The following is a 70,418-nucleotide window of genomic DNA, read 5'->3' as shown; positions in this document are numbered from 1 at the left end:
CTCATCTGCCAATGAAACACAAGGTACAAAAATTCCATGAACAGAGTGGCCCTTGTGTACTTTCCTTAATTCACACATAAGAACATTTACGAAAACGATAAAGAACCATGCTACACTGCCAAACACCATGTTTTTTTGGAAAATCATCAAATCGTTTTCCGTTGTAAAAATAAAAAGCCTAGCTGTCGATTAGCTATGGAAAGTGGGTTCAAAGATTTGCCATGGCAAAAAGGGCTCATAAATTGACAATACATCCTCAAAGCCATGCGAACGAAAGGAGCAAACACTTGCGATTCTCTTTCGTGGGAGAAACTAGCACATTCTAAAACTGTGAATACAGATATTATTGCTCCATGTTCTTTTCTGAAAACAATTTGTAATACATCGGGGAAGAATTGGTGGTTACTGAGTGTGTGTGTTTGTATTCTACTTAAAATGATTCTCTCTGAGAGTTTAGATATTCACGATGTAAGACTTATGCTCCTGTAATTACAGGATCATGTTTGTCGATGTTGCCTTTTTAAGCAGCCATTAGCATTCCTCTTTATGTTTACAGCGCGGGTGACAGAAGGTAAACATCCTATCAGGTGAAATCAGTGGTGTATATGGAAGGGGTATGTAATAGCCTTGATCACGGTTGATTGATGATTGGAGTGATACTATGACCCAGCTAACGGAGTCAGAATCATTCAATGGTCTGTGCTTTTAGCAGATATTTCAACAACAAGTGAGTGAGTATGGTTTTACGCCACTTTTAGCAATATTCCAGCAATATCACAGCGGGGGACACCAGAAATGGGCTTCACACATTGTACCCATGTCGGGAATCGAACCCGGGTCTTCGGCGTGACGAGCGAACGCTTTAACCATTAGGCTACCCGACCGCCCATCAACAACAACATTGATATATAACTATATTACTGCCTTTCGACCCTTGGTTTTGCATACATGTTTCCTGCGTTGAAGTCTTTAGACACCATTGGATCATCTTGTTTCCTTTTGTCGGGTTTCTGTACTTCAGCGTATATGTCTGAAACTGACGTGGATATTTAACGTGTATCATAAATGTTTGTTTGTTGTTGCACGCCGCACTCAGCAATATTCCAGCTATATGACGGTGGTCTGCAAATAGTGAAGTCTGGACCAGACAATCATGTGATCGGCCTCATGAGCACCGATTCATGTAATTGGGATCGTATTATGACATCCATCAATCAACCAAATCAGCGAACTAGATCAGACGATCACGCATTCGCCTCTTACGACAAGCATGGGGTGATGAAATCCCAACTCTAAGACGGATCTTCCTACATGCGCCTCATTTCTGACTACATTACACTTAAAGACAGAACAAAATAGAGTAAAATTGATAAATACGAGAATCGGATCTATATAAAATCAGCTACAAGAATATGCATTACAGATTTACCTTACCATGTTGAACATTTGAAGGTTTAGCGTACAGGTTCTCTGGGTTGACGTCACCAGACGCAACCTGCTCCCGCGGTGGTCGTCGGTGACATGTCCACACTCACGTATGCATCGGGTGAAAGTTTATGATGTTTAAATGAATTTCTATAGCAAATATCATTACTCAAGAAACATATCCATTCATGTACGTGAAATAATTAAGCAGATATATGTCAGAGCGAACATTGTAGAATGAGTTTAAATAGCAGTTTCATTTGATTCTGTAACATTTAGAGACACATGGTAACATTCACCTGACCTATAATAGTCATCCTCCGTGGTCTAGTGGTAGAGCGTCCGCCCGGAGAGCGGAAGGTCCGGAGTTCGATCCCCGACCGCATCTTACAAAAAGACATTAAAAGATGGTTCTTGTTGTTACCCTGTCTGGCGCACGGCATTAAGGGGCTAAATACAACTGCAGACTGAAAAAAGAATAATCCAGTTGACTTTCATGTCCTTCTGAATTATGCATTTCCAGGATATACCCGGCCGCGTCATACCAAAAGACGTTAAAAGATGGTACTTGTTGTTACCCTGTCTGGCGCTCGGCATTAAGGGGCCAAAACAAGGACTGGTCGGCTCGGAGTCAGTATACTGTGTCTGAGTGGGGTATTCATGTTAAACTGCGGCATGGTATATCAGTGAGCTAGCACTTTAAATCGGCATGAGTCCGGACTAGTACAAGCAGCCACACACGTGCAATAATCTCTGACGCGACGTTAAACCCAATTTCACCTCACCTCAGCTGCGTTGATTGGTGAGACATCGCGTGACCCTTCATACAAGGACACTTACATACGCCACATAAACAGGCTGTGACAAGGTAACTATGACACAGGTTGATTGTCGAGACGCCATAGGGCTTTATACACATCAGTATCCGCCTGTATAAGCATCATGTGTGTTTGTCTGTATGGCACAAGTTAATTAATAGCATATGAACCATGGATGAAATTGGGGTCCTGGGTGCCGTTGTACAAAGCGATCGCAGCGCTAAGGTGATCGTAACTCCCATACTTTAACATAGACTTACGACAGTCGTAGCGCTAAGGTTGTTTAGTACATCGGCATCCTGTTCTACAGTTACTACATTAAGGTGGGTAAAATCAGTTATCGTGGTATCACCGCGTTAAACGGATGTCAATTAAATAATTGAAATACATACTTGTGTCGCAGCTTGTCGTGATCTGATGAAATGGTGGGCTGGAAGAAAAGAAAAAATATGTTACATGGACGCCGAAGCTGAAATGATCTTTAACAAAGAACCTCCAATAGCACAAAGTTTGTGAGTGTGTGTGTGCATGTTTGACAATGTTTGTTGTGTACGTCAGTGCGTACGAGCGTGCGCTTGTGTTGGTATGCATCATGTGAGTGTGTGCTTGTATGGATTGTGTGCGTCCGTGCTTACCAGCGTGTTTGTGTGCACGTGTACGTGCGTGAGTGCGTGGCCGATGTGTGTTCAGCCAAAGAACGAGTGTGTTGGTTTGTGTGGTTGTGCTTTTTTTGTGCGCGCTTCTTTATGTGCAGGGGCGGTCGGGTAGCCTAGTGGTTAAAGCGTTCGCTCGTCACGACGAAGATCCGGGTTCGATTCCCGACATGGGTACAATGTGTGAAGCTCATTTCTGGTGTCCCCGCCGTGATGTTGCTGGAATATTGCTAAAAGCAGCGTAAAACTATACTCACTCACTCTTTATGTGCACGCGTGAGTGTATGTGTGCGTCTGTGTTTTAGCTGAAATACGAGGTACACTAGTGCTGTGACATTTCTTTCTCCTTTTATATCATTTAATTGATTAGAAACAGTAACCTTTCCGAGTTACATTTTCAGGTTCAAAGGAAATGGAGTATCGCTCTTTACACTTTAAAATACACGTTGCCGAAATTAGAAATACCTGATTAAAAAGTTGAATATACTTTAGATTCATGCCGATGGTCCAACTGCCTATATACGTATTTACAACTGTTCTTGTTATTCCATAAACTTAAATTCAAAGTTTCATCTGGTACGTTCTTAAATCTCACCACATATACACACAGGCCGCTTTTCTTCTCCGTCTGATACACACGACGCCCACGACAACAACGGTGAGCAGAACAGCTCCACCTACTGCCCCAACCACGATGTAGAGAGGATCTGAATAACTGTCATCTGTAGATGCTGAAAGATAATATCATGGTTGTCCAGGACATGTACAGAACAGCCTGTCAAGGGTGAGAGGTGACATGTGTGCAATGTGTGGGAAATTCACGTGCACTTTGCATACGGTGATACAAAACCACTAATACCGATTACCTAACCGTTGATATTTCCAAATTTATATAAATCAAATTTACAACAATATATAGCTACTACATTAATTGTAGGGGCGTCATGAACATTATGTGGATACGACAGATCTTCAAAATAAATATTCTGCCCAACCGCCCTCAGTACAAATTTTCTAGAAATGCTATGTCTTTTTATTACTGATAACAATATTATATCTGCGAACCAGGTATTCCTTGGCATGGAAGTGCCGGCTACTAGCATTTTTCCATATTTTGTCAAACACACTCTTCTTGTAAACAATAAGCTCCTTTTTATTCCATATGATACCATTATTGAGGTCATGTACTTTTAACTCTGGCAAGCGCCATGGTATCTGTTATCATTAACGTTGCGCCTACCTGTCACAATCGAGATGTACACATTAATTAAGATAAAGATATTTGTTGTTTTCTCTTTTCTTTGGTGATCTACGTTTTTCCTTGACGCATGACGTATGCTCCCGACAATGTATTTGTAACAGTATCTGCAACACTCGGTGTACTTAAGTTGTATCATATTTGCTTCGTGAAGGTAGATCATTGCGCAGATCGAACACGTCTTCAACTTTGGTGAAACTCACAAACACGGGCATGGTGCAAGATCAACCGCCATGCATAGGATTGGGTAGATGCTTGTATTCGAACCTCCTAATCACTGATTCTGGCATCGCGAAGGGAAATAGATGGTAGAATGAGGTACCTTAGACCACTGGGCCACGAATGTCAACCTTAAGTGTTCTGGATACAAGTGTATCGTGTGACTGAATAGGTTCGTGTATTAGAACACTTGACGAATGTGTACGCATGAACTGAAGCATGTATGAACGCCCAGCCCTCCGTCTGTGAAGGTTTATATCCTAGAAACACTCAGTGCCTTAGGTGTTTTATATCGTTTAACTGGAAAGCTATTAATGGGGGGCCTTTTTTTGAACAATCTATTTAGGGAACGGTTTATATATATATATATATATATATATATATATATATATATATATATATATATATATATATATATATATATATACACATATGGGCGGATAAAGCTTTTTTAAAAGGGGGGGGGGGGGTGTGTGCACAATTAAGATTAAGCACCCCGTCACCCCCCTTTTTATTTCGAAAAAAAAATGTATTTCTGTATAAATTACCACCAAAGACAATAACTAGATCTTATTTTTTAGAAAAAAAGATGTATCCGCCCATGATATATATATAAACTATGACAATAAAAATGCAGGTTTTGATCAGGGAGAAACAAGTTAAACTAGTACTTCAAAAGCTGAACCTGATATAGACTTTGATTGCTCCGTGAAGGAGCAACCAGCGACGGTTGAACTGTATGTTGTATGTCTACAGTATCTCTCAAACCACACGGATCTACTTACTGTAACATAGACATGTCCAAATGAAAACACGGAAATGTCAGGTGCACAAATAGGAAATTCCTGAATGACGCCTCGCGAGTGTTAATGGTTATTCTACCATGGATTTGGAAATTACTCGATTTTGATTTGTCAATCGGAGGCTATCAAATCACAATAACCCCCCTCTGATTGAAACAGCTGGTTTGACGGCCGCATCACCGCGGAAGCTAATATTCATAGAATAGTACTTTTTTCAGTTATTGTCGTTAGGCGTATTCAAGCAATTAGATCTACAATTACAGGTTACAAAATGCACAGCTGCGGTTACTACAATATTCAAAGGATGTGTGGCAATACATTTCGTGCAGTAAACACGACGGATATCTACAAAGAGAATCTACAAGGGGGGGGGGGGGGGGGGGGTCGGGTTGCCTTGAGGTTAAAGCGCTCGCTCGTCACGCCGCAGACCGAGTTCGATTCCCGACATGGGTACAATATGTGAAGCCCATTTCTGGTGTCCCCCGCCGTGATATTGCTGGAATATTGCTAAAAGCGACGTAAAACCATAACCATCCACTCACTCATGTTAGCGTACCAAGTTGCCGTGCTGAAATGCGTCCAATGCCTGTCATGTCGAGTGAAATATAACGGTGTAAACAAACTGCTTTAGTATGTACAGCGCCATATTTTGTTTACAGGCTGTTGTCGGTGATTCCGTAATTCAGTCACGGTAGAATGGAGATTAACATACTGCACGTTTGGTTCCAAATTCAATTTAGAGAGGTTAAATCTACAGGTTACCTAGCTCTACATTGAATTATGGTTGTTGGCTTTCGGAATTTTTATATATAGCATTGCTGTGTTTCATGCCAGATATTTGTTCATAAATATAATTATAGCCAACCAATCCCGTAGCGGTAGCGATAACCGATGGTGACTATAACTGGGTGACAATTTTAACAATATTTTGGAGACGAAGTGTTTTTCTTTTGGTATGTACGTGTGTTTTAGAGCATGTGGTGCTGAGGAATGATTTATTCTAATGATTCATCTGAACACAGCAGAAAAGCACGTGTTCAACAAATAGTTCCGTAGACGTGCACGAATTCTATGATCATATGGTCGAATACCTGCCCAGAAGGAATTCCGTGATATGGTTTATCCCTCTCAACACATTTTTGAAGTAGGTTTTGACTAAAACAGACCGGGTAGTCTGGTTGTGACTTGACTGACTACAGGAGGTCGTACCACGACTACTTGAGATGATGCTCATAATATCAACCACTGGATTATAGACGTCTTAGATGTTGTGTCACTTCGGGTTTTAGCTCCCACATTTGGCTGACACGCTGTGATATAAACGGTCATATTGTGTTGAAAGTTGTGTTCAGGCCTATCCGAACTCACCAGTAGTCGATTATTGATAATGTCAATTTGCCCTCGAGCTGTTTGTGTTGCTATTGAAACAGAAGCGAATTGAAGCGACAAATGCACGAACCTGACTCACAAAGGATAGTGTTCTAAATGTGACATCGGTGAGAGAAACAATGACAGGACATGCACAAACAACATCTCAGTCAGGTAAAAGGGAAATTATGTTCTCTAAAATATTATTGATTTACTGTTTGGGTCATCTTAGCGTTGATGCACCTGAACTGTTGATGACGTGTTCCAAACTCCGCCGCTTGCTAAAATATCTAAAATATGTAATGGTTAATTTCACATCATACTATCGTGTAGAAATATGCTTGTGGAAAGATGTGACCAACGGGATCGGGTGGTCAGGCTCGTTTACTTGGTTGAAGCATGTCTTCGTGTCCCAATCATGTTGATCGATGCTCATGATGTCAATCACTTGGTTGTCTAGTCCAGACTCGATCATTTACAGAGCGCCGTCAAACAGTTGAATATTGCTGAATTCGGCGTTAAACAACACACAAACAAATATTTCTCTATCATGTGTCACCGTACCCGAGGTTGACCATTACACGTCCGCAAATCATACAATGTAGGTTCGAGTCCCGCTGGCGACGCTTGATTTCTGACAACTTTTCCAATCATGTATATGAGTGTAATGGATCGTTGAAATCTTAAAGTGACATCACATGTGTGATTCCTGTTAATAGTGAGGATCATTCAGTTACCCTTCCCGTGCCCGTGCCAGCGATCGGGTGGAAATGCAGATGCAGCAACGTGCATTGTTGATTTTGTACAGAAATGACCTATAGTATTATAATCACGTGTAAATTGGTGGGAGTATGTTCCTGTTGTGTTATAGATTACTATCACATGAATTTATTATCATAGAAATCAAGGTGAATTCAGCTTGCAGACTGCATTGCTCGTTAAATGATGTCTTAACTAGATTCAACATTTTATCCTGCCTGGGACGTATCGTTGAGGAATATAAAAAAAAATAATTCAACGTTGGGCCAACATTGGCTATTAACGTTCGGCCAGGAATAGTTTTACCGGCGGAACAACGTTGGCCCAACGTTGGCCAAATATCGTTGGGTCAGCTTTGCCCCAACGTTGTTAAAACGTTGGCAAATAAACGTTGGTCAACGGTTACAACCTGGACCTAACGATATTTTGCCAAGGTTGGCCCAAAGTCTGACTGCTATCTGGGGAGGCCACATTACCTGCCGTGTCATCTCCCCTCTTGCACAGCCGTAAATATGAAAGAGATAAGCTGGTATAAAAAAAACAAGAAACAAAAGCAAAACAAGTTAGACCGGTTATTAAGTTTAGTAACCTAACAGGCCGGTCGGGTATGTTGACACAAGGGTGGTCTGTTGAAACTTGAGAGAGCACATGTTACATTGCTGAGAGCATTTACCAACTCACGACGCAGGAATCCATGCCATATATAGCTTCCCCAACTTGTCAGCTGCAAATCGCGTAAGAAGGAAAGAGTATTGATTATAAACTGTAACGGGTTTTATGGAAATAACGTTTCATATCCTGGTCATATTGGTTATATTGTTAAGTTTTGCTGTACGATACTAGTGATGGTATAAATGTCGACATTGAAGCAACACACGTGCCAGTTTTTGATGAAACTTGTGAGAACACGTGTAGAAGAGGGTTATATGTGCTGCTGACGACCTTCTGTTTTGTTCTAAGTGTGAGAAGTGGATTTTCCATTCAATCTGATACATCACAAGTTGTTTTTGAAGGATATAAAGTGGGCAGTGTGGCGCTACCATGAAGACCTGGTGGAATATACTGATATGGATGTGGATAGGGGTTATCCACAGAGCGGAGCATGTCAATGGCAAGTATAAATGTGTATATTAGTGAGAGCACTGACTTCCCACAAAATATAGACGGGTTCCACAACCAGGATTCTCATATTGTAAGACGTATTAGCATACGACACTATATTTCTGTATTATCGGAAATGTCTCGAACGCCTAATCTTTCCCCGAGTCATTGACACAGCACCATAACAGGCTTATCATTTGTCACATTGATTTAATTCGATATTTTGATATGATGATAAATAAATGGGTATGTCGCATTGTTAGACTTTGGAATGGTAGGATACCAGGAAAGTCTATGTTGATATACTATAGATAGTTTTATTGATGTGGTAAACCAATCCGTACACTTTTATACAGATAGTATGAAAATGCGATCACTTCACATAATTGTATTACGCTTACTAATTTTTTTTCTTAAAAATAATATTTACGATATGGAAATAATATAATAATGGGTAATAATCTCTGTTTCACATCCTAGATATGCAGTCATGCAGTTGTCTTACTCTGATTGTATCATGCAAAGATGACAACTGTAACTGAAATTGAACATCTTTTTTAAACACAAAGGAAAAATCGCCCCAGTATTTCAGTTGCATGAAGAGATTCATCCCCTGTGTCAATAGAATGAGTGATACCTATCAAAATGCGCTAACACTTGGCTGCATTTATGTGTTGTACTTTTGTCAACCAGTTCCTGAACACATTGAAGTCATACAATAATGTAGGATGGGAGGCTTTAAATCGTTACAAAAGAATTGCCTTATTAACTACATTAAAATGATTTGTACAATGTTTGTGCATACACAGTTCATACAACGTGTGACGCATACATAAACTATATACTCTTCAAAAAAAGAAATTTGACATAGATGTAAAACCACTTTTTGCCAAATATCTAAAATAATTACATTAAATGAGAACCAAATAAGTCAAACAGAAAGATGATGTGTCTATAATTCGCGAAAACACATGCAAAGCACATAAACGTAGCGTTTGGGGATCAATTTTACAGCTTCATCCAAACGCAACCGCCTGTAAAAAACATGCAGCGCAGGATCCTGCATTAAGGCATGCAGGCCCCCCTGCTGATTGGGTATAAAAATCCACATCAACGGCTGTTCATACAGTCCTTATAACGGCAGTAGAGGCGGTGACAGAATAACAAGACTGAATGCAGCTCAACGGAACAACGCCATTGGGAGATTACAAGCTGTAGCAACTCAGCAAGAAGTGGCCAGGCACTTTGGCGTATCCAGAAAGACAAGCTCCGCACTGTGGACCCGATACAACAACACCAACAGAGTTGACGACAGACCAGGGTCAGGAAGACCAAGGGTGACAACCCCAGCACAAGATCGATACATCCGGCTGCGACACCTCCGAGACCTCACTACCACAGCCACGTCTACAACCACACAAATCCCTGGGGTACGCAGAATATCAGATCAAACGGTACGCAACAGATTGAGGGAGGCTGGACTTTTTGCACGAAGACCTGTTCGACATCATGTATTGACCCCACGTCATCTGGCGGACCGTCTGCTTTGGTGCCAACAGAGGGCTAGATGGGCAGGTGCAAGGTGGAGAAATGTACTGTTTACTGACGAGTCCCGTTTCGTACTCACACGTGCTGATGGGCGCGCACGTGTCTACAGACGTCGGGGTGAACGTTACGCCCCCAACTGTGTGCAGCAGGTTGTCCCATTTGGAGGCGGGAGTGTCATGGGATGGGCCGGAATTCATCACGGTGGTAGGACGCCTCTCGTGCATATGGCAGGTGCATTGACAGGTGTCCGTTACAGAGACTTGATCCTACAGCCTTACATTCTTTCTCACGTCAACGTTCGTCGCGTACAGTTACAGCAGGACAACGCTCGACCGCATATTGGACGTGTTTGTCAGGACTTCTTACAGCACCACAACATCCAGAAATTAGCTTGGCCAGCCCGGTCACCAGATTTGTCCCCGATTGAGCATATGTGGGAAGAGTTGGATCGACGCGTTCGCAGAAGGAATCCACCGCCCCAAACACTTCCGGCGCTTCTTGATGCACTTCAGCATGAATGGCAGCACATCCAACAGCGTGTTATTGACAACTTGATTGCATCTATGGGTCGTCGGTGTCAAGTGGTGATTGATGCACGTGGTAGGCACAACCGATACTGACATTTTCTGTACCCCTGTGACATTAACTGTACCGTGTACGTGTGTCTGTTTAGGTGACAGGATTAATGTTTTGAGCATTGTGTACTTTGATCTTCAAACAGTGTTTCAATTATGGTTTCTGTGTCCTATTTTGAAACAATCGCATTATATTACATTTTGAAAGTCAGTGTCAAGTTTCTTTTTTGAAGAGTATATTTCACATAGTTACAAGGTGATTTCAAAATATTGAATAGCAGAGGTTAACCCAGAAATCGGTTCGCATAGAACCTAACTGTTAAAAGCGTGACTGACGAAACTGAATATGTTGAGGGTTCTGTACTGCTTGACGATACAGAAATGAGAGTCAATCAGGCGAAGTGCAAAATCAAATCGGCACAGGCTCAGTTTTTCAAAACATACCTATCTGAGCGACCACCGCATCGAGTTTATGTGCAATGTGTTGAGAACGTCAGCAACCCTGCAGAGTCCTTCGTTTGGATGAGGTCGGCTGGCCTGATAAGTGAAACAGAAGGCTTTCTGTTTGCTGCTCAGGACCAGTCACGCCCCACCCGGAACCGTCAATGTGTGATTTTGCATCAAAATGAAAATATGAAATGTAGATTATGCAATGAATTTAATGATACTGCCCAACACATTGTCAGTGTTTGCCCAGCTTTGGCACAGACACAGTATCTTAAACGACATGATGGTGTAGCTCGATCATTTTATTACCGTCTTCGCCATGCTTGCGGTTTTGACACAGAGGTCCATCCATGGTACGACCTGGAATATGTAGAGGGCGTCATGGAAAATGATAATGAGGAAAAACATGGCAAATATGCGGACCTCGCATTCGAAATGTCACGCTTGCATCCCAAGTACCAAGTTGTCCGACTCCCCATTGTTCTCGGTGCCTTAGGTTTGGTACCTCCCAATCTGTTGTCGACTGACATTGGGAGAGTACCCGGGTTTGTTACCAGGAATACAGCCTTTCCGACAATCTGGGTAATGCAAACAGCTGAAGCGGGGAGTCTTCACGTTCTCCGAAAAGTTCTGGGTGGGTTTGACTAGGCAGCGCTTCCTGATCCCATTCGCTGTCTGGGCTGTGTGTAGAGGGCGCAAGGGCCTTGAGCTGATGATGAGCCTAACCAGCCTGACTGTGCCAGGATCACCCAAACCCTCTTTGCTGCATTTTTTATTTTAATCTGTAGATAATAATAATAATGATAACAATAATAATAATAATAATAATAATAATAATAATAATAATGATAATGCAGGGGGTGTTCCGCCTTGGTTCTGCAAAGGGCGAACAATACTTCTCCCAAAGAAGGCGATCTGACTAACCCTAAAAACTTCCGCCCAATTCCATGTTTGAACACACAGTACAAACTGTTTACAAACAAATAATAATAATAATAATAATAATAATAATAATAATAACAATGCAGGGGGTGTTCCGCCTTGGTTCTGCAAAGGGCGAACAATACTTCTCCCAAAGAAGGCGATCTGACTAACCCTAAACACTTGCGCCCAATTCCTTGTTTGAACACACAGTACAAACTGTTTACAAACAAATACTACTACTACTACTACTACTACTACTACTACTACTACTAATAATAATAGTCAAGTAATGTTTATAATCAATTGATGTACATACACACGAAGAACATTTGATGAACATCGAATCAAGAGTTTACAACGGTTGATACAGATTGAATTATACCTAGCAGGACAATTATTTGACAGCATTCAAGAATTTACATATTATTGGCTATTAACTGTACAATACACCAAACACTAATTACATCACCCTAACCTAAAACATATTCCAACGTAAAACAGAAAATGACATTAAGCAAGATTCACAACAGTATTACGAAGTGAATATCTAAAATGTACACACTTTATAATAAATACTGATCGTTAGAGTGAAGATGAATAGATGACAAGTTACTTGTCAGAAGTTGTTTGATCAAGGTTACAACAGTATAGGGCCTTACTATAGCTTTCAAAAAGTTTTGTCGTTGACATGTGGGCGACATTTCCAAATTTGACACATCAGTGACAAAATTCATGTCCGATGCAATTCCCTATTTTGACTTGTACCATATGTCTCGCGTGTTTTTTCAAGTGAACAATTGACTTGCCTTTGCATGTGTTTGTGTCGGGTGCCACCTGCGTGGCAGTATACGCCCACCTGGTATCATCACTATTTGAGAGTGAGTCATACACAATGCTAATGATACAGTCGGAATCATTCAAATCGATTTCTATTCAATATGGAAAGGGTTTTGTCGCTTTTTTTGTATCACACGAATTTGTACCTGGTACGTGGGGTTTCTTCAGTACTGATGATGCAGCTACCGATAAAGGTTTTCATGTTTTGAAATATATTGCATAATCAATCTAATCAGCGATACTGGCCCTGAACCCTGTCCGAGCGTTATCAATCTTACCCTTAGCATTTTAAGATATTGAAACGTGGTCCGTCAGTTTGTTATATTCCCTTATCATTTTTCTCTACACACATTCACTAACATATCGCATGTTTCCTTATAAAATATTTGTAAAATGGCGTCAAATTTCCCCATCTTATCAACATGTTAATGTAACTAATGTTCAAATGACTTGTCGTTGTACAATCTGTATTTGTATGGTTGATGTGCATTCCTTAATAAACATGTACACTATATTGACAATACGCTGCATATTGTAATACTAAAGAGAATGAATGGAAATATCTGCGATTCTGCTGTTGTGAAGAACACAAACATATTCCACTAATAAATACAAAACGCCAAGGTCAGAATGAGAGTTAATAACCACACTTAAGTGAAATTACAACAATATCGCAACTGTATAAGGTGAAAAGTAATAATGACAAAAACCCCGTTATCATTAAATGTGATTAGTTCGTCATCACCCTGTCCAGTAATCAGACGAGGAAGCATGACTCATGTTGAACGATATACGAATGAATAAGTTGAGCTAAAGTTGCACTAGTGTTGTAGATGCATGTAAGATGAGAACTATCTTGGACTCCACTTGGTAACCATGAGGAGAATTTATACAGAAATTGCTGCGTAACAACCAAAACAGCTTTATGGATAACATTTTCTGAAACTTCACTAAAGTTTGTTTTGCCTCTGTAGGTGATATTTTACTGACGAGCTCACCATTAATACCAACCGATGGAGACCTCTTCACCTTGATCTGTAGCATCCGTAATGAATCTTCAGTAAACATTGGGTGGTGGCAGAACAACAAACCTGAGGTCGTTACTCAAAAGACTGATATTTGTGTTAAGCACGCTCTCGCCTATGGGCAGGACATCATCAACCGTATCAATGTGAGTTGCAGTAGCACGGCCCATAATATGACGTTTAGATTTAGCTCCACCACAGACCAAGGAGCAATGTGGCAGTGCGGGGAACAGGTTTCCGACAACGATATACAGCCGAGAAGCAACAATTATACACTAGGTGGGTATGACATAATCACTGTGTTTTACCTGATACCTTTAGCAATAAAGTAATTGTCACAAATGTAATCATCGATGGCATTATAGTATCTAAAAAACGAAATTATACAATAAGACTCATTTCAGTGACAGGCACATGGCATAGGAATGTAAATAACAATCTTTCAGGATTAACATTTTATCTAAATATATTTCATGTTTTTGGAACCTGGGCCTATTTCAGCGTCACTGTTTATTCAAGAACATTTTTATATATGGTCTACTGTTTTCCAAGGGGTATGCTCATCATATGCACAGAGATAAACACTAGTCCTACCTGTTAGGAGGAACATGCACAATCTTCAAGGCAATGACAAATCTACTTTCAGACGTTGCAGGTATTGTCATGTCAACACAGTCTTTACCAACAACGACCCGACATATTGATACTACATCTTATCCTGAGACAGTGACCGCAAAGAAAGGTAGCTATCTTTCAAATGTGCATGTCGTATTGAGGGTGTGTAGAAAGTATTCAAACATTCTTCATCAGGATTACCACTGTATCCAACAATTCGTTATCTCAATATATTGATTTATTTGGACTCAAGGTCAATTTTAGCTTCACTTTTTATTCAAGAAAATACTTATATAAGATCTACTGAAATGAATGGCTATCTTCTTCAAGTCTGTCTTCCAAGAAGTAGACTTATCATATAAACTCAACAACAAAAGTTCTTGTGACACCAATATGCTAGTGTATTTTTCAAACAAGTAGAGTTTGGTTTTCAATATTGTAGTACATGTATGGTATCAAGTCACAAAAAACGCAACTGCTACAGAAAAGCATGCATTCCATGCCAAAGTTGACTTTTATACAAGTCCCATGCATTTCACTACCCAAGAATGGGTAAAAACATGTGCGCTAACCGGATTCCATATGCATTGTTTAACATCATGCTGACAACAACCACTCAGAAAAACAACAATATTACGCAATTATTCAACATTACGAAATGCCACGCCTGTCCGAAAAATGAGCGTCTGCGAGCCATTGGTATGCTTGAAGCAGGATCGAGTCAACGTGATGTTGCAAGACAATTTAACGTCCACAGAAACACCATTTGGTGCTTATGGCAACGTTGGCAACAGACGAATGCAGTCAGAAACCATCCTCGGAGTGGCAGGCCACGCGTAATAATCGACAAGACAACTGGATTCGAACAACACTCCTACGAAATCGATTCCAGCCAGCAACAGTGACTGCAAGAAGCATCCCTGGCCTTCGACGAATATCTTCACAAACCGTACGTCGTCGCCTCAGATGTGCAGGGATTGTCACCAGAAGACCCACCAGACGTCCCATTTTGACAGGAAACCACCGTCAAGCACGTCTACAGTGGTGCAGACAGCGTCTACGCTGGACGGCCATGCGGTGGGGACAAGTTCTATTCACTGACGAGTCTCGTTTTCACCTCAGCCACAGCGATGGACGGATTCGAGTGTACCGACGTTGAGGTGAACGTTACGTCAATCATTGTGTCATGGAAGAAGATCGGTTCGGGGGCGGCAGTGTTATGGTATTGGGTGGGATTACAGCAAGACAGAGGACCCGTTTGATAGTGGTAGAGGGAAATCTCAATGAACAGCGCTACCGAAACGAGATCATCTGCCCTGTTGTTCTACCGTTTTTGCGTCATCATGGCCCAGGCATTACCTTTCAACATGACAACGCCCGGCCTCATATTGCTCGACTTGTTGAACGTGAATGTCACCTGGCCGGTTCGCTCCCCTGATCTCTCACCAATCTAGCACACATGGGATGAGATGGATCGGCGTCTTCGACGTCAACCACGTGTTCCACAGACACTCCAGGGACTTTGAAACATGCTCCAGCAGATATGTACAGATATCCCACAGGACTTTGTGCGACGCCTGGTCCATTCCATGAGACGAAGATGTGTTGCTTGCATCGCAGCCAGAGGTGGACACACACGCTATTGATTTGTAAATTGACATTTTGGCATGTTCATTTTTTTATTGAAATCATGCATTTTCTGAAGTCAGTATGGCAAATTAAACCATTTGAACACTTACATGAGTCTTTTATCTGTTGCAAACCGAAATTGTTTCAAATTTGGTAAAAAACATAACTTTGCGTTAAATCTTATTCAATGTCACTGGAACTTTTGTTGTTCAGTATACATAGGCACTAGTCCTTCCAGTGAGGATGAACATGCTGAAACTTCAAGTCAGTGACAAATCTGCTTTCAGATGTTGCAAGTTCTGTTTTGTCAACACAGTCATTATCAACAACGACCCGATCTGTGGATGTAACATCTTATCCCGAGACAGTGACGCCAAAGAAAGGTAGCTCTCTTTCACGTGTGCATGCCGTACTGAAGGTATGTAGAAGGTATTCCAATAAAGACCACTGTAACTTTAACAGTTCCGGACCTAATTGATGACTCTACTTTATCATAAACACCACGAGTATGCAACGATAATTATACGATATCCAAGTTAACAAATCAATATTAGAAGTTTAAATACCACAAAGCTATCGTTCATGTGGTTGAAGGCTTAACCCCCTGGATGCCACAGGGACATATATGTGCATGTCGTGCTGATAATATGTAGCAGGCATTACAACATCCTGCATCAAGATAAACATAATATCCAACAAATTGTTGTCTGAATATATTTAATGTATTTGGACGCTGAATCTATTTCAGCTTCAATGTTTTTTTCAGAAAAATAATTATATATAAATGGAATGAATAGCTTTCTTTTCCAAATCTGTTTTCCAAGACGTTTTCCAAACATACAGATGAGCACTTGTCCCACCAGAAGGGAGGAACATGCTAAAACTTCAAGTCAATGGCAAATCTTCTTTCAGGCGTTGCAAGTTCTGTTATGACAACACAGTCATTATCAACAACGACCCCATCAATGGATAGAACATCTCCTCCCGAGACAGTGACGCCAAAGAAAGGTAGCTCTCTTTCAAACAGGCGCGCCGTACGGAGGATATGTTGAATGTATTTAAACATTCTTCATCAGGATTAACATAATATCCAACAATTCGTTATCTCAGTATATTTGATTTATTTGGATGCTGGCTCTATGTCAGCTTCAATGTTTATTACTGATATATAATACATTGGAATGAATAGATTAATATTAAGTCTGTGTTCCAAGAAGTGTAATCAATATACATAGATAAAAACACTTGTCCCTCCAGTAGGGAGGAACATGCTAAAACTTCAAGTCAATGGCAAATCTTCTTTCAGACGTTGCAAGTTCTGTTATGTCAACACGGTCCTTATCAACAACGACCCGATCTATGGACAAATCATCTTATATCGAGACAGTGACGGCAGGTAGCTCTCTTTTCAATATGCATGCCGTACTTAGGATATGTTGAATGCCTTCAAACATTGTGTATCAGCATTGACATATCATCCGATCAATTAGACCACCTCTGTGTCTCATTTGTCTAACACTATAAACTAGGCATCAGTCCGGACTAGTACAAGCACCCTTACACACACGTGCATGCACGTCGCTATATAGGTGCAGTACTCTTGAATGCAACTTTAAACTCAATTTAACCTCACTCATCTCCAAATAATTCCTTGCCTAACATATTAGATTTATTTGGGAACTGGGTCTATTTCACCTTAACTGTTTACTCAAGACTTATATATGGTCTTCTGAAATAAATGGCCTTCCTTTCCAAGTCTGTTTTCCAAGAAGTAGACTCATCATATACATACATATAAACACCTGCCCTACCAGTAAGGAGGAATATGCCCAAACTTCAAGTCAATGACAAATCTATTTCCAGACGTTGCAAGTTCTGCCATGTCAACAAAGTCATTATCAACAGCAACCCAATCTCTGGCAACTACATCGAATCCCGAGTCAGTGACGCCAAAAAAAGGTAGCTCTCTTTCCAATAGGCATGCCGTACTGAGGATATGTTGAATGTATTCAAACATTGTGTATCAGCGTTTACATATCAACCAAACAATAAGACCACCTCTATGTCTCATTTGTCTAGCACTATTAACTCGGCATCGGTCCGGACTAGTACAAGCACCTACACAAACGTGCATGCACGTCGCTAATTGTAGCAATACTCTTGAACGCAACGTTAAACCCCATTTCACCTTACTCTCCTCCAAACAATTCCCTGTCTAAATGTATTAGATGTTTTTTGAGACCTGGGTCTTTTTCGGCTTCACTGTTTATTCAGGAAAAGTCTTATATATGGTCTACTGACGTGAATAGCTATCTTTTTTAAGTCTGTTTTACATGAAGTAGACTCATCATATACATACATATAAACACCAATATACATAGAGATAAACACCAGTCCCACCTGCAGCGAGCAACATGCCCAAACTTCAAGTCAGTGATAAATCTACTTTCAGACGTTTCAAGTTCTGCCATGTCAACACAGTCACCACCAACAGCGACCCAATCTTTGGCGACTACATCCAATCCCGAGACAGTGACGCCAGCAAAAGGTAGTTCTTTTTCAAATGTGCATTTCGCAAACATTCTTCATCAGGGTTAAAATATTTTCCATCAATTCGTTAATATAAGATATTTGGTTTATTTGGAACCTGGGTCTATTTCATATTTAATTTATATTAACAATAAATACTTACATATGACTTACTGAAATGAATAGCTTTTTTTGCCAAATCTGTTTTCGAAGAAGTATACTTTCATATACATAGAGATAAATACTTCGTCTACCAGTAAGGAGGAACACGCTCAAACTTTATGTCAATGACAAATCTACGTTCATCAGCTGCAAGTACTGTCATGACACAATGCTCGAATTAGAGTATACCCATTTGATCATGTGATAAGTAGTATAATACGTGTCGTCAGCTATGTATCATACACACTCAAGAACAAATACTGGAGTCTCTTTTCTGTATGCTTTTCGGGTGCGATATGTTCCAAGAAGTCATTAGAACGAAACGGTGTTTAATTGGCTCTTATTTAACGACGTGCATCGACATTGTGACCAACGATCCACGCCGTCAGCATACAAGGACACTATCAAGCAAGTCACGGAGCCTGACCATCCGGTCCATGTGTCGACTCGTACAACCTGCATATGTTGCTAGGGATATTTTCTAAAGAGGAATCCCCATAGGGCAAATACACCAGTGTGTATTAGAGCAACGTCTAACAAACCAGATTCTGAATTTTTCCGATTGTAGTTGAAAAAGCTAGGACATTCGCTGAGTTCCTGGGAATCTAAGACTCGCCTGGATCTGTATTCGTGGTTTTGTATCACCGTATGCGCCGTGCACGTGGACTGTTACCGACACGTATACAACCTGCGACTTCTATCAGCATTACACTTTATAGACAAAGTATTCACTCAGTTCTCCACACATTGCACACATAAAATCTCTCACCCTTGACAAGCTGGTCTATGTATGTCCTGGGCCAACTATTTTCAGTGAGTCTTTTACGTCACAGTCGCACACTCCTCAAAACATTGCACACAAGTAATACTCACACTTAACAAGCAGTTCTATACACAGTCTTGATCAATCATGTTGTTATCTTTCTCCGTCTACAGATGACAGTAATTCAGACACTCTCTACATCGTGGTTGGGGTAGTAGCCGGGGTTGTTCTGCTTATCATCGTTGTCGTGGTCATCGGGTGTATCCTATGGAGAAGAAAAGCGGCCCGTGTGTATTTGTATTGAGATTTAAGATAATTCAAGATGAAACGTTAACGTTGAATATGTACATTAACTTAAAAAATGACTATCTAATCTTATTGGCATTTGGACAACTGGCAATAATTTTCAATTTTAGTATTTATATATTTCCAATGATCATCAAAGTTAATTCTGGTTAGGATGAAACGCTTATATTGACATTTCCTACAATTATGAAACTCATGAAATAATGTCTTCTTCCAGATCAACATTATGATTTGAAAGAAGGAATAAATGTCAAAAGGTAAGTGTAACTCGTACTCTAGATTAAACACACAGTTCGCATGCACGCACACAAAACACGCACGTAAACATATTAAACACGCAAGTACACACATTTAACACACACAAACACACACACGCACAACACATACACACACACATACCAAGGTTTTACATCTTTACGTTGTTTTTGGAAGATCATTACAGTTTGTGTGTTTGTTTTCCAGCACGCCATTTTCTCAAAACACAAGCTCCAACACAGGTAGGGTTTTCAATTATTAAATTATCATTCGAATAAGCGCGGTATGAAAATGATAACTGATTCTAGAAGCATGCATACAAGAATGCATGACAAGATGGATGACTTCAGCTTTTCAGTAGTCAACTTTCCAACTTTGAATATTGAAAGGGTTTTGTCCCTTTTATGTAGGTGGTAACTGTAGAACAGGGCCTCATTAAAATCCATGGTTCATATGTTGCAGCCACATTTGTTTCACGGAAACAACAGTAAAACATATAGCGAAATTTTCGAAGTTTGTATAAGTATTAATAATAGCATTTAGTTATTAGTACTGGTATTGGTATTAGCAGTTTAGTACATAGTGTTGTAAGTATTACTATTAGCATTTAGTTAGTACATTGTGTACATAGCGCAGTTAATATTAGTGTTATTGTTAGCAGTTAGTTATAAGTATTACTATTAGCAATTTGTTTTAAGTATTAGCTTGGAGTATCGGTTTTCAAAATTTTAATGAAGAGGTGATGCTACACCTTTAAAATTATAAGCAAGTTATGCTTGGGTCAATCACTATCCTGCCAGACCCATGGTTTCAGCCAGGACAAATGCTCTGTTTTGGGGCCGACCCCTTGCTTTTTCTCAAGGATAGCTTTGCATGCTGTTTAACCTTCACTTGCACCTCAGTCACTACACTAACAAGTCATGGACAGATATCAGCAAGGTGACGCATCGTGAGACTTTTTTCATATACACTCGTATATTTATAATATATCCCTTTCGCAAATAAGAATTTATTAATTGGAGCAGGGTAAATCAGATATATTCTGTGATGTGTGAAGTTCTGTGAATGAATATTTTTTATGACGCTATTATCATGTATATGGTAAAGAAATTCCAAATGTGTGGACATTTATGATCGTGCTGAGATGCTTGGTATTTTGTTGTTTTATAATAGTTCTATGTTCAGAAATGTAAAATATGTATTTAAAGTAGCACTAATGTGATAATATAGTCAACATGTGTAAGAACATTGTGTGGGGAAGTCAGCATATTTCAATGTTTGTATGTATTTTGATGTGACTGATTAGCCCTGGTCATGTAGTCTTTGGGGTTTCTTCATTGATGCTTAGTTCTCCATCAGGCAAAACATCTGCTGAAAAGCAAACACTTTCCAACAGTTTTGTAGGTAAAACTTTGCCACAAATAGTATGTACGGTGTCTTGCGAAATCACATCTATTTGTTCGTTTGCTCAACTGGACTGAAACCTCAGCATTGATATTCGTTTTTCCTGCTCTCTACTTAATGTTAAAGTTGTACGATACAAAGGCTAGCTAAACCATCTGTGTCGTGTTGTTTCCAGCTTGGCACGCGTGAGGATGTAAGTGAGTGAGTGAGTGAGTGAGTGAGTGAGTGAGTGAGTATGGTTTTACGCCGCTTTTAGCAATATTCCAGCAATATCACGGCGGGGGACACAAGAAATGGGCTTCACACATTGTACCCATGTCGGGAATCGAACCCGGGTCTTCGGCGTGACGAGCGAACGCTTTAACCACTAGGCTACCCGATCGCCCCTGAGGATGTAAGTAGTGCATTGTTATCCATCAGCTCAGGAAAGTTCTGTCCATAAAGGTCATCTGAATTAGACCATTTCAAGCACAACCACTCAAGGTTGTAGGCAGAGTAGTGGCGCTCCGTCTCTGCTAGGTCCCCTGCTGGCATAATCAATCACTCCGGGTTGTAAACCTATTGCTGGCATATTATTGTCTAAGGCCATTGCCACCGGCATCTGTGTGCACTCCAAATGTTGGGGAGTAATCCACATAACTAATAACCGGATTCGTTGATAGACACTTCTTGAGTCTTAAAAGGCACTCTCTTGTGCTGAACCCCACTGCCACTGATCTTGCTTTTCTTAGGACTGTGGAGTTTGTGGATGAATCCAGAGGTGATGCGTTGTATATTGAATGCAATGACGGTGAAACATTACCTTACGCTGTTAAGGTCAACCGGTTCGGGTACTAGTGAGCCTGTTCCTTGTGCGTTACTAGTGGTGCCAGATCCACAGTGCAACCGGGAAGTGCCTGTGATTTATGGAACAAATGTGATTACCAACTTCTTGTAGGTTTGCAGGATAAGCCATGGTGCCAGATACTTCATCGTGGCAACTTAACCACGCCTTTGAGATCATTACCTTATGTGAGAAGATTGACTGGAGACCCTTGAACTGTATACAACGCTGGAAGTTCCAGAGTCACCACTGCAGCCAACAGTCGCGCTGTACTTACAGGCCAGACTACTAAAGGAGTAAGATGTGCAAGAGTTTGTGCTTTTTTACAGCCAATAGGAAGTCCATCAATCTATGCAGATATTGATATAACTCCCACAGTAAATGAATATGACAAAAGTTCTGGATTCATACAACTACAAGTTTTTAATGTTACCACACGTATTTTTACAAACAACCGAACTCAAGCCAGTTACATCGTCCACCTATTGGCAAGCCATTTGTAGAAATTTCAATTACGGAGCAAGTGGAGATTTAACAGAGTACCCTAACACCAGGAGAGTTTAAGAGAGGAAAATGAGTAATAAATAAGTTCCGGGACATTTTTTCTCAAAGGGCGAAGGTGACATAGGTATTTCAAATGCAGCTCAACATAGGATAGATCTGGTTGATGATGTCCCCTTCAGACAGCGACGCCGACGCATACCCGCCATGTACGTTGAAGCCATACACATTCAACAACGTGTAATGTTGTATTGGCACGAAAGAGGTCGAGTTGAGGATGTGTGTTGACTTCAGACAGCTGAATCGCAAGACCATCAAGTAAACCTACGCTCTTCACGAGATTGAAGAATACCGTGATTGTCTAATATCCTGTACATGGACAGTTGTGCACCGGGTTGAGCTAGCACATCATTCACAGTTGAGCCTCTTGGCTTCATTTTGTTTGTTCGATTCAACAGCCACTTAACAACGCCTAACTGAAGAGTGACTCGTTGGATGACATCTAGATATATTTCGAATCTGGCTTGATAATTATATATATTTATGGGGCTTACATACAGGGATCACTCCCTAGGACGAAGGAACTCTGCACTGTTAGGCGGACTACATAGAGGGATCACTCCCCAGGACTAATGAACTCTGCATTGATAGGCGGACTACAGACAGGGATCACTTCCCAGGACTAAGGAACTCCGCACTGTTAGAGGGCCTACATACAGGGATCACTCCCCCGGACTAACGAACTCAGTACAATAAGGCGGACTACATACAGCGATCACTCCCCAGGACTAACGAACTCAGTACAATTAGGGGGACTACATACAGCGATCACTCCCAAGGACTAACGAACTCAGTACAATAAGGCGGACTACATACAGCGATCACTCCCCAGGACTAACGAACTCAGTACAATTAGGGGGACTACATACAGGGATTACTCCCAAGGACTAACGAACTCAGTACAATTAGGCGGACTTCAGACAGGGATCGATCCCCAGGACTAACGAACGCTGCACTGTTAGGCGGACTACTTAGAGGGATCACTCACCAGGACTAATGAACTCTGCATTGATAGGCGGACTACATACAGGGATCACTCCCCCGGACTAAGGAACTCCGCACTGTTAGAGGGCCTACATACAGGGATCACTCCCCCGGACTAATGATCTCAGTACAATTAGGGGGACTACATACAGCGATCACTCCCCAGGACTAACGAACTCAGTACAATTAGGCGGACTACAGACAGGGATCACTGCCAAGGACTAACGAACGCTGCACTGATAGGGGGACTACAGACAGGGAGCACTCCCCAGGACTAACGAACGCTGCACTGATAGGCGTACTACAGACAGGGAGCACTCCCCAGGACTAACGAACTCTGCACTGATGGGGGGACTACATACAGGGATCACTCCCCCGGACTAACGAGCTGCGCTGATAGGCGGACTACAGACAGGGATCACTTCCCAGGACTAAGGAACTCCGCACTGTTAGAGGGCCTACATACAAGGATCACTCCCAGGACTAACGCAATCTGCACTGATAAGGGGACTGCATACAGGGATAACTCCCAGGATTTAGGATCTCCGTGCTGTTATTTGGCTTGCATAGAGTGAAAACTCCTCACGACTAAGGAACTCTGCTCTGTTACGAGGCTGACATACATTCCTCACTCCCAAGGATTAAGGATATCCGTACAAAGCATTGCGGTGCATTAGATAACTTTGTCTCCACATTTTAGACATTAAGTTCATATTATTATTTACCAATACATCTAGTTCTGCACATAACCTTTCCGAAAGAAGTATTTTGAAATTGGTGACACTGTTTGTACAGATGATGCCCTAATACTATTGTCTCATATGGATGTAAAGTTTAGTGTTTTGAAAATAAGAAATTAATTTAAAAAGACCATATTACAGAAAAAATCTTACAAAAAGTTACAAAAAAGTTTGATGTCCCCCGCCATGATATTGCTGGACTATTGTTAAAAGTGGCGTAAAACCATACTCAGTACAAACAAAATCATGAACTTTTATGTTTTTTTTTGGTTAGCTGGGTAGAAGCCCCCTTCTCAAAGATATTAAAGTAAAAATAATCACGTTTGGGTCTAAAGTAGAATTTACAAAACGCCTACTTCTATTCAAAATATGATCAAACTAGCCTCAGCTATATTTAGTTGTCACAGGGTTTCATGTAATCTTCCTGGTTAAAAGCACCCTTTTCCCCCAAAGTACACGATTGAAGTTGGCAAATGTGGATTTCGGGTTTTGCAAATTAAGCACAATTTTCTATATATCGAGTCTTCAAAATTGTCAAAAAGCTTGAATAGCATTTATCAAATTTCTCTTTAGCCCTTTAATAACTTATTTTGAACATGTTGTCAACGCGTGCCAGTTGGAAGAACAAACTAATGTGTGGTCGTATTTGTACATTATGAAAGTTGTTGGTGATGTGGAATCAACCAATATATGCTCATCGAATTGCTTTACTCCTGAAACATTACTAACCGTCTCCGTGGTCTAGTGGTAGAGCGTCCGCCCGGAGAGCGGAAGGTCCGGGGTTCGATCCCCGACCGCGTCATACTTGTTGTTACCCTGTATGGCGCTCGGCATTAAGGGGCTAAAACAAGGACTAGTCGGCTCGGAGTCAGTATACTGTGTCTGAGTGGGGTATTCATGTTAAACTGCGGCATGGTATCTCAGTGAGCTAGTACAAGCAGCCATACAAACACACACACGTACATGCACGTCGCTATATAAGCGCAGTAATCTTGGACGCGACGTCAAACCCCATATCACCTCACCTGAAACATTACTCCGTCCAGAAAAATACGTATGCTGACATCATGACGAAAGCTGTTGAAGCTCCCGGCTAATCCTCTGCCTGCCTCACTGTGTCATCTCTGTGTGCACCTCATACGCCGATGTCCCCGGCTCAGGTGTAACAAAGTTCTGTTCTGGTTCATATTGTTTTGCATTTGTGCTTAAAAAATACTGTTCTCAAAATAGCCTCCAGTGGTTATGTCAGAAAAGACGCTTCCACTCACATTTAGACTAAAAACACAGTCACGACTTAATGTATTTTTATTAGCTACGATACGTTCATCTCGATATCACGGAATGGTGACTCATGTACCGACGCCGGCGGATATTGATTCCATGCAAGGAACTGTCCGTTCGTGAAAACGTATCGGCGGGGATGATAAGTTAAAAATGAAAATATTTTTCTGTAGTGATTTCTCAAATTGAGACGCAGAGGTTAACCAAGAAATCGGTCAGTACAGAACTAAATTATGAAATCAGTAAATGACGACATAAGATCAATGAATGGTCAATGAACTATAGTTGAACACGCAGTTTCAGGTTTTAACCTTAACCATAAAAAATAATAACATGGGTCTAAAACATGATAGCCGCATAAGTAATCGGCTCCAGAAGTAATGCCCACGAATGTTCAGAATATATACACTGTTAAATGTTTTGAAAGAGGCCTGGTCCTCATTGGGTGTTAGAAATTCGGTGTTTCTAAATTAGTGTCCAAACTAGATCAGATATAAGTAAACTCGAAAGGCCTCTCGTTTCTGTCTTGTCCATCCCATGTAGCAGGTACAGCCAGTCTTCAAAAACTGTGGGGAGGACGGGTGGCCCAGTCGTCTAAGGCGCCGAGATTCGCTGTGCAGAGTTGTGCCTATGATTGTGGGTTCGAATCCCGATTTGCCCAGACTATGTTTCAAGGTGCCCGAGGGTTTCACCGAAGTGGTAAACGTCTGAGACCTGCATCAGTTCGGGCTTTCCTCCCACATTAATCTGACACACCGTGATATAACTGGAAAACTGTTAAAAGCGGCGTCAAACCAAACTCACTCACTCACTCTAAAACTGTGTTATCCAGAAACTTTTCGAACGATCAAGTCTACTACGTCCATGTACAAATCAACTCTAAAAACTACGGTACATAACAATTCTGCAAAACTCACCTCTTCAATACTATTCACGAAAACAGTTGGAATGTATTACTGTAGTTAATTATTTTCCTGCCACTGACAATAACCACACACAAATCTACAACAGTGTCTACCGCCACATAACAATATATTTAGGTGTCATAATGTTACACAACATATATATTTTCCGATAAAACGTGCAATCATATGCTTCAGGTTCAACATACATGTCTGGTCCGGTCACTTCAAAGTACACAGTAATTACAATGTTGGGGTTGAATAATTGACACCTATTTTCAGATAATAATGGTCTTATGAATCACTGCATCAGGAGGGAATATTACATTGATCTTGACTTTCGTCTTGTTCTCCGAAAGAACAAAGCACCTGCAAATACAAAAATGAACAATGCAAATAAGTACATATTTGTATAACGACATACAATATAGAGTGAATATAAAGTGTTCGATTACAAATACTACAGGTAATGCTCATAATGCATGAAGGTGCACCTGTATTGACTGAAATTTAGTGAGTTAGTACAAAATGGAAATTCATTCATTTTTTTTGCCAGATATCAGTCGTAAAGGCACCCCATTGCAATGATATCAGCCGACAGTATTTGTGTTGGCTTACTAAATGTGTAAGACTACTTTAAATCGGTACCAGTGTTGATGAGTGTATGTCCATGAATGACTATATTCAACAGCAAAATCATGTGATCGTGCGAAATACCAATCCATAAAATTTCATTGACTGAATAGTCATTTTTAAATTTTGTTCTTAAAACACCAAGAAACTACAATATCCCGAACGCGCGACCCTTTGAAAAGGGGAACGCCCACACAGAATAAAGTCGAGTCGAATAGACGTGTTTCCATAATAACGAATATACATTTTACCTTTTTCTTCCAAACAATACGATCCATTTTTTAGTTATGAGAAAGTTTGATATGAAACTTGGTAAGCGATAGTAAACGGTCTTCTGGAAAGTATCTGGTCCATAACTCCATAGTTTTTCCCCAACTAGAAACATCAGTTTTTGGACTGTAAGAAAATAAGAAGATTGAGCACACCCAATATGTACTTACAGTGTACCCTCTACTTAATCATATATGAAAGACATCAGTTTCTTGTTCGTTATTTTGTAAAAGACGAACACACAACGTGGTGTAAGGACAATATCAATATATAGTAATAAAACAGTGGCGCACATATGGCCACACAAGCGTACCTTTAGGCCAGTAGGTTAGAGTGCTTGCAGGCAATCCTATGAAGTGTACATGGCTATTTCCTCCGTCATAGTCGCATGGCTGTATTGTTCCAAGCGAGAATTGGACTGCATACAACCTCCTGGAAGAATACACGAATTATGTTTGGGATATTTAGCAAATGTAGCAACACAACATGGAGTATGCTCAGTAAACTGAGGCAGTACCTGAGTGTTTTGTTGATGGTTTGTTTGATATATTTTCTAATTACGAAAAAAGGACACAGGACGTATCCAACTGTGTACATGATGACTCTGACTACCTTATTACTGATCGCTTTACCTGAAGTACAGGTCCAGATTAAGGTGGAGGAATTGTACTTGATACATGTTCACATGTGACATGAGTCAAAGGCATCTCTCAGATATACAGTATATTTATCTAGCAAACAATAATGATCATGCATCTTCACTAGTTAGTAGGTTGACTGGCAGGGTCTGTTTTGCAGGTTTTGTCGATGGACTGTTGTAGATTTTGTGTTTGAGTAGTCCATTAAGTGCAAACTCAGCAAACATGGTGTACATTTTTTAGGTCAAGGTGAACCGGTTACTATCCTTTCCGTGGCCAAAGTGTATTGAAACGGAATGATTTCTCGCTCCATTTTAACACTTGAATAAGTATCGAATTAGACCGGGTTTACAAAAAAGAGTATTCCATTAAACCGTTATGATGACCTCAGACTATTGTTATTAATATTGATGACGAGTCCGAGAAATCACTCGAATAATCACTCGAATATGTTGATTCCGTAAAGAGAATCAAACGAACCAAGAAGACCCCACTACAGGGTTTTCTCCATGTCATATCCGTTTGGACCATCTTTTTTCAACCGGTAATCATGTTCAAGCTAACATTGTGTACATGTATATCATAACAACAAAACTATCCGAGATATATATATATATATAAATATATATATATATATATATATATATATATAACACTTACTTGTTGTCAGTATCCAAATCCATACTGGAATATTTGTCAAATATCTGAGCTTTGTCCTGTAAGACAATCCTCGGTTCAGGCTTTCCTAGGTCGGTTGACATGATATCAAAAACAGGTCCACCTCGTGTAAAGAACAAACGGTCCACACGCGTGTCAATGCAAACGCCAAAGATATGACTTCCTGCAAAATGAAACATCGTCGATATATCAACAAATATAGCTATTGTGGGTATTTTAAATGTATTGGAACACATATACTATAATTAGTAATATAAAAGCGTGAACTTTTAATATAACCGTCATCAATATCCTAGATAGATCACAACGACTATAAATAATTGAAATTGTGCCAGCAGTGAGTGGATGGCTGCTTGAACAATCGTCAACTTCCTCAGGGTAAGATGTTACATATTACAACCATCTTTCCGCACCACCTGGGTAAGATGTAACATAGTGTAACATGTCATCCACAACACCAGAGTAAAATGTCACATATTGTAACCTTTCTCCAATACCACCAGAGTAAGTTGTCACATAGACTAACACCTCACCACCAGGCTAAGATATCACATATTGTAACTATCCTTCTAAACCACTTGGCTAACATATCACTTATTTTAACATCACTTTCACACCACCAGAGTAAGATGTTACATAGTTTAACCACCCTTTCACAACATCAGCGTAAGATGTCACATATTATTAATAACCTTACACACCACCAGAATAGCATGTCTCATAGTTTAACCACCCTTCCACACCACCACAGTAAGATGCCACATATTATAACCACCCTTCCACAACACCAACGTTTAATCACCCTTAGTTTAATCACCATTAAACACCATCAGACTAAGATGTCACACAGTGTAACCACCCTTCTACACCATCAAGGTAAGATGTCAAACAGTTTAATCAGCCTTCCGTACCACCAGAGTTAAATGTCTCATAGTTTAACCACCCTTACACACCAATAAGGCTAATATGTCACACAGTGTAACCACCCTTCCACATCGCCTGGGTAAGATGTCTCATAGTTTAACCACCCTTACACACCACCACAGTTAAATGTCACACAGTTTAATCACTCTTAAACACCATCAGGCTTTAATGTTTAATGTAACATAGTTTAACACCCCTTCACACCACCAGGTTTAGATGTCACATATATATTGTAACCACCCTTCCACACACCCCACAGGGTAAGCTGTCAAGAATTATAACCATCCTTCAACACACCACAGGATAAGTTGTCAAGAATTATAAAAACCCTTCCACAAACCACAGGGTAAGCTGTCAAATATTAATGGGGTAATACCTGTTTTGTCCTGGAATACATGTTAAGACTAGGTGTTAAAAAATGAATAGTTGTACACCAGAATTTTGAAGTATATGAATGTGTACTTCATTTTATAACAGCATACGTAGCAGTATAAATTATTCACTAATATTTTCTAAAAGCAAGTTTTATCTTTCAAAATACACAAAAGATAGTTGTTAGTCATTGCAGATTATTCTACTGTTACACTTATAACCTCTTTGAACGACGAATAATAGGCAAAGAAAGTGAATGTGTATTGGTACTTTCTCCAACGGATGATGCCGTGGGCTACTAGATGTGAAAGATACATATTTACAACATCGCTTCAATTTGTACTAGAATGGGGATATATCCCAATCAACAAATAATTGGCGTAAGAAGCTATTAAATGGATCGGGTGGTAAAGCTCGATGATTTGGTGGATGCATGTCATTGCATCACACGACCTTAAACGAGAAACAAACAAACAAATAATAGCTAAATAAGCACGCGTTGTACTGAGTGTGGCTTACGTCCTTGAGAGCATTAACAAGCACATATATTTACTTAAACAAAACAGATTCTACCTTCTGAATGAAAGGTTGCTGCTTCTCCCAGTCTGTTCCGGTAAGCCCACATTATACTCTTGTCAAACGTCCAGAACAGTCTTCCCCTGTTCGCATCATAGGCATATTGGTTGATAAGAGGCTTCTCTGATCTAGGCACTTTACTCCAAATGCCTGTCTTGAGGTCAAATGAATGGAAGCGTCCTGTTCCGAACGCTCTATAGTCTTGCACAATCACCTGACTGACAGTCTGGCCACTCAGAGTTGTGAGGTGTCGTGGCACCAACGAGACATCTGAGACATTTGAGACATCAGGGACATCTGGGACATCTGAGACATCTGGGACATCTGAGACATCTGTGGAAGATGACTAAAAATGAGCTGAGACAGATTTTGTCTTCATTTGGATAAAAATCGACTGAACCGCAAAAGAAACGTCACCCCAAGTAACATGGCATGAAAAGTTGTCATTTAAATATCTGGGTTATTTTTGTCAAAGGTTCTAAAATTTAACATTACCTTATCCGGAAAAAATAAATTTGATGATAAAAAAACAAAGTAGATGACAATAAAACCGATAAACTCCATGCACGTGAGTTCCGTGCTAATTGAAATCGCATGCGTTCCCCTATTTCTTGCCCTATCAAAATCCACCCAGATCGGATAACATTCATTCGTTATTGAATTGCTACCACATGCCAAGGTTGACAAGAAATCAGCGACACCAAGCCCTTTGACGATTGCAAGGATCAGGATCGTCACATTGCACGACAGCATCTTTAAGATCGCTTGTGTTACTGCTGTAGAAACTGCTCGACAGGCAATGGGTACAGACTAGCGACACCGTGCCACGGCGATTGACGAGCAGGCACCACCACTGTCACAGGCCACACAGACCGTCTTCAGTGGGCAACACAGCACCGGCATTTGTGCCACCAGCAGTTGAGAGGATGAGAGCCGTTACTGTATCTCAGCAGCAGATGAGAGAGAGCCTCTGGCGACGCCGGGGGAAAGTTATTTGGATGCTTGTGTTGTTGTGGAATTGGTCATGCACATAGGGTCGGCCATGTGGTCTTCCAGAACATCGGCTAAGGGAGAGGAAATTGTGTCACAGCAGCTCAGTACATTGATCAAGTCTTGAGACCACATTTGGCACGTCGCCGCAACCACGAGTTTCAGCATGATAACGCCCGTACCCACACTGCGAGAGCAACAAAAGACTTCCTCCAGCAGTATGGCATCAGAACCATGCATTGGCCTGCCTTCAGTCCCAATTTAAATCCCATTGAGCACCTTTGGGACGAGACGGCTAAATGACGTCCGACCAAGGCCGACAACTGCAGCTGATCTGCTTCAGGCGTCCCTTAGAGTGTGGGCTCAAGTGCCTATGGCCTTCATCAACCGCCTCATCCATTGCATGTATCGACGTTGCACAGCAGTCATCAATGCACATGGCAGGCACACGATATACTGACTTGTGATGCTATGTGTTGTGAACTGTTGTTTAAATACTGAAATCATTAAATGCGGACATATCCTATCGCTGTGGTAATCAGAAAAATAACATGGGCTATATATATATAGACTATATCTGGTAAAATTGTTTGTTTTCATGAAAGTGAAAATCACTGTTATTTAAATGATAACAGGGACTCAGCGATTGGAAAGGTGTTAATGCCGTTTTCAACAGCATTTCAGTTATATCACGACGTGTCTGTTTTATGTGGGAGAAATCACGAAACACGTTACTCTAAGACGTTTACCACTATAGTGTAATCCTCGAGTATTGGTATGGCGCGGAAACACAAAGTATCATATCAGGTCGAACCGGGATTCGAACCGGGATTCGAACCGGGATTCTTGCACGTAACTAGGGACGCAACTCTGCACAGCAACGTACGACGCCATAGACACTCATGACATCCGTACAGCGATGAATGGTGACCTATACTCTGAAAGATCTCACATACAAGTAATAGGGATCAGCTTCCAGCTAAATAGGGCTGCACTACTGTGGAATATATATTTACTTATGTCAAAATAATTTAAGACAAATAAGAAACTAAAATAAGCCGATACTTTTATTTCTGTAACCGTTACTTGGATCGGTAAACCCGCACTTTAATTTCAGAATACCAGTGTCTCACAAACATGTATATGTCAAAATATTGTGAATATTTTAGTTTTAGCTTTTATCAGTCTCATTGTATATAAAACCTGTGATTTTGCTTTACTGGTATACTGTACATTCCATTTGGAATGTTTAGAACTGACTTCAAACATATTTGCGTTAGATTACGAAATTTGAGTAGCTGATTCCCATCAGTGTGCACACCTCCATACACATAAAAACCAATACTGAAGTCATTTATAAATTAAGTAAAAATAATACTTCAGCAGTATAATTAGTAATTAACACAGAACACAAGCTAAGAAGAAGATAACAATACGAAATCAATGACATTATTCGGTGCAATAATACAACCCAGGCCCCGCTCACCATGTTATCCACACATCAAAAAGCAGTATTTTTTTTTGTTTTCACTGTTTGTGGTTTGGTTATAATATCATGGAAATAGTTGCACTTTATACATTATAATTGGTTGATGTTGCGATAGCGTATATATGCTCTAAATGTGTGTTGTTGCGAATAAAACGTTCACTTTTCTCACTCATGAACCTATCTGAAACTAACAATATAATTCATGGAAAATCAATGCTTACCTTTGCTTCCAACCTCAGATTTGATAGGCAACTGTGACGTCATATACCAATACCACTTTCCAGTTGTCTTATTCGTTTCTGTGACCTCAATGTTATTGACGTTCAGTTGGCATTCTCCATCCACATAGAACACGCCTCGACAGCCAATGGTTAAAGAACACAGTTGACAACATTCAATCCTCGAGAGCAGAAGTCCATGTGGAACACTGACGTCCTCTACGTATATCATTTGCCATAGTGATGCTTGGTCCTGGCATGCGTACATGTGATACTGCATCAACATAACCAACTGTGTCCAGATCATTTTGACACCACAGCTCGTTGATGCACAATTGGTCTTATCAGAAGATCAGTTACCAATGTAATCTGTAAATAAAGGACATAATACAGGTCATTTCGACCGGCATGTTTACCCTGTAGCTACGCTTTCTTATTTTCATTGTATCTAAGACTACCGCTGTATGGTGTTGCATGCCCTATTTACAAGAAAGCTGTTTGTAGATCTTTGTTCCAGGTTTGTTACTACTATACCCGCGCTCGTATATTTCACCGAGGTGGTAGTTGTATACAATCGACAGGACTCACCTGTGAGGACTCCTAAGTAGAATGCGTCCCCATTAACCTCTACTTGTCGTATTAGTGGACTTGGGTGGATTGGCTTGATTTTTGGGATTGTAAGTCAGTTAAAATCTTTGATATAAACTGAGGCAAACGGCCTCTCAATCCAAAATCATGTAAATCTTTTAAACTCCCGTCTTTCCAGGTAGTGTCATACGCTTTTTCTAAATCGAAAAAGATAGACACTGCATGCTGATTATTAATTTTTGCATTTTTGACAAATGATTCTCACCGAACTACATGGTCAACAGTGCTTCCATCCTTTGATTTGAAATTTTTTAACCCCTTTTCAAGGGACCATTAATGAATTTTAATGAGACAGATTTGTAGCTGCCTCTCTATTGTATGCATATTTTTTTCTACGACAAGAAACATTAAAATTATCCACAAAAAGTGATCTACTGAATCACTTAAAACCTTTGAGAGACTCTATACTAAATAGAGTGACAGACAAAATCCTGCCTTGTGGGACACTCTGACACTGATGGTAATGATCAGACAGGGTAGAACTTACGCGGACCTGAAATTCGCGTTTTGGGGTTTCGGCCTGATGAAAAGGGCAGGATTTGGAAGGGGCCATGTGTTGGCCTTCACAGTTTGAACATTTCAGGTCTACTCTGTCCGTACAGTCCGTACTATCATGGTTGCCACCACAACGAAGACAACGTTGGGGCGAGTACAAGTTTTCGAACCATGTCCAAACTTTTGACACTTGTAGGATTGGAGTGGATTGGGGACAAACACCTCTACTCCTATGTTGTCATAACCAGCTTTAATCGAATTCGGAACCGATGGACGGTCAAAAGTGAACAGATATGTTTTCTTTTGAACAATATTTGATTTTTCATTCTTTAGGGTGAAACGATTGCCTGATTGAACTCCTTGATTTTGAAGTTCTGAAACAATCTCGGCTTCTGACATATCCGACAGTGAACGTGTCCTGTCATGGACAATGCCACGGTAAGAGTTCAGAGTCCGGTGTGTAGAAACAACAACATTCACATTGGCAAACTGGGTGATTGTTTATAAATGAATAAATTGCTGCTTTTGCACACAATCCACCAAAAGAGATCCACTGTGCAAACGTGTCACGTTTTTCACATCCCCATAATAGCCATGAACAGCTTTGGATATAGCGAAAGGGATACATTTTGTTGGTTCATGATCTGAAGCTTCGGTCACAAGGAATCAAGCCAAGGAATCAACATGTGTATCAATCTCAGACGAACTTGTAAATGTCTTCGTTTAGAACCAGAATGATTTTGAGCCATGGTGAAAGAAAATGATTCAGCATCACTGCTCCCCACCCACCATGGAGTGTCAACAAGGACAGTGTTAAATTGCATCGGATCACCAGGATGCAAACACCAGGGATAAAGGGTTGTTATACGCCAGTGAATATGACACAGAGAGCAATATTTGTATACCAGATTAAATGCCAGGCCGGTTCTGCCCATAACAAGAAAATGGATACATATTGAATTTGGAGGTCAACTGCACCAGATTGCCCTATGAGCAACGGCCCCCTGGCAAAATGGCGTCACCAGCCCTGGCTCCAGTGCCCTCAACCACCAGAATCCCTTCCTCCAACGACACAGGAGCGCAACCCACGGCAAACAGGTTGCCCAATTTAGTCGGGGGAAGAGCGATTAGCGCTATCTAGCACTGACCACTGCCAGTCACCTTTTTAAAATGTAAGAACCGCTGTTGAACACGTTCAGAGAGTGGTGGAACAAGTCTAATCTGCTTGGAAAAAATATAAGGATCCATCACCTACTGACGCACAGAAAGAGTGCTGGTTCTGAAATTTGTTGTTTCTGCCTAATTTCTTTATCAGCTTACTATCTCAATTTTTCATTCTCAGCTTCAATTCCAAATGTTTCTGCTTCCATTTCTCTGAGTCAAATTTCTTCTTCCATTGCTATGTTTTTCTCTTTCAAATTCTAATCTCTTTAAAGCCAAACAACATTTTTTGGCTCCAAACAAAGCCAAAGCAGCATTTCTCAAAATGTCTTCTTAAACTAGGAACGTTATCAAAATTGCGTCACTTTGGCCTTAATCCTACATGATTTCATGTCAAGTTTGTAACACTTGGCCAATTTGACCAGTTGTTTCGTAGAAGGTCGGCTAACTCCTAACACCTCTACACAAAACATCATGGCTGCTGTAGGCTTCACCTAATATTAGACAATAAAAAGTTTATTCAATTATTTGACAATTTTTTTGTGATATATCAAATTTCGATCCTGGTCGATGAATCCCATAAGAAACAATGTAAAACAGTTACAGTCATTGTTTAAAATAAATTTCATTGCCATTTAACACTTACTTACTGTCTGCGGATCCCTTCAAGCATAGTTTGTGTGCTGTCTCAGAGGCTGACATTGTGTATGACTGTGTTAAAGACACCCATGGAGACGGCTGTCTAATAGCATGTCCCATTTTGCTACAAAAATAGGGTAGACGATAAATGATTCCAATTATTATTCATAATTAATACATATCGAATAAGAGTGAACATAGATGTGCTACAGTCGGTTTATTTAGGTATTACCAGTTGCATCCTTACAGATATAATCTACAGGGAAAATGTATTCTTCCCTCCTGGTGATAGTATTACTCTTGACGTCCACTTAATAAATGAAACGTGTCACATTGTCACGAATTTAGTCAACCAAGTTATTGTGTTGATATCTCTTTGAGATGATAGTATATGTCAGGAAGAGTTGCTGCCACAAATTGCTTCTCATAAAGATTTATATCCAAGATAACCAGTGTCACTTTTCGCACAACTGCAGACTGATGTATCAATAATGTAGTTCACTGTCAAATCCTTCAGCAATATGCATTGCATGATAAAAACAGGACGCCTATGATTGAGTGTGTGAGTGAGTTAATGATTTGGTGAGAGCGTGAGTGAGTGAAGTTGATTTTACAAATTTAAATGTTACTAATAACCTGGGTATGTATTTTGCACAAGCCTTCATTTAGTCTGTGTAAGCTCAAAGCGCTAACATTCTCCTGATCAATTGATCAGTGCACACTCGATTTTCATTCTCAACTCCATTTGGCGCATACAACCCAAGCTGCATTGACAGGCGCTAGAAGTTAAAACAGTCTCATTTCCATCTCATTGTACCGCTGTGTGAACAGAGGCACATTTCGAGCAAAGTCACTTACCAAAGAAGACAACATGTACTACATATGCTGCGGTTAGAGGCAGAACCGAACTCCTAGAAACTCTGAGGAGTCACTCTGCTGAAGGCTGTCATCCATGCAAGTAATCTCCGAAACTGGCGTTGCTTAACTTCACCTGATTTATGACCTGTGCGCCGTGCCACCACTTAACCAAACTAAAAAAATAAAAGGCGACTGAACGAAAGCAAGCTGTTTGCTGTGAGTTATGTCCCTGTGGTCGTGGACCAAATGCCATCTGCTCACACCTTGAGTATACGATTTGGAAGCATCTGTTTGTTTCTGAAAGTCAGAAGAGCTCACGCTATCGCCTGATCTGAAAGTCAAGAGTGAGTGAGTGAGTGAGATGGGTTTAACGCCGCTTTTAACATTATTCCAGTTATATCACGGTGAAACGCATGAGCACGGGTATGGTGCTGACAAACCTTGAAACATAATCGGGGCGAACCGGGATTCGAACCCACAATCACAGGTTTCTGGCGTGCTCATGGGACACAACTCTGCACAGCAAACGCAGCGCTTTAGATGACTGGGCCACCCGTGCCCCCGAGAGTCACGAGAGTTTATTTACTTTCCTCGTCGACTCTCGAAGCTCGTCTCTCGCTTCTAAATATATTTAACCAATCACAAAGGGGGATCAAATATTTTACTGTTAATATCCACAATCCTCCATGTGATCATATCCTCTACTGTGTCCTCATCACCCTGCCGGCTGACCATCCTAATCCACATGACACAATCACACAAACTCTTAGTCTGTCATACACATGCTGCTGCTGCAAGTGTATCATACACGCAATCCTACATGGTTATTATACAGCAGATACTGATGCGTACAAAGGTCATATGACATCTCTCGAATCCCCCTGAACGAAAGTAACCCTTGTCACAGCCAATTTACGTAGCGTAAGTTCCGTATTCTGTTATATGTAATTGTATATGTTTCAGTGGAAAATGACTTATATGAAAGATCACCCAATGTCCCTCCAATCAATGCAGCTGCGAATCAGGAGGAGGATTTTATTTTGTCAGGTAACTGCATATAAATATCCAACTCTAAATGTTACAAGCATTAGCTTTGAACTCATTCTATATGCTCGCTCTGCTATATATGTGCTTAATTATAACATGTTCATACGTTTTCTTTAGTAAAGATATATTCGCCCCAATCATGTTTCTAGGTTTGTCACTACCATACCCGTGCTCGTGGGTTTCACCGAAGTGGTAAACGTCTGAGACCTGCATCACTTCGGGCTTTCCTTCCACATTAAGCTGACACGCCGTGATATAACTGGAATACTGTTAAAAGCTCACTCACTAGTAATGATATATATTATATAAATTCATTTAAACATCACATTTCTTCACCAGATGCCTACGCGAGTGTTGACATGGCAATGGAGAACACGTGCACACCACAGGAGCCGGTTTCGTCTGGTGGCGTCGACTTAGAGAACCTGTACGCTAAACCTCACAAAGGCTAACCTTCCAATGTTGAACATGGTAAGGAAAAGCTTAAATGCATACTCTTGTAGTTGATGTTATTGTTCATATTTAATGTCCATGGACGATTCACATATATTTATCTTTTTTTTCTCAATTTTTCTATGGTTAAAGATTATGGAGTCATGAATGGAAGTATGACACAAGCTTACTACCAATTGTGTGAACTTCAGTTTCAGACGTATACACTGAAGTACAGAAACCCAAGAAAAATACCCAAGATCCGTTGGTGTCTGGAACTGACATCACAGGGGATGTGTATGCAACTTCTAACAAGGGTGGAAATGCACATCTGTAGGAATGTAAAATATAAGCATCGAAACCCTGTCAAGAAATCAATTGTACGCTCCCGATTCCGTAATAAGCATGTGTTTTTGGGTGACTATCAAATAGTGATGATGCCATGTGTTCGCGAATAGGTGAGCGTATTCTGTCCCACTTCTAGCACCCGTCACAAACACATGCAAATGTAAATCGTTTTACACGAACATTTATGTTTTTAAAGCCAACCCGAGGCCTTGAATGCTATAAGCTTGATCGACCTATGTGTCGTCTTATCCGGTTATGTAAACCTTAATTTTAATAGGTAAGGATGAACAACTTCTTTATTACAATTAAGAGCGACGTTTCACTGTATGTTCTAACACCGTTATCAAGCAAGTGAAGTATCTTTACTTGATACTCCAACTTCTAAATGCCTATCAAAGACGTTATTCGTCGTCTTCATGGAGACGTGGCAATCTCAACCATCAACCGACTCAAAAGAAGTTGTTTATCCATAAATTCTTATCCTTACCTAGTACTCCAACTTCTAAATACCTATCACAGAAACTTAATTTTAATTTAGACGTATAGGTGTTTTCTTAATATTCATTTTTAACAGTATACTTATATATATCATTCCGTTAAAGTATGTGTGAGTTTCTCAATGAATTTCCGGGTACACATAATTTGCATCAATTAATGTTGTCACATCAGCATATGTCGAAGTGACATCGTTGAAGGCAACCTGATGAAATGGTCAGTCCGAAATTCTGAAGACGTGTTGATAATTCATCATGATGAACTATTATTGTTTGTTAGCATATGAAAATACTTCATTATACTGAAAAAGCTGCAGTGATATAACAAATTAATAATTATGTGAAATATACAAACCATATTGGAATTGTTTACTGATTGCTGATTGACACTCTTGAACTGTTAAATACTTATATATTTTATGCACGCTCAGATTTAAGATTTAATGTGTGCAACATCTGATGCTTATAGTTTCTACACTTGTATGTGTTACCTGACATGTTGTTTTTTTATGATTTGTTTGTTGTTGAACGCCGCTCTCAGCAATATTCCAGCTATATGACGGCGGTCTGTAAATAATCGAGTTTGGACCAGACAATCCAGTGATTGACATCTACAAGCATCGACCCACGCAATTGGGATACGGGATACATCAACCAAGTCAGCGAACCCCTTACGGGAAGCATAATCGCCATTTACAAGCATAGGTTGCTGAAGACCTATGTGACCCGAATCTTCGTGGGTCACCAGACATGTAAGAAGATATGCTCTGGTTTATATAATATTCTGTCATTCAAAACGATTGTTTCATGTTGTGATCATTCTGATCAAATGTTGCATAGTATGATTATATAACATGTTCAGCTCGATAATGTCTTGGGCACGAACACGTACCCAGTACCCAATGATAAGAGCCATCTACTTAGGATTTAGTAGTTACTGTAGGCGACCTGGCATATTGTGTGTCATCGTACCTAGACGGTATGGGTCGTTGAACATGATATCCATAAGTTTCACCTGGCCAGATTGGACATTTGACCAATCATTGAGATAAAGCGGGACTACTTAAGAATTGACTTTCACTTTGTGTGAGTTCATTGGAGTATGGACCTTCGCAAGCTCCGACGTTCATACAAATTGGCCCGCACTTTAAATTTTTAATCACAATTTGTTACCTTAAAGGATGTAGGTCAAGATCTATACCCAAAGACTTCATATTTACACCGACAGCCAGACAACAACTAGCTATATCACGGAATAAAAAAGTTTGGCACTCGATCTGATTTGTTATCACAATTTCGTACCTCAAAGAATGTCTGCCGAGATCTATACACAATTTATTTTGGTACGTGTGACTTCATGTTTACACTGACAGCCATACAACAACCAGCTATATCGCGGAATAAGATAGTTCCTTAAAACATGAGGTGACATGAACGTATGGATGCACAACTTGCTCTTAATAAACCTCTTACGCAACACATGAACTCAAATAATATCACCATTAGATGAAAAAGGTCAGTTAATAACTACCTCAGTAAGTCAGTCACGATGACAGCGCGTCGTAATACATTTACATCAAGTACAAGACATCAAAATGGCCGCCACGATAAACGTGACGGAGGGATTTCGGGAGTTGCTCATGAAACTATGGCGGTTACATGTTTTAGTCAGCATTGATCATTTGGCCGATCATTGAAAGGTGATTAAAGATGCCAGTGACAAACAGACACTAAGGTAAACTCATAGATTTCTGTAGACTGTCACTGTCAGCCTGGACACGGATCGAGTCGTTTGGATGTGCATTTCGTCGTTTTGTTCACCAGGATGGGTCGAAGCGAGGATATTCGTGAACGATCGTGCAATCAAACTCTGACATTTCTCAATGTATACTTAAACGCTGAGTTCAAGATAAAAGGGTATAAATGATCCGAAAGAACGCTTCTTTATGTAGGATTCACGCTAGGAATTTTCTGACATGGGACCTTTCTGTGAAAAAAAAAAAATATTCCAGAGGTTCCCCCATAAAGCACAATTTTAAAATGTCCCATTGCATTTGAAAATGTGGGCTTTTTTCACATTGAGGGGCTAAAAGAACCAGGCCCCATCCTAGAATTATTCCTGTGTATGTATTCGTGCTCGGGAATTCCCAGGTGTTTCCACAGGAATGTGGAAGTAGTCCGTCAGTGTTTACGTCATTTCATAAACACGATCTCGTGAACAACGTTTGAACGTCATTTTGTTTCGTTCATACACTTATGAACGTCAATTTCGCGGCCAGATGACCGACCTCTCGTCCAATTGAAAAGCCGTATGTCGAGTAAACTTCAAATGAAAAAAAATATATTGCTGAATTAATAACCAGGCACCATGCATTGTACTTTAAAATGTTGATTTTATGATTGTGGCACAGCTTAAGTTAAAGGAACATATCTCTCTATTGTCATTTAGACGGTTAAACCCCGATGGTCCGGAAACAGCGATATTGGGACGTTAACGTTTGGAAGCTTTGTGTATACCTTCATTTACCAATTATTCGTTAATCCGGACGATTAAACTAGCACCCATACCTTTGCAGAGTTGAGTTATCACTTTTCGCATAAGAACACAACTACGACTTGAGTAGTGATGCTTGCCATGCTTTAAACATGTCGGGATGGGAAAGTTACTTGAAAGACCTGGCTCACAGCAATATCTACAAATAGGCTCCGAGGAACAAACTGGAGCATATCTTGACTTTTTGTCAACATACTCAGAACGAGACTTAGAAATTTTAAAACTGATTTTAGAGGGTGAACTATCCTTTTCCTGTCTGTAAACCCTGACTGACCAAAACTAACCCTGTGAGCTAGCGAAAGTAGCAGACTGGTGTAACTGATCCACTTTCTGCTCATCAAGATCAATGGTCGCTGACAAACACTGTTTAAAAGCCCCTAGCAACGCAAACCGCCTCAAACTGTGACAATCGTCACTGGCCTCCTTAGTAGTACATCATCTATCAGCAAATCATCCCCAGCAAATCAGCTCAAGTAGAACCATCCCTTTTCATGAAAGACCTTAACTTTTGTCTATAAGTTTCAGGAACTATTTCAAAATTCATAATTTAAAACTGCAGCCTTTACTACGCCATCATTAGACGTCCTATCGATGTGTCAGGCAGTAAGTCTAATTTTCCTTGAAAGATCAAACGATCAATCACTTTTTGAGTTACTGAGAGAGATATATTTCTGAGTCAGTATCTCGCTTAATCCGAAACTTCCAGTTTTCCATTTTCTTTAGCCAATATTTATTTTCCAAAATTTAATTTCTTTAAAGCCAAAGCATTAGTTTTTCTTTAAGCTTCAAAGCAAAGCATCTACAGCCAAAATATCCTCCTCGGCCAGTTAAGTCATCAACATTTCTTGACATTGACCCTAAGCATACCGGATTTGAGGTCAAGTTCGTAAGTTGTGGCCGAGTAGACTGGTTAAGACGTTGTGAGCATTGTTCCGTAGAAAGTTGACTAAGAAACTTATCTGCACTGAAAACTGTTGTCTTCACACAATATTAGACAATGAAAGGTTTATCCAATAATTTTGACAAATAATGTTGTGTCATATTATATTTCTATCCTGGATGAGACCCGAAGTTATGTTACTTGTCGACTTTCAAATTGGACCAATAAGTTAACCAAGAAACCTATTCGCAACAGAATTCAGTGTGAAACAAAAACAATACCAAAGAAATATAATTCAGTTAATAATTACAACACAAGTACAATAAGAACGACACAAGAATATTCATCAAACAGCAACAGTGGTCATGATAGGCCTAGGCTGGATATCCAGGGTGAAAAGATGACCTTCATACAACGTCTGGTCTTGATGTTATGTGAGATGAGAGAGGCAAGATCATGCCTACTTATATCGCCAAAATAGCTTCTAGAAAGTTCAATACCATGCTGGATTAGTCTATATCTGTTCAAGAAGATTTCAGATTTCACTGCTCTCCAAGAGCATCAAAACAAGTTAACAATATAATCCCCTGCCAGATAACATTACTTCAATACACCTTTATCAGGTTCCAACATGCATCAAGGTACATTAGCAATATTTATGCACGTATTTACTCATTGCTTACTAACAACAGATCAAAAACAAGCAAAATTTGCACTAGTAGGTGAATTCTGTTATACATACACAAGTCCAATCCCTGATTGGTTATCTATGTTTTGGTTATAGTGAAAGTTTTAAGTGAAACTAAAATCAATGAAGTTTTCCTTAATCCCCATTGTTTAATCTTCACCACGTCGGGGGGCGGTCGGGAAGCTTAGTGGTTTAAGCGTTCGCTCGTCACGCAAAAGACCCGTGTACGATTCCCGACATGGGTACAATGTGTGAAGCACATTTCTGGTGTCCCCCGCCGTGATATTGCTGGAATATTGCTAAACACGGCCTAAAAGCATACTCACTCACTGCACCACGACGGACTGAATAAATATCACATGTATCACTGGAAGCGACAAAATGTTCTTAATATGAAATTAATGTTTCTGGCGGCATTAAAATAGCAATGCATGTGTAAAGTAACTATATCCATGCATTATATTTTTGGACTTTTCACACGTGGACACATGTCTCGTTCCTAGCCATGTTCATGTAAACTTGAAAATAATACGTTTCTAAATATAATGATTTAATGCTGTTCTGCAAGAATCTGTAGGTACATTTGCACACATGTTGCTCTTCTGAAGTCAAGGAGTATCGGCTCCGTTCATTACAAAGACAGCTAGTGATCCTCTATAACAAAGGACTCTCCCTCAGTGTCATTGGTAACACATGTGGCCTATCTCATTACTTAAGGCTGATAAATTATAATGATTTGATCGCAATAAGTCATTGACAATTTATATTTAGTACACAGAGCATTTCAGAGACTGTGAGGTTTGGTCTATGTATATATGTCCAGTCAGGGTCAATATTCAGAAAATGACAAACACGGATATTTAATGAACCTGCACTACAAACCAGACATACAAAATAGTTCAGAACATATCTGGGCCATAATATACACCAATATACCATCATTGTTGCAAACAAGAATGCAAGCTTGATTGGTCCAGTGTTTTTTTATGAGAGGATTTATACAGATGCCACTGACAAGGCCATTACATAAACACTCTTGACTTTGAGACCAGGCCTTAACATTACCTATCCTGAACTTCAGACCAGGCCAAAACATTAGCTTACAAACAAATAATTCCCCCTTATATGCCCAGGATATAAAGAAATGATATCTTGTTCACGGCCGCATGGACACAACTCATAGCTAGCTGCTTTCTTTCTTTTGTACACCTTTTATTTTTGACGTTTGTATGACAAACCTCACTCAATCACTCACTCACTCAACCCCTCACTTCTTGTTTACATCCTATCAGCTGAGGTGAGGTGAAATTGGGTTTAACGTCGCGTCCAAGATTATTGCACTTATATAGCGACGTGTGTGTGTGTGTGTGTGTGTGTGTGGCTGCTTTTACTAGTCCGGACTGGTGCCGATTTATAGTGCTAGCTCACTGAGATACCATGCCGCAGTTTAACATGAATATCCCACTCAGACACAGTATACTGACTCCGAGCCGACCAGTCCTTGTTTTGGCCCCTTAATGCCGAGCGACAGACAGGGTAACAACAAGTACCATCTTGTAACGTCTTTTGGTATGACGCGGCCGGGTACATATTCTGGAAATGCATAATTCAGAAGGACATGAAAGTCAACTGGATTATTCTTTTTTCAGTCTGCAGTTGTAGCAAAAGGAACACTGGTTATCGTAGATACAAATCTTTATGAGAAGCAATTTGCGGCAGAAACTTTTTCTGTCACATACTATTATCAGAAAAAAGACATCGACTCAATAACGTGGTTGGTTGATTTCGCGATTATTTGATAGCAACAGATCTTAAACATTTTTTCAACCTAAACAAATCTTGGAGCATCCCCTAAACACCTACACTGTCATGATACGGCAGCGTCAGTTGTGAACTGCAGATCAAATTGTTTCAAACTAATATATTGGTAATTTCAAAATGTTTTGAGTCTTTTGTTAAATAGATGCCCCGTGTAATGTTCTTACCGACAGAGAAGAACACTTTTTTATCAAATAGAATGTCTCTGTGTGGATGCAATTCATAATCATCTATATTCAGTCTGAATCTATCGTATGAATGGTGAATAACAATAGAACTCATTTATCGTCTACCCTATTTTCATACACAATGTAACATGCCAGTTGTCTACATTGGCGTCTATAACACAATCATACACAACATCAGCCTATCAGACAACACACTCTGCCTGAAGGGATCTGCAGACAGTACGATATTTGATAATTTGATAGCGTCCATGAGCATTTGCTTGATTAGCCCTCGAAATGGTCAGCGGTAAACATTTTGTTCTTGCTTTACACAGTTTACCAGGACTTTTGTCCTTGTGGTTTTATCCGTTGTGTACCTTTATGTGTTGTTTTTTTATTGATTGTCTGGTTATTCATCAATCATATGACTTGTATAAACCTTAACAAGTGCTTGACTTTTAGATCGCTCGGTGACACACTAGACTGATGTTTACAATGTATATAATGTGTTACAATGTTCTCCACCACTCACAGTGCATAGGCTTGTGCAGCTTATGAACCTTCGAACATTATTTAACTTGATAAAAACTGTTAGGGTGGGATACCTGGTAACGATGGTTACCTACGGTGAAAATGCTGGTGTTTTGAGACATATCTTTCATACATGTAAGTACTCCAACCATCGAGGCGCCCCCAAAACCATGTATCAGAACAGTGCAATTGCTTCAAATTTAGGCTTTCGTAAAATTCATGTTTAAACGGACATGGAGTTTTAGGTAAATACTTCGACTGAGAACTGGAGGTAATTTACTTACACAATACATACTTAACTTATTTGGGTCATGCATGTTACAGTTACCTTATTATCATGTCAATGTCAAATGCTTAAAAATGTCAAAGCGGCTTGTAAATAGTCAAGTCCGGAATAGGAAATCAATGATTGAAAGCATGCGAAACCATGCACACAATAAAGGCGATCCATTTAGGTATACAGGTTTTCGTAGAGAGGTGCTAAAAACAGTCATAGGCTGTTATAAATATATTGCAAAGATAATTTAACACGACGTTGTTTATGTGAAGGCTCATCAGCCTCCACATACAAACTATAAATTGGAGAAGTTCTAAAGGCTCCAAGGCAAAGCCTCAGGCCCTGATGATGAATAGAATCTAGGTTTTCTTCAAATTGCTTTTACATGCTCCACCGTAGACGATGGAGCCTTAATCAAGTTTAGAGCACGTGTGACCATGTGTAGGGTGGAATTAAATATATGTGACCATGTGTAGGGTGGGATTAAATATATGTGACCATCTGTAGGAAGGGATTAAATATATGTGACCATGTGTAGGGTGGAATTAAATATATGTGACCATCTGTATGCAGGGATTAAATATATGTGACCATGTGTAGGGTGGAATTAAATATATGTGACCATGTGAAGGGTGGGATTAAATAAATGTGAGCATGTTTAGGGTGAGATTAAATATATGTGACCATGTGTAGGGTGGAATTAAATATATGTGACCATGTGTAGGGTGGGGTTAAATATATGTGACCATGTGTAGGCAGGGATTAAAGATATGTGACCATGTGTAGGGTGGAATTAAATATATGTGACCATGTGTAGGGTGGAATTCAACATATGTGACCATCTGTAGGGTGGAATTAGATATATGTGAACATATGTGTAGGATGGAGTGAGATATATGTTTAGAACGGGATGAGTGAGGTGACCATTTGTAGGATTGAGTGAGATATATGTGAGCGTGTGTAGGGTGGGATTAAATATATGTGACCATGTGAAGGGTGGGATTAAATATATGTGACCATGTGTAGGGTGGGATGAAATATATGTGACCATGTGTAGGGTGGGATTAAATATATGTGACCATGTGTAGGGTGGGATGAAATATATGTGACCATGTGTAGGGTGGGATTAAATATATGTGACCATGTGTAGGCAGGGATTAAATATATGTGACCATGTGTAGGGTGGAGTCAAACATATGCGACCATGTGTAGAATGGAGTGAGATATATTTGACCATGTGGCGGATGGAGTTAGATATAAGTGACCATGTGTAGGATAGCGTGAGATAGATGTGACCATGTGTAGGGAGTGAGATATATGGTTAGTACGGGATGAGTGACGTGAGGATAGCGTGAGATAGATGTGACCATGTGTAGGGAGTGAGATATATGGTTAGTACGGGATGAGTGACGTGACCATATGTATGGTGGAATATGTATGGTGGATGTAGTGAGATTTATGTGACCATCTGCAGGGTGGAATTATATATATGTGACCATGTGTAAGGTGAAATATATATGAACATGTTTGGGATGGGATGAGAGACGTGACCATGTGTAGGATGGAGTGAGATATATGTGACCATGTGTAGGAGGGTGTGAGTGAGACAGATGTGAACATGCTTATTAAGAACGGAATGAGTGACGTGACCATTTGTAGGATTGAGTGAGATATATGTGAGCGTGTGTAGGGTGGGATTAAATATATGTGACCATGTGTAGGGTGGGATTAAATATATGTGACCATGTGTAGGCAGGGATTAAATATATGTGACCATGTGTAAGGTTGAATGAAACATATGCGACTATAGTAGGATGGAGTGAGATATATTTGATCATGTGGCGGATGGAGTGAGATACATGTGACCATGTGTAGGATGGAGTGAGATATATGGTTAGGACAGGATGGGTGGCGTGACCAAATGTATAGAGGAATTAAATATATTAGACCTTGTGAAGGAGGGAGGGAGATATATGTGACCATGTGCAGGGTGGAATTCAATAAATGTGACCATGTGTAAGGTGGAGTGAAATATATATGGACATGTTTGGGATGGGATGAGAGACGTGACCATGTGTAGGATGGATTGAGATATATGTGACTGTGTGGAAGGTTGAGGTAAATATATGTGGACATGTTTAGAATGGAGTGAGATATATGTGACCATGTGTAGGGTGGAGTGAAATATATGTGGACATGTTTAGGACGGGTTGAGTGACGTGATCATGTGTAGGATGGAGTGAGATATGTATGGACATGTTTAGGATGGGATGAGAGACGTGACCATGTTTGTTTTGTTGGTTTCGTTGTTGTTGAACGCCGCACTCAATAATATTCCGTCTATATGACGGCGGTCTGTAATTAATCAAATCTGAACCAGACAATCCAGTGATTGATATCATGAGCATCGATCCACGCATTTGGGATCGATGACATGCATCAACCATGTCAGCGAGCCTGATCACCCGATCCCGTTAGTCGCCTCTTACGACAAGCATAGTCGCCTTTTACAGCAAGCATCGGATGCAGAAGATCTATCCTACACGGCTGTTCACGTGACCATTTGTAGGATGGAGTGAGATACATGTGACCATGTTTAGGATGGAATGAAATATACGTGAACATGTGTAGGATGGATACAACGGGAGGTTGTTGTTGGACCTAGTAAGAAACATTGTCTTCCTCTTTGTGTGTGTAGGATTATATGTGTTCAATCTCAAACATTCTAATCATTTTCCTTACTTTGTTTATGCTCTACCCAAAAGAAAACCGCCGTCCCTCACTTATAGAAAATCAATCAATAAGTTGTTAATCCTTACGTTAGCACTTGCAGAACTTCACTATCAATATTAATGTGCACGTTACTTCCCCACGGCTTGATACATTAAGCTATACATTACTGTTTGCATGTTAGTCACTGGTCGACCTCTGTTTCGGAGTAAGTACAATCTAACAGTACCCTTAACTATGTACATGTTTGTATTTGAGGTAGTTACAGTCTACACTATATGTAGCCACGCCACATGTAGAGGCGAGGATGTGTTCCTTACCAGGGTGGTGCCTTCCTCGCTGGTATGTGATTCTCTGTGTGCATACACAACGAGGTGTGGCTCCTACACCTGGGATGCTGTCACAAGAAGCTGCCACCTGCACACACAAGGAGACACAGAGACAGAGATGATGCCCCATGCAAAGTATTTGGTAAGTTAAGTAACATAGTAACATATATACGATGAAAATCTTTACATTGTGATTATAGCATAGTCTCCTATTTGTATAATAAAAAAAGAAGTGTATTGTTATCTTCATTAAACAGGTGAGTAATTACAAACCCATTCTGGATTTTATTGTACTGAATGTGTTGGGACTTTGTTGTTCCCTTTTGTAACAATACACAAATATGAATATGAATCGGAAAACAAAGGTATTTCCAATCTTGAATTAATCATCCACCACACCTTACGGAATGAAAACAATGTTCCTCCTCGATGGTAGTCCACTTAGATCACGTAGAAATAAGACTCTACTTCTGTGGAAATGTAAAGTGTATAAGCTTTATATTGTCTTTCTCGTGTGTTTTTCTCATAGTTTGACATGCACTTTCTTACCCGAGTCACAGATTAATGTCAGGTTACTTTCTTCACCCATGTAAAGGGCACAGACAAATCATTATAGATGTATTCAGCTGGGACTAAAATCCCACCCCCCTTTGTCTTTGAGAATTGGTGTTGGTAAACACAGGACACAAAAGTCTTTATTTGTATGCGTGCAGTTGTAATCATAAAGTTGTATATACTGTACATGTCAATAAAAAAGCAAGCTACGTTTGTGTAGATCATGTTCTTCATTGAGGTACGAGGGCTGGCTGAAAAGTTCTAACCCTAACTGTTAAAGACCCGTACCAAGTCGATGGTTTTCATTTATTTTTCCACATAGTTCCCTTCCAGGTTTACCCTTTTCTGCCAACGTTGCTGCAAGGCCTGGATGCCGGTCAACAGGACATTTTCTTCAGCTAAAAAGTCATTTACAGCGGAAATGACGTCATCATTACTTGAATCGGGTGAATAAGGGGGATGGTCAATGAGTTCGAATCCACAATCATGGATCGCTGACATGGCAACCACCGATTTTTGAACAGGAGCATTGTCTTGGTGGAACAGGACTCCTTTAGTGAGCATTCCCCGTCGCATGGCTTTGATAGCTTCACGCAACTATCTCAGTAGGTCAGCATACTATCTTCCATTGGTAGTCTGGCCTTTTTCAAGATAGTCAATCAGCAGAATACCCTTGGAATCCTAAAAGACTGAAGCCATCACCTTTCCGGCAGAAGGAACCGACTTGGCTTTTTGGGGGGCTGGTGAATCCGGATGTTTCCATTGTTTAGACTGAATTTTGGTTTCTGGTTGAAAGTGATGAATCCAGGTTTCATCCATGGTTACAAATTGGGCAAAAAAATCATCGGGATCTGCTTCCAAACGGCATAAATTGTCACGGGACGTCAGGAATGTGACACGTTTCTGATCCGCTGTCAAGAGCTTTGGCACCCATCTTGCAGAAACCTTTGTCATTCCCAACTCGTTGGTGATAATATGCTCAACCCTCTCATGTGAGATGCCCACAACACTGGCAATATGTCGAGTGGTCAATCGTCGATCAGCCATCACCATGTCATGCACCCGAATAATGTTTTCAGCAATGGTTGCTGTTGAAGGCCTTCCTGGACGCGGGTCATCGTCAAGGCTCTCTCGCCACGCTTGAATTCCGCAGCCCACTTCTTTACAGTGGAAAAGGAAGGGGCATCATCCCCTAAAATGGAGATATGTCATCATGTATCTGTGTCGGAGTTAGCCCTTTCAGTTGCAAGTACTTGATGACTGCCCTATAGCCAGTTTTGTCCATTTCTGTTGATTTCAATGGGTAGGGTCACAAGATGGCCTGGTACAAAGACAATAATAACACTACAGTTGCAGTTCTTATGCCTATGATTCATTAAATGATTGTACTTGTTGGTGGCAAAAGTTTGTGTCAATCCCATTGAGATATCCCACTTAGGCTTAGAACTTTTCAACCAGCCCTCGAATAATATATCTCAGTACGTCCAAACAAATACAGTCAATTCTCAAATACTGTTCGGTACTACATTAACATGAAGCATGTTTCAGAATATGAGAGTTGACCTTTCACGCCTCTTGTTCACAACCATCACACTTTCCCCAGAATGTAACCCCTAGCCTAGTGGTTAAAGCGTTCGCTCGTTGCGCCGAAGGCCCAGGATCGATTTCCGACAATGTGCGAAACCCATTTCATGTGTCCCCCGCCGTGACCTTGCTTGAATATTGCTAGTACCGCAGAGCTTTTTCACAACAGCGCCCCTTTCCCACAACCTTACCCCTTTCTCACAGCACCACCTCTTGCTCAACCACGCCCCCTCCACACAACTGCATATGTTCTCCTCACAACCAAACACCACTCAATAAATCTTCACCCTTCCACTGCACCACTCTGACATAATCGCTCGATTTCACACAAAGTTGTGTCCATGTTCACAATTATACCTCATTCGCACAACCTCATTTATTTCACAAAAGCCGCAAGCTTTCACACAACCGCATACAACAGCACTCATTCCCAACAAGCATACCCCTTGCCCAACATCACCACTTCTCACAACCTCAGCTCTTTCGCAAAACCACGCCCCGTTCCCAACAACCTCAGCCCCTCCCCAAAACAAGCCCACATCGTCACCCCTTGCCGAAAATCTCACGCAATCTCAAAACTTTTCACCATCTCGACAACCTCAACCATTTCGCAAAGTTCACCTTTTACCCTGCAACCTCACCACTTGCCCACAACCACACCCTTACAAATAATATACGAAATAATTGTTTGCGGCCATTGTGGCCAAATGATGCACATCCTGGGTAATAGGAGAATGATGAACTGGAAACAAGAGACACATATATATACGGGAGTACTCCACAGAAGGATACATTTCGAGATAGACAGATTTAGAATTTAGCAGGTTCATTCGTGTTGCTATACTCAACGATTACTGTTATCACTACCCTTAAAAACTAGTTTGGAATGATTTGGGTTTAATGCTGCTTCAAGTAATATTTCAGCAATACGATATTGGGGGACACTTAAAAAGACTTCATGTATCCACGTATCTAACCTGTGTTTCATTTTTTTCTACATTTAGAACAGGTTTTTGAAAAGATCCATGTGAGCTTTTCACTCAAAAATATCATAGCATCCTGTATGTATGTCCTAATGAAATCCAATATTCAGAGTAGAAACTGTAATCGGATTTTTTTCATATGTGTTGGCAGAAAGAGTTCCAGGGGATGGTGTGTCGCGGCCGTCCGTGTAAAGAGAACGAGGTTTGTGTGCCAGTTGAAGCAGGGACTAAATACGTGTGTGTGGCATTAACAGCCGCCACTACCACAACCACCACAACCACTACTACCACATTGTCCACGACGCGACCTGCTTCCACTACCACCAACACGACTCCACCACAGACCACAACCACCAGGACTCCACCACTTCACTCTACCACCACAACTCCATCACCTCCCACTACCACCACGACTCCATCACCTTCCACTACCACCACGACTTCATCATCTTCCACCACAACCACAACCACTACTACCATATTGTCCACGACGCGACCTGCTTCCACTACCACCAACACGACTCCACCACAGACCACAACCACCAGGACTCCACCACTTCACTCTACCACCACGACTCCATCACCTACCACTCCCACCACGACTCCATCACCTCCCACTACCACCACAACTCCATCACCTTCCACTACCACCACGACTCCATCACCTCCCAGTACCACCACGACTCCATCACCTTCCACTACCCCCACGACTCCACCACCTCCCACTACCACCACGACTTCATCACCTTCCACTACCACCACGACTCCATCACCAGCCACTACCACCACGACTCCAACACCTCCCGTTACCACCACGACTCCATCACCAGCCACTACCGCCACTACTCCACCACCTACCACTACCACCACGACTCCATCACCAGCCACTACCACCACCACTCCATCATTAGCCACTACCACGACGACTCCATCGCCTACCACAACCATACCCACGACTCTACCAACTACGACTACTACCACGCCATGTCCTGCCACTGTTAATCATGCAAATGGTAGGTGTAGTGCGACACGTCTCGGGTTTACAGCTACAAGTACTCGGATTTCTTTTACTGATAAAAAATATATATGTTCAAACTACATATAGGAGAATCCATCATCATAACAACTTATTGCCGTGTTAGACGTTAATATTTTCTGTGTCGCATTTAGTAAGCAGTGTCTATATAATATACTTGTTCAGTGATCGCAAACAATTTCTATTTGTGCATATGATTTACACAGGGACCATACCATTCTACCGTTAATATTTAGTAAATTCCTTTAATTTTCACATGTTCATCATGCTTGGTCGTGAGCAACCTTTTTCTCTTATAACATTTAATTTGCATGTATTTCATAACCAATTACATTTGGCTAACCTGTTCAAATTATATTTTATGTCCCCTACTGATCATTATTATTTATCTACTCGAACAGTTCCATACACGTACGTTGGGTGTTACACCGATGACAAAGACAAAGACGAAGACATGAGTCGTGTACTTCCACACGGCGAAATGGTGGACGGAACATTCCTGACAACTGAAACGTGCAAGCTTCACTGCCACGGACTGAACTACATCTACTTTGGAACTGAGGTAGAAAATATTGAAATTGATAATAGTATATATATTTTTTTAAAATAATAAACAAAAGTACAAACATTCAAATGCAACAGAAAGAAACACAAGTGTTAAAGTTTAAAAGCAGATAAACTCACTTGCTGATTTTCAAATGTAGCTAGGTTTCTTCCCAAACTCCATGTAAATACTTGGCGAAGGACGAACACATTGGTCGAGGAAAGGTACATAGCAAGATACCAATACTGCAGAGTGGCAGCCTGTTTATATTTAAATTTAAATCTGACATGATAAAGAAGGCTTATGTCTAACTAAAACAAATATTTGTGAGCTACCGTCTGCAACACGAGACTTAAAACGTCTTTAAAGCTCAAACATTGGTAAACAGTAGTTATTATTCTTCGTGTTAAGTTAAAATGGTAACAGAGCCAATATGATGTCACTCTGCGGCAAGATACTGGTGGTTTGAGTTGGAACATTCTACCAGTGGGAAGCTAGAGATCGCCCAAATTAGGGTTGCAAGAACACCATGTATCAGTACAGATTCCCATGATATTAAGGGATGCATGTTTAGTATGTTCTGTAGAAGCGATGCACATACTATTGATGCACATATTTCATTGTCACAATCCTGATCACTACGCCATATGGGAGGACATGGGGTTTCTGGATAAGAATTGGCGTATCGTATGAGGAGAAATTGATCAGGTGTTGGGTTTTGGTAACTTGGTAGATTTTATATAATGCTTCTGTGGCCGTGCCATCAAAAATAAGTACAAGAAGAAACCCGACAGTGAATGCAACGCCCCATGTCCTGGTGACAGAAGCACGATGTGTGGGGGACAAGGGAGGATTTCCATCTATAAGATCAGTGTACAACAGCTGTTCTAATTGGTCACTTGTTCCGTGCCATGCAAGATGTATGCAATCAACAGTTAAACTAATGGGTCACATAACTACTGCGGACCATAATACATTGAATTAAATACCTACACAATGGAAATGTACATCACTACTTACTGGTGTTTTATTTTATTATCCCTTCACATTTCTGAATAAAAATTGTGACCTCCTCCAATCTTTCTCTTTCATTGAAATATCATTTTACGCAAGCAGTGTGCAAACCGTCTATCATTTCTGACTTTCACTCACACTAATGTCAAACTAATGTTGGTTTTATTAACATATCAAAATATTACAGCAAATTAACAGCATAATATTTGAAAGGGTAATTGTAGGTAGGTACCAATGTGTCTTAACTGTTCAAAGAGAATCAGAGAGTTGTATTAATTATATCATTATTTGCTCCAATTTCTTCAACAACTATTTGTTTTCAACAACAACTAATTATTTTTGAAAGCATCGGTACGTGGTCGGGATTCTGTGTCAGAAACTAATGGTTAAAAGAAAATCGGGTGACTTGGGAGATTGTGTGTCATCGTATAGCAATGTCGTGGGTCGGTGCTGATACTCTCAACCACTGGTTTGCCTGGTCAACAGAGGACTATTTGAGGGCGGCTGGAATATTAATGACTGCAACGACAAACACCAAAAACAAAAAACAAACTTTCCGACAAATCAATTATAGTCACCTCTTCCAACAAGTCTTATAGGGGCCATGTCATAACTACAGTCTTCCCATTGAATTGAATTCATATTTTACTCAGTTTTGGAGCTCACTTGTGGTCATTTTCTGTGTTGGAGAGTGGAGGGGTCACGTGTAATTTGCGACTGGGTTATGTTCGGATTTTCACCAAGGTCATCTAAAAAAAAACTATTTCACCTCAATAAGCATAAAATAAACCTTACATTGTGAAAAATCAGCAATGTGCACACCATCAGAATTCTTTGATATGAAGACCATCTCTCACATATGCCCTTCCAAATGGTAGTATGATGCAGTTCAAAACTGTTCATATGTGGAATACGCGTCCGCACTGTACGAGTTGCTATCAACAAGTTCAGAAGACACATTCTAAATTAATTGCCTCATAACAGATAACAGAGCTTCAGTACATTTTTTTCTCAATAGGATATGGCCCTTATACAACACATGTTTTGCTTGTTCACATTTGATAAGTTGGTTCTGACAGGTCGCCTCAAGGGGATTCCTGCTTAGAGGCGACCTCATGAATCGCACTGTCAGGCTTTGGGATGTGTGAATGTGTGTCATCATAACATCATCGGAGTGATGTGTTGCTCATAGTATCAAGCATTTGTCGAGGCGTAAAAAATTACAGGCACTCGTCATATAGGTTGAATTCGACCTTAAACAAAAGGAACATGTCACAGCGGCTCACCTAATGACAATGATATTTATTGTAAGTGAATTCCTGTAGCCGTCATACAATTGATTTAGAGCTGTAATTTGAATCCTCGATCAACGCATTCTGGCAGGGTTAGGGAACCCACATTCATACTGTTCAGTACAATGACACACTCACATTGAGGAGTTCAATCACAGCGTAGTTGATGTCGACACGCAAGGAGTTCAATAATTATCACATCCATATATCCATCCCATTTTACTACCTACGAGGATAAAGAGGGCGGGGTTGATAGAAAATGTACCATAGGGTCATATCACGTCAAAAGACAACGGTGTATTGTTTCCGTCATCCGGACGGCATTGTTGACGTTATTCGAATTTTATTATGACGTGACGTCGGAATGCCGTCACATTAGAAACGACGTCATAGCTAAAGATTCGTCATTCGACAAATTGTGGTTCCGCTGCTTTTGCGACTTGCTGTCCTTACAGTTAAACACCAAAATTTGTCTCTGTATGAAAACATCTTCTTCGGTAATAAATAGAACATTATATTCGTGTTCATGTCATAATTTCGACACGTGTATCGTAAACATAGTACGGCATGAACTCATACAATATCCTCTATATACTGACCTCAGAATTGCCCTTCATAAAATTGTTGCGTTCAGTGAGTCAATTCAATTTAACTGGGTCAGGGCTTTCACTGAACTTGTCATGTTTCATACTAAAGGTCATTTCGATGTTTCATCTTGATATTAAGAGGACAATGGTTGGGGTTATATATGCTTACTTTAAAATCGTCAATGTACGCTGATGTTGTCGGTCATCGGCCATCGTTGCTCCGATATCACTCGAACGTAATTTATCCTAGTGTCCAGAAGATCTACCAAGTCTATTCGTCATTTTCACAAAACAGGATCTACATGCATCTGGCTACAAAAGAATCTACTCAACCTGACATTTTAAGTGGGAGAGAGATCCACTACCATGGACAGTCGTCTGACCTGATTTTGAACCTTCACAGGGGTGGTCAAATTGGAACGCTACTCCAAATGCTGGAAAGCCCTGTTGTTTCTAATTTAGCTTATCTGAATGAAAGTCAAGTGAGTTTATGTGATGAACTGCTTGTCTAGCGTCCGTCGTCTATGGTGTCATCTTCCAACATCACTTGAACAACAAAGCCGAAACTACACATGCTTGTTCCAACTAATGATAACACCTAAATTAAAAGTAAATTACACCCATTACAGCAGAAGCTCAGGTGTCATGTCAAACTCTTTTGGCATTTGTATCATCAGAGTGGAATTGGTACATACACCTCCGATGTTGAAGTAAACGGTGATGCATATCATCTGAACCACGTCATGGATTGATCTTCTCTAAAACGAAAACCTATTAAGTAAAGAGTGAGTTCCGTGTCTTTGGAATAAAATGATAAGCATTGCTTTAGTTGGAAACAACAAACTTTGGAGTGAATGTTGACATCTTTGGACAGTGTTTCCGATGTATCACGCCATGTCAGAACGATGTTAAAAGAATGCCTGTTGTGATGCCAGCCGTGTATGTTTACAGCAACCGTGAGCCATACGAGTACGGATATAGGGCTGACACCTCAATAAATATAAATTTTGGCGATTTGGGGCAAAAACACGCGACCAACTGTCTCAGGCACGTCTGAGGGGCGCATCTAATCTCAAGGACTTGATCATCCCTGTTTACATCGTGAAGAACGTCCAGCTACAACACATTGCAAGTATCACAAACAATAGCAGCGTTACTACAGATCCGAACAAGGCACACGTCCTTATAAATACTGCACTGCATCAAACATCAATTAGTTTCCAGTGACTCCTTGTTTATGCGATGTTTACTGAATACAAATAAAACGTCAACGTCAGAGAATAAACAATCTCGATTATCTGCCGAGACAGATTACATAGGGCGCAAAGGGCAAAGCAGTGGTGAAAATTATAGGTATGGTGTACTGAGAAAAAGTGACGAGACCACAGGCTCGCGAAAAGGGGACGCGTGTTCTGCCCTACGGGAAGCATCCGCCATCACACAGTTTGCATACAAATGTTAAGTGTTTCATCAAGTCTATCGCGGCACAGCAGTACTCTTGTAATACAAAGGCGGCCTGTAAACTAATAAGGCATTCATGTGAATTGCTCCATCTATTGAAATTCCATTATTGCAATGTTTTGCCGTTATTGAGCTAGCCATACGCCCTGATGAATATTTTAATGCATCTAACATTAATCAGTTTCATTTGATAATGCTTTACGACATGCCAGTGTCTGTTTTAATTGATACCACACATGAGTGTTGATGACGCATGAGATTTGTGATAACAAAATACCTCTTGACTGTCCAGTCTCAATAATTCTTTTGTTTTGAAGTTTATGCATAAAATTCCACTTATACATACTTTTTTAAACGCAATATGTCTCAGGATAACTGTTAGAAATAAAGCAATGCTATGGTTGAATAGAAGACCGCCAGCTACATCTATGGACTAAGACAGGTAGAGATTGATGGAAATAAAGATTGATATGTTTACGAGATAAACCTTCTGTGTTTTGAAATTCGTGGTGGTCTCGCTTTGATACCTCTTCTTTCATTTTGAAACCGAGCGCTTTTACGCAGTAGGTTTACCTCCAATCTACCATGACGGCAAGAACGCTTTTAAAACGTTAGTCTTTTGGAATGCGAAATTACTATTTCTTAGAAGATTCTGAAAATGCTTTACAGGCAGCGATAAATGTAACAAATATTAATCAAGGTCAAGAAGATTCATTTAACTTTTTAATTAGTTCAAACTAAAGGTGGCAATGGAACAGTTTACTGTGGAATCAAATATATATATTTGATTTCACAGCAAACCGTTCCATATCTGGGTTGTTTGGGATCAACCAGGTCGTTGCTTGAAAATTAACATAACATCTCCCATTGTAGGGGTGGTGACGTAATGTGGAAATACGAAAGAATATACTCATGTACCTGTTTGTTTGAAGTAACTCCCCATCACTGATACATATTAAGAATGACTATCTCTCCACCCCCAACTTCGACCTGGCTACACTTGACCTACTCCTGTTCATGTCCATGCCTGACACAATAGTTGTTCACGCTGACAGTGCGTTTAACAAACTGAATTGTGTTTGGTGGTACATGCGACTTTCTCAACTTCTATGTTTTTATGGAAGTATTTGAATTACTGTTAGTAAACTTAAGTTACACAAAGAATGATTCAAGATTAAGTCAAATGAATATCAGATATGACAGTTCCCCCACATTGTCTTCACCGACGCCAACATAGCACAGCGAGAGTTGAAGTGCCTTGAAGTTAGCAGAATCAAGCGCCGTATCAACTTCATTATTCAGAATAAGCTGCACGGCAAATTTTAACGATCTTCTCATTTGTGTGAATTACACGTATTTGACAGGATGTGATTAATCGGAGCTGCAAGGTAACATGATCTGGACAGTAAAGCTGTAAAATGATTATTTAATGACATTATCCGGTCTTGTGTTCATGCTCCTTCACAATATCGTGACATATGTATCTGGTTAAAACATAGCAACATCCTTGAGACTACTGTTGTCACAACAAAACATTCCTCTTACGCTAGTGTATATAATTCTTTTGTTCCCATGGCAAATCGTTATACAGATTTACGACATTATTGATTTACCTGGGATATTATCTTAATTTGAAACCACTTTTGGGAATTGTCAACGATAAATGCTTTATGAGCTGCCCTTATCTTCGATGATTTCACGGTCGTTCCGTTGGCAGTGAGGTTATGCCAGCATAGTCATTTCCACCAGTAAAACGTATATTACATCGGGATTGTAATTTGATTTAATTGGTTTCTTGACACTTTGTCTCAAGGTTCTATTTATCAGAATATGTGATACAGTCAGAAATTTAGCATTAAGAACTAAAAGTCCGTCAGCAGCATCAAACAAATAATAGAACAAAGATTCAAAGATTATTATCATGTTTTGTCAGTTTGAAATACATGTCCTCGAATGTTCACGAAGACATTACGTACCATTCCACAAAGGAGGTTTCTCCTTAACATGAGAAGATCACTTGTATTGAGTGGCCATTTAGCAATATGACAGATGTCCTTTCGTATGTAATTCATCCACATAAATGAAAGTGCTTGCCTGGTTCCCATTGACTTATTCTTTGAGAATACTTTTAACATGTATTAAAGGAAAGGAATGTAATTGTGATAATTTCGGTGAATCACGTTAGGGTTAACATGCAACATACACACAACTTTCTTTAACCTCTAAACTTCAGCAGTGAAGAGGAAGACGTATAAGAATATACGAATTATTCACAAAGGTCAAGAATGCAAGATCCAAGTTTTGGTATTGCTTCGACTTCTTATTTCGAACCCAATACATGTGATAAAATGCATAATGTGTGTATTTGTGATAAATACGTATTTAAAGGTTTCAGAGTGAATATTCGTCAAATACACTCACTTGCTAACAATGTTTTGTATTATCATCTCCAAATAAATTTTTTGTACTGATCATTGTGTTGAACATCGTCCAATGGAAATGCTTGGCAAGCTTATGTATTGCTGACTTGCTGACATTTAGATTTGTTTCTGTAAGGAGATCGATTGTTTTTCTGCATTCGTAACTGCACCTGTTTTTCTGCGATGTTTTCGTTCTAAAAAAAGTGCAATACATGGTGTGAATGTTGTAGTAACCGCAAATACACTTTTCTGTTTCGGAAAAAGATATATGGATCAAATGTAGAACGATTCCTGCAAACGTCACATGTTGAAACACACCTTGACTAGCACGCATGGTCAGGCAACTGAAAATATAAAACCTTTCAGTTTGGAATGACCTCTGTCCCCCGAATCGCTATGAGATTTCACAACTGTCAAGACAACTTTGACTTGTATGCTGGAGTCATCACAATCTTGGAATATTACATATTAATGAATCTGTAATAGCTCCCGTATTCTCGGAGCTATACTGAAAGCAGAACAATACACATAAATGGGGATCTACTGCTTATTATAAATCTGTGTCATCAAGTCTGCTCTACTCGAAGTACATACATCGACATTGTAGAAGTGAGATGTTGCACTTTTCAATTACCCTTGTTCGTCTTGTTGAGAGTTCCGACGAGTTTCATGCCTCCCTGGGAGTAGGTTGTATCCATTACCTTGATTGGATGCAGGTTTGTCTTTGAGGGAAGCATTTCGCTTTATCATAATGTTTGAGCTGTATCCCACTCTCTAAACAACAGCAGAAGAAAATTTACTTTGTTGAAGAGTTGTGTAATGCTGCAGGAATAATTATGCGTCTTAACAAGACGTAATTAATTTATTCAGACATGGTGGTATTTCGATGGGCAACAACCAAAAAACTGAATAATTGCTTTTATCTTGGAACTATTTTCGCTCAATAACTTTCATAGACCAAATTACAAATATGTTTAGCAGCACAAGGCACAAAATCATCACTATCGACATATGTCTCGAAAACTTTAGACATATAATGAAATGTTGAATATTTGATTTTACGATAGGTTTCATTTTATGTCAATGGTTTGACAATTTGGAAACCACATAGTGAATATATTGTCTAACAAGTTATGGAACTAATTCAGATAAACGTATATGAAATTTTTTTAAGTCTCAGCAATAATTCAATTAACTCTATGGTCCTTGGTGAATGTTGCAGGATCTCCCTACAATACCATTACATGCCAAGAGCAGTCAGCTACTTGTGTAGGCTCATTCATATTATATGCATCGTTGCAGCGTCTGAGGTGAGTATGGCCTAACTTGCGATGGAATACTGTCGCCATTATCGTTTTGTCGTACTGCATACGTGAGGTCGACAGATTTGGCGGTGGCAGAGTAATGATGTGGGCGTCTGTCTACTCCACTGGTGGAAAAAAAGCTTGGTGCAAGACATCCCACATTGTTTCTCTTATGAAACTATATTGTCATGTTTGAACTTAAAAATGCCACAACAAACGCATCCCATGTATAAACAACATTTACTATGGAGCCACAATATACAGGTACCCCCGTGGACCTCTTGAGTTGGTTTACCGGTATAATAAGGCCTTCATAAACACAAACGCTGCAAACGACTGCACATGCACTCCAGGTAGAACGTGTGATCAATACTTTAATTTAGTCTATGTCAGGCAGTACTTGACGATAATGCTGGACACACGATATATTGTGTTATCATTACGTTGACATTTCTCATTTTCCTTCTGTTGTCTTCCTTCTGTTTTCAAGGCACTCGTGAAGAGCAACCTCCTCGTGGTGAGTGCTGGGTAGCGCTAATAGCTCTTCCCCCGTGTGGAACCGGGGCAGAATATTTCCACAGCCTCCCATTGCTGTTCGTATGAGGCGACTAAAATGGGCAACCTGTTTGCCGTGGGTTGCGTCTCTGTGTCGGCGGAGGACGGGAGTCTGGTAGTTGAGGGCACTGGTTCCTGGAACTGTGTTCCTTTGCCCATCACTCTACTTCGACCCTTACTTCGCCTAGATGGGTGGTAAGATTGGCCCGGTCTTATCAATCGGCTGGTCATGCCAGGCCCTGTGCGTAATATTGTATATGCACTCCTGTGTTGTATTTTACTGTATATTTTGGTCATGGCCATGCATAACTTGTGTGAATGCTCAATTTTGGATGTAATAAATTGCCTAGAGTCTTACGCCAGAAGGCGGTGGCTCATGGGCCAATCTGGTGATGTTGACCTCTGTATTCTGTATGTCTCCAGTTTCTTGTCATGGACTGAACCTGACTGGCACTACATCTGGTAGATAAATATAGCTATTCAAGTCATATTTGCTGGAGTATAACATCCCTGTATCCCTGGTGTTTGCATCCTGGATATCCGGTGCAATATAATACTGTCCTTGTTGACACTCGATGGCGGGTGGGGAACAGGGGTGCTGAATTATATTCTTTTCATCATGGCTCAACAACATTTCTTCTCGAAATGAAAAAAAGAGACGTCTAGAGGAAATTGAATTTACAACTGGAAATGTTTCTCAAAATATTGATTCCTTGGCTCGATTCCTGGTTATTGAGGCTGCTGACAAACTAACCGTCAAATTGAATCCTTTTGCCATATCTAAGGCTGTGTCTGGGATTTGCAGTGAGGTTAAGAACGCCACCCGTCTCCGTAGTGGTTCGCTTCTGGTGGAGTGTGCACGGAGATAGCAATCTCTCAATCTTTTATCTATCTCTACCTTTGCCAATATTGAGGTTGCTGTGTCTGCGCACAGAACATTAAATTCTTGTCGAGGCATTGTTCGTGACGGAGCTCGTTGTCTGTCCGACATGTCTGAAGAAGAAATCGTTACAGAGTTGGGAGACCAGGCCGTTACTGAAGTTAAACGTTTCACAATGAAGAAAGACGGTGTCATCACAAACACTAATACTTATCTCATAACGTTTGCCTGTACATCCCTTCCACATTCAATTAAAGCAGGTTATATGAACATCGGAGTGGATGTCTATGTCCCCAATCCGCTCCGATGCTACAAGTGTCAACATTTCGGTCACGGTTCCAAATCCTGTCGTAACTCTGTGGTATGTCATCGCTGTGGTGACAGCCATGAGAGCTCTGACTGTGATCATGATTTGAAGTGTGCAAACTGTTCTGGCCCACATGTTGCTTCGTCAAATATTGCCCTTTGTGGCAAATGGAATCTAAAATAATGAAACTCAAATGTGAAAGAACCATATCATACCTGGATGCCAAAAAACTATTTAAAGATCAGACCACGACTCCATCTACCATTTCCTACTCTGCTGCAGTCTCTCGCTCTGTAGCAACATCCTCTATTTCGTGCCAGACTGACTTGACATGGGTCAAGTCAGAAAAACCTGTTGCTACTATTCAACTCACTGAACATATTCCTCTAGTTCGGGATCTCAAACTGAGATTCAGCCTGAGAAACATTCTCAAAAGTCTATGAAAGAACCTGTTAATCAGTCGAAAAAAGGGAAAAAGAAATTGAATAGAAAACAAGCACCGATCGTCCCTTCACCTTCAGAGGTTCCTTTACAGAACTCATTTGGGCCTCTGGATATGGAGGTTACTCTGTCCTAACCGGACAGGCGGAGGAGTAGTTCCTCCTCACATTCACGCGAGCGATCTCCAATTGAGCCACCATGACTCAATTGTCCCACATAATACAGTGGAATTGCAGAGGACTTAGGCATAATTTTAATGAGATACAATTATTAATACAGGATTTTCAACCGTCAGCATTGTGTCTTCAGGAAACATACCTGAAAACTACAGATCAGTTCAACTTACGACAGTACAATGACTATCATTCATTTTCTCCTCCAGGAGATAAAGCAACGGGAGGCTCTACTATCTTGGTGCGACAGGGGATAATACACAGTCCTGTCCCTCTTAATACCAATCTTCAAACTGTTGCTGTTCGTCTGACTCTGCACATTGCTTTTACTCTGTGCTCTTTTGTATATCCCTCCTTCTTCTGATCTTCGACAGTCTGATCTTCAAAATCTGTATGGCCAGCTCCCAAAGCCCTGCATCATCATGGGTGAACTGGACGGACACAACCCGCTTTGGGGAAGTGCAAATACAAGTTCTAAAGGAAAAATCATTGAGGAATTTATTTCTGACAACAACCTGTGTATTTTTAATGATGATTCTGCCACATATTTACATCCAGCCACTGGAACTTATTCTGCCCTCGATCTGTCACTCACAGACTCAAACTTCCATGATGACCTGTGCGGGAGTGATCATTTTCCCACTGTACTTAAAACTGTTAATCCTACTGATGAGCCACCATCATGCAGATGGAACTTTACCAAGGCTAATTGGTCCTTATATGAGGTACTGTGTACTGACACAATAAAACATCACATTTTCCAGAATATTCCAGATCCGATACAGTTGTTTTCGGATTTACTGAATGACATTGCTGACCAAACCATTCCTTAGTCCTCTGCGAATCCCCATATTTGTAAACCATGGTTTACAAATGACTGCAAACAGGCCAGAAAGTGTAGGAAGAAAGCAGAAAAATATTTTCGCCGACATCCTACAGTCCATAATTTGGATAAGGTTAAAATTACAAATGCCAAGGCACGACGTGCTTTTAAACAAAATAAGCGACAATCTTGGAGGAACTATGTCTCTAAAATAAATTCCCGTACACCCATCTCCAAGGTGTGGAACATGGTTCAGAAAAGGCAAAGGCTCAAAATCTTCTGTTCATCATTTTAAGGATGGTGATCAGTTATTAACTAATAAAAATGAAATTGCAAATAAGCTTGGAGAAACGTTAGCTAAACATTCTAATTATGTCTCGGAGGTTTAAAAAAATAAGAAGCAACAGGAATAGATAAAAGTAAATTTCACTTCTGATAATGATGAAGACTATAATGAAGTCTTCTCATTACATGAGCTACATACCGCCCTTGGGCAAGCTCATGATACTGCTGCAGGGGATGATAATATCCACTACCAGCTTTTAAAACATTTGCCTGAATCATGTCTGGAGACACTTTTAGATATTTTTGATCAAATATGGACCTCAGGGGATTTTCCTCCTTAATGGCATAATGCCATTGTAGTCCCAATACCAAAGCCTGGTCGGGATCATACAGATCCCTCTAACTATCGACCTATATCATTAACAAGTTGCGTATGTAAAACCATGGAACGAATGGTGAATAATAGATGAATTTGGTATCTGGAAACCAATAATCTAATTACAAATATCCAATGTGGTTTCCGCAAAAATCGAAGTACTATCGACCATTTAGTACGATTAGAATCCTTTGTGAAAAATGCTATTGTAAATAAACAACACGTAGTATCAATTTTCTTTGATCTTGAGAAAGCATACGATACTACTTGGAAGCATGGCATTCTAAAGGATTTACATGATTTTGGTTTGAGAGGCCGTTTGCCTCATTTTATATCACAATTTTTAACAGACAGACAATTTCAAGTCCGAGTGGGTTCCACCCTGTCTGACCATTATAATCAGGATCAGGGTGTCCCACAAGGCAGTATTTTGTCTGTCACCTTGTTTAGTATTAAATTTAATAGTCTGTCCAAGGTTTTAAGCGATTCAGTAGATGGATCACTGTTCGTGGATGATTTTAATGCATCTTGTTGTGGTAAAAATATGCATACCATAGAGAGGCAGTTACAAATATGTCTCAATAAAATTCATAAGTTGCCTCTCGAAAACGGGTTCAAATTTTCTATGTCTAAAACTAACTGTATACACTTCTGCAGAAAATATAAGCCGCACAAAGACCCTGAAATATTTTTGAATGGCACCCCTATCAAAGTTGTTAAAGAGGACAAATTCTTGGGACTCATCTTTGATAGCCATTTAACTTTCTTACCACACATTAAATCTCTTAAAGCTAAATGCCTGAAAGCACTCGATTTGTTGAAAGTTGTTTCTAATTCCAAGTGGGGAGGGGATCAGACTACCCTCCTACACTTATACAGGTCACAGATCCGTTCAAAACTTGATTATGGCTCCATCGTCTATGGTGGAGCCTGTAAAAGTAATTTAAAAAAAACTTGATACTATCCATCACCAAGGACTGAGGCTTTGCCCTGGAGCCTTTCGCACTTCTCCTATTCCAAGTCTGTCTGTTGAGGCGGATGAGCCTTCTCTTAAACAACGCCGTCTGAAACTATCTTTACAATACATCACTAAATTATATTCCAAGCAGTCAAATCCAGCCTTTAATTGCGTATTTAATCCTCTGTACGAAGATAGTTACAATAAGAAAACATCTCTTGTTCCACCCCTAGGAATACGAATTAAATCAGTCGTTTATGCTGCGAACATTAACTTTCAGGATATAGCTCCGACAAAACTTTTTTCATCGCCTCCTTGGCAGATGGTAAGACCAACTGTAGATCTCACATTAACTAAACTTAAGAAATCTGATACAAATCCACTTATTTATAAACAAGAATACAATCAATTAAGAAACACTAATGACACATAAAAATCTATATTTACAAATGGATCCAAGGATGGTGGTGCAGTTGCTAGTGCCACCATCATTGGATCCAGCACAGTATCTTCACGTTTACCCGATAATAGTTCCATATTCACAGCAGAAGCGCACGCAATTTTAACAGCACTACAATATATCAAGAAGAAATCAAAATATACAGACTTCTTTATTTTTTCAGATTCACTTTCGTGCCTTCAGGCTATTCAAAATATGTCATGTAAACATCCATTTTTAATTGAAATTCTTGAGTTATTTAATGATCTTGCGACTGGCCAATATGACATCGTTTTTTGTTGGTTACCAAGCCATGTTGGGATTGTTGGTAACACACTGGCTGATGCTGCCGCAAAAGCAGCACTCAACAAATCTGTGACACAACTTCTTTTACCATACAGTGATTATAAACCTGTCATTAGATCTTACATCAGAGATCTAATGCAGAAGAAGTGGGACACCCAAGTGGGTATAAAAAAATTACATGCAATAAAAGCGAATATCGGTTATACCTACTTGGGTTGTCAGTCCAGATTTGAAGAGGTCATTTTAAGACGATGTCGTATTGGCCATTCACGTTATACTCATGAATATATTTTAAAAGCTGAGGATCCTCCATTCTGCGTCCCTTGTGATGAGAGAATCACGGTCAAGCATGTCCTGCTTGACTGCATTGATTTTTCCATCACAAGGGATAAATATTTCAAGGTACCATGTATCAAGGATCTTTTTTATCAGGTAAGTAGTCATTTAATTATTGTTTTTTTAAAGGAAATCGAATTACTGCATAACTTTTGATTGTTATAGTTTGTAATTAAATAAATAACTTTTAAAATTGGTAGAATTATTCAGTAACTGAGATTGTTAGTGGCTATATCCTCGAAGGGGGTTAAAGTAGTGTAAAATTATTGTCCCCCTGAGAGGGTATGTAAGACCACGTCTTTCAAAGTATGTTTATTTCTGCTCGTTTCTAGACGTAGTATATATGTTCATTTATTCTGGCTAGATTTGTCATTAATTGCCAACAGCGGAAGGGATGATGTAAATCCGGCTGGGGTCCATGCAGGTAGCAAAAGTACTGTAAGTCCGCATGGACCCTAGCATGGTGATCTACCTTCAGCTGCTGGCGATCTATAGCCCTTTTTTATATTTTACCGTAATATATAGTGATATCTTTTATAGTTGTATGCTAGTTTTAAATATTAATCTGTGATATTCTAGTAATTTTACTGTCCATCGTTGACAGCTTTTTATATTGTATACATTTATGCATTATTAATGTACTTCTCGTCACGATATGGCTGAAATACTGCCGATGTGACGTTAAATCTTAACTCACTCACTCACTCACTCACTCCTACTGTACACTCTCCAACAATATCCTGTTTGCAATATGCCATCACTCACATATGTGCAGTACATATGTGTTAAATTTTGGTTTGGCGTTCCCCTTTCAGCAGTACATATTCATCTGAGGTGATCACTATTAAGAGGGGCGGCAGGGCAAGACAGTGGTCAAAGCATTCGCTCGTCACTCCGAAGACCCGGGTTCGATTCCCGACATGGGTAGAATGTTTGAAGCCCATTTTTGGTGTCCCCACTGTGATCTAGCTGGAATATTTTTAAAAGGGCAATTTGTCGTTCATACGCTTTTCACGTGCCGCGTTCTTGAAATGGTGTAAAGACTGACAGACTACTTCTACATTCTTGGGAGAACCTATTCGAATTCCCGAGCACGAATAAATACAGAAGCTTTGTTTCACATCATTTAGACTCTTTAATTTTGAATGACCATACGTTACGATAAGTCAGAGAGTTTGATCGCTGTCTGTTTAAGGATATCCTCACCACAACTCATCTTAGAGAACAAAACGAAGAAATGCACATTCAAACTACCGTAGTAACAACTCGATCCGTGTCTAGACTATAGTGACACTCCACAGCAATATATGAATCTTCCTTAGTATATGTTTGGCATATCTCTACAATCGCCTTTCAGTTATCGGCCAGCTGATCAGTGATGACTAACACTTGTAAAAGCCACGGGTTCATTAAGAATTTCGGAAATCTCTCCAGTCACCTTTATCGTGTTGGCCATTTTGACGTCTTGGACTTTATATAAATGTATTACGACGCGCTGTTATTGTGACTGACGCAATGAGGTAGTTCTTAACAGACCTTTCCCATCTAATGAGGATATTATTTGAGTACATTTGTAAACAAAAACTACACAAGTTGTTCCTGTTGAGCATGTTGAGCATACATAACCTCATCTCACCTCTCGTTTTGAGGAACTATGAGATAGTTGTTGTATGGCTGTCGGTGTAAACACGAAGTCATACGTGCTAAGTATAATTGTGTATGGCTCAAAGTCTTAGTGCTTAGGGGTAGAAATAGTGACAATATAAATTATAAGAATTGACTTTCATTTTGTGTGAGTTCATTGGAGTATGAACTTTCATTCTATGAAATGCTCAATATATAGATCGAAAGGTAGATAAAAGCAATACCTGTTTCCTAGAGGTTTATATCAATGTTGATCATGTTGATCAGTCAATGCTTATACAAATATTCGACAACGTGATACATGTTTTATCTACAATGGTTTAACCAAAAACAGTTGTATGTATCAAAGCAGACAAAAATGACGAAATTGATAACAATTCCAGGTGTATGAATACATACTGTGGCGTGACATGAATCAGGTGATCGTTTAGTTTATGCATATAACTTGACACGCCTACACAGTCGGTAGCCAATCAATGGATAGTAGGATCAACACAATGTTCACAGGACCTGTCAA

The 70,418-nt window shown here is 40.1% G+C and overlaps 3 protein-coding genes across 3 annotated transcripts; 2 read left to right on the top strand and 1 right to left on the bottom strand.

Annotated features, from left to right (window-relative positions):
- Window positions 1-13,933: 13,933 nt before the first annotated feature.
- On the top strand, window positions 13,934-39,057 carry LOC139457562 (uncharacterized). Its single transcript, XM_071238937.1, has 13 exons — window positions 13,934-14,039; window positions 14,407-14,502; window positions 16,292-16,387; window positions 16,917-17,012; window positions 17,311-17,400; window positions 17,868-17,963; window positions 18,457-18,552; window positions 19,632-19,745; window positions 19,982-20,021; window positions 20,227-20,261; window positions 38,267-38,350; window positions 38,690-38,821; window positions 38,995-39,057. Exons 1-12 carry the CDS (start codon window positions 13,934-13,936, stop codon window positions 38,800-38,802), a joined length of 1,062 nt encoding a protein of 353 aa, XP_071095038.1. The 3' UTR covers window positions 38,803-38,821; window positions 38,995-39,057.
- On the bottom strand, window positions 26,993-29,112 carry LOC139457949 (uncharacterized). The gene is made up of 4 exons (XM_071239292.1): window positions 28,916-29,112; window positions 27,931-28,049; window positions 27,599-27,743; window positions 26,993-27,083 (listed from the first exon to the last, which is right to left on the bottom strand). Exons 1-4 carry the CDS (start codon window positions 29,110-29,112, stop codon window positions 26,993-26,995), a joined length of 552 nt encoding a protein of 183 aa, XP_071095393.1.
- Window positions 39,058-49,506: 10,449 nt separating the features above from the next.
- On the top strand, window positions 49,507-55,191 carry LOC139457041 (mucin-2-like). The gene is made up of 4 exons (XM_071238485.1): window positions 49,507-49,740; window positions 52,872-53,733; window positions 54,158-54,328; window positions 55,043-55,191. Exons 1-4 carry the CDS (start codon window positions 49,507-49,509, stop codon window positions 55,189-55,191), a joined length of 1,416 nt encoding a protein of 471 aa, XP_071094586.1.
- The last annotated feature ends 15,227 nt before the right edge of the window (window positions 55,192-70,418 follow it).

This window comes from Haliotis cracherodii, unplaced genomic scaffold, assembly GCF_022045235.1.
Source record: "Haliotis cracherodii isolate W230 unplaced genomic scaffold, xgHalCrac1.p SCAF_12, whole genome shotgun sequence".
Lineage (NCBI taxonomy): Eukaryota > Metazoa > Mollusca > Gastropoda > Lepetellida > Haliotidae > Haliotis > Haliotis cracherodii.
This window is presented reverse-complemented; position numbering and strand designations above follow the sequence as displayed.

What these genes read in the sequence shown, in the direction of transcription:
- LOC139457562 (XM_071238937.1), top strand. Translation starts at nt 13,934, where the DNA reads ATGACGTTTAGATTTAGCTCCACCACAGACCAAGGAGCAATGTGGCAG. An exon ending in GACAGTGACGCCAAAGAAAG is followed by an intron (nt 17,013 to 17,310) that starts GTAGCTCTCTTT and finishes ATCTTCTTTCAG; the next exon opens with ACGTTGCAAGTTCTGTTATG. An exon ending in GAAGGAATAAATGTCAAAAG is followed by an intron (nt 20,022 to 20,226) that starts GTAAGTGTAACT and finishes TTTGTTTTCCAG; the next exon opens with CACGCCATTTTCTCAAAACA.
- LOC139457949 (XM_071239292.1), bottom strand. Translation starts at nt 29,112, where the DNA reads ATGTTTCATTTTGCAGGAAGTCATATCTTTGGCGTTTGCATTGACACG. An exon ending in GATTTGGATACTGACAACAA is followed by an intron (nt 28,050 to 28,915) that starts GTAAGTGTTATA and finishes GTATTCTTCCAG; the next exon opens with GAGGTTGTATGCAGTCCAAT. An exon ending in TCTAACCTACTGGCCTAAAG is followed by an intron (nt 27,744 to 27,930) that starts GTACGCTTGTGT and finishes ATTTTCTTACAG; the next exon opens with TCCAAAAACTGATGTTTCTA.
- LOC139457041 (XM_071238485.1), top strand. Translation starts at nt 49,507, where the DNA reads ATGTACATGTTTGTATTTGAGGTAGTTACAGTCTACACTATATGTAGC. An exon ending in TGCCCCATGCAAAGTATTTG is followed by an intron (nt 49,741 to 52,871) that starts GTAAGTTAAGTA and finishes ATGTGTTGGCAG; the next exon opens with AAAGAGTTCCAGGGGATGGT. An exon ending in CACTGTTAATCATGCAAATG is followed by an intron (nt 53,734 to 54,157) that starts GTAGGTGTAGTG and finishes CTACTCGAACAG; the next exon opens with TTCCATACACGTACGTTGGG.